Below are 72,089 nucleotides of genomic sequence, written 5' to 3' on the forward strand. Positions count from 1 at the left end.
CAAGTATGCAGGTTTTCTGACTTTCTTTTGTAGTCCTCATGCAGCGATTGGCAACAGTTGCTCCTGCAGCTACATCCTCGAGGCAAAGTGAGCCTTGTGGTCTCGGGTACGGTAGATTTGATTTTGATTTTACACATGCTTTATTCGATCAATCGATCATCAAAGCGAGTATACAGTTGTAATAGAAGAATAAAATCTGATAATGACAATAATAGTAATAATATATAAAACATAAATACCTAAGAACAAGATTCAGTTAAATTTCTCAGTAAACATAATACAACTGCAACCCCCCCGCCGTTCTATAAGGAATAAAAATATAGGCCGTTATAGTTAAAACACAATCCTAGCAGTGAAATTGCGTATACGCCATGCTGCTAATAAGTATTCATTAACAGCATGTATTAAAACCGTGGCATGGTGGCTTTTTAAAATCCTCAGAGGAGAGGCACAATCTCTCATCCCCATTTCACAACAGATGTTACGGATCCACTTAGACCTGGGAAGGGAGTAAGCAGGGCAAAAGAACATAAAATGTTCGGCTGTTTCGGATTTTGCACCACAAGCTGGACATATATCTGTTTTTGTACCCCATCTACACACCAATGACTTCAGCGGCAGCGACCCAAAGCGGAATCTGGCATATAAACTTTTGCCTAAAATGTCAGGAATATTATCTAGGTATGGTTCGAATTGTGGATACCACTTAAAATCTATGAAATGATTTGTTAAGGAGCCATAGGTTCTGTGGGTGATATAATCGTTGCATACATAAGACCAGTATACACGTTTCAGTACATTGGAGTGAGCCTTTTCTAGTTTATGGGGTTCCTCCCAAAAATGACCGAGACCTAATTTATTGAACCATCTGGATACATGTTTGACCCAGGGAGTAGTGGTTGAGTTGGAACACTTTAGCAGGTCTTGGAGTGAGGCCTTGTAAATGTCTAATTCTGTGACAGTCCATAGCCTTATCCAGTATAGTAATGGTCTTAAAATAATTAGATCAGCTATGCGTCTCAGGCCCAGATCTAAGAACAATGGTATCAATGGAGTACTAGGGGGACAAGCACATAAAGACCTCACAAAACTATTCTCACTGATGGTTAGCCTGTTGCAATCAGTAAAGCCCCAGACCTCAGCTCCGTATGCAGCAGCACCCTGTGCTCTGGCAATATAGATCTTGATTGCCGGGGAGACAGTTTTTGCTGTCGTACCCCTATAGAAACGCAGGATGGATGCTGCACCGTGCTGCAGGTGACCTACACTTTTTATTGACCTGTTCTGCCCAATTCAGGTTACCGGTAAACCTTACGCCCAGGTAATCTATAGAAGAAACCTTGTCCAGGAGGTTCCCTTCTAAATGGGTAATACATTTCTTCCGCACTCCTGAACGAAACGCCATTAGTTTTTTTTTTTTGTGGTTCAACTCTAGGCCGTAATCTTGGCAAAAGGAGTTGAATCTATTGATAAGAGTTTGGAGGCCCATGGGAGATTTAGAAATAAGAAGGGAATCGTCAGCGAAAAGAAGGATTGGGATTTTTTGGGCGCATAGGGTAGGGGCGTCGTTCTGACATGTCGTTAAAACCTGTACAACCTCATTAATAAAAATAGAGAATAAAAATGGTGCCAGCACACAACCCCTGTTTATGGGGATTTTGTCCGTTAGTTCACCTAGGTTACCCCATCTCACCTGTGCATATGTATCCTCATGCAGCCGCTTCAGAAGTTGGATTAAATTAGCTGGAGTCCCTATTTTTTGTAGCACCTCCCACAGCTTTTCCCTCGGGACTAGGTCAAATGCTGATCTTAAATCAACAAAAGCAACGTATAGTGGTTGTTTTGCCAGGGCTGTGTATTTCCAGTACAGTATAGCCAGTCTAAAGACCTGGTCTACTGTGCTGATCCTTGATCGAAATCCGGCTTGAAGGGGAGAGAGAATATGCTGATCTGTAGCCCAGTGGGTTAATCTACCTAGGAGTTGCTTGGCAAATATTTTTTGGAGGTTGTCAATTAAACTGATTGGTCTATAGTTTGTCGGGAGGTTTATGTTACCCTTTTTATGAATGGGAATAATTTCAGCACCCTTCCATGTCATGGGAATCTGTCCCCCTTCGGCTATCTTGTTGGAGAGTGTGTTGGTATACCATGTCCAAACTGTTGGCTCTGATGAATAAAGATCCCCCGGAATTTTGTCTGGACCTGGAGCTTTCCCAAGTTTTAAAGAGCGGATAGCCTCAGCAGTTTCTTTGATAGTAAAGCGAATATGGCCCTTGAGGTCCTGTAAGCCCCCTGCAAGGGGAGCTGGCCCATGATGCTCATCAAGAATAGGGAGAAGGTCTTGGCCTGCTTCCCCTATAGCTAGGATCATGGGGGTTTCAATTTTTTCATATAGGCCTAAAAAATGCTCGACCCATCTTTCCGGCTGTATGTGGCTTCTTACACCAATCCTGCCCTCTTTCTCTCGCTTGCCTAACAATTCCCAGAACAATTTGTTGTTGTTGGAAGGGGTGGCGTCCAACAGCTCCTGACAGATTGTATCTTCCCAGGTTTTTTTAGCTCGGGTGATGGATACTTTATAGATACGTCTAGCTAGTTGTATTTCCCCATGGGTTCCTTCCATGAGGGCACTTTTTAATCCTGTCTTAGCCATACGGCAGGACTCGTCAAACCATGAGCTATAGGGGCATCCCTGATGCCTTGCCCCAGCCTTCTTGTAGAAAATACGTTGTAGTCTTGTGATCATATTTTCATGTATGGATAAGAAGGGGATGTCATTGGAATCGTAGTCGCGGTATGGCGCAAAAATATCTATAAAAAGCCAGGTAAATCTCACGTAGCAGATATGGATTCGACTGGACCTTTGGCCACCTGACCTTCGTGGATGTAATTTTCATGGTAGGAATAGGGACCAAGGTGATTTGTTTGTTTAAGATCCTATCAAAAACATCGCCTGACATGGAAAGTAACAAGGGATGATGGTCGCTTTCGCTTCTAACGTCCACCTTCATATCATTCAAAAAGGGCCACAGTCTCACATCCACTAAAAAATAATCAATTACGCTTGTAGTTGAACCTCGTTGAAAAGTGGGTGCAATATCCAGGTCAGAGGGCATGCGGCCATTACATGCCCTGAGACCATGCTTCAAACAGAGGGATGCCAATTGGGTAGCTTCACAGGAATTAAAACAAAAACTATCACTAGTCAGCTGTGGGATCCCCCATGTTTGGTCTTCATCCTCTGTGAGACCAGTTAGTATCACAGAGGGCTCGAAAGTGCAATTTACATCCCCGGCTATTATTAAGTAGGAGGTTGATTGTAAGGTGTCTAAGAAGTCAAGAAGCTGTTTTAAGACCTGTGACTCAGCCCCTCGCGAAACCGATCAAACATAAACATTGACAAAAGTTATGTTAAAGTTCTATTGGAACGTAATTTGTAGCCCCATCAGATCTGGGCTATCAAACTTTAGAGTCTTGTATGTGCACTGCACATTTTTGTTTATTAACATAGAAAGACTTCCTTTAGCTCGACCCGTCAATTTTGTAGAAGGTTGGGCAGCCACATTGAAAGAAAACAACCAATCTATGGTAATCGGCTCTTCAGCCCATGTTTCTTGAAAGAGACATATATCTTGGGGGTTTATGTATGAACACCAGTCAATATCATCTAATTTCCTCCCGAGGCCAGCTAAGTTCCATGTCATGATTGATAAGCCTTTTCCCTCAGAGACAGGGCTTAGTGGATGTGAGTTGGGCTTCTCAGGAATCGACTCTATGTCGGTTTGTCCATCGGAGATCAATGGACTGGGTTCCTCTAAATTAATCCCAGGAGTTGTTCCCTGGGCTGTTGCCAGTCATACTGGGTTGAGCCGGATAGGGTCGGCGTACCTAAACTGGTTGCAGGTTACATTACTGCATAAATAGCCAGAAACGTACTGTCTCTAAAGTAATGCGTCCCCTCCTTCGTTCCATAAGATGATGGGTTCGGTCATTGAACAGGATAAGACTCTCAAACAAGGATCTATAGTGAAACTCAATTGAGATTACGTCATGGGTTGACCCTGAAGGACACCACCGCTTAGTATTACGGATATCTGAACGTATGACCGATAGGCAGTTTCTTTGGTGTCGTAGCCAGTGGATTACTTTGTTGACCCTGGACTCATGGTCCTCACTAAGCCCGGATAGCAATTTCGGGACTTGTTTTAAGAAAATAATATTTGTTCCAGGCTTAGGGCGTTGGGGGTTTAACAATAAGGCTGAGTCGCGAGGAGTTCTCTGATAGGGAGGGGCACTAAGGCAACCGAGGGAGGGTTTGGGAACGAATGAGTCGCTGGCATTAGATATGACATAGGGCCTCCTAAGTGGGGGATTATCAATCTCTTTGCAGCTCTTTGGTGACGAATAGTTTGAGAGCCCTGGGGGGCAGCTGTTGATGGCAATATGGTTTTCCGTAATATCCCCCTCATATAATGATTTTTTACTATGCTGATTCTCTTGTGTAGGATTGGGTTTAGAGCGTGTTGCATCCCCATCTAAGCCAGCCCAATGTGTCTTCCCTTTTTGGTGATCAGTAGCCTGGCCCCCCTGTACAAGCCGAATTGATGGTATTGGGTCAGACACTATGTGACCTCCATTCGCCCCTTCGTTCCAGTTGTAGCACCAGGGATCTAACTTCTTCTACTCTCTGGAGTATAAGGACGTTGCTAGGCTCAGTGGCGGGGTGAATTAAGAGGGAGACAGGAACTGGAATTGGGGTACAAGGGATAGCCTCTTTATTGCTATCGTCTGCAATTGTATCAAAAACCCTGGGTATTCCATCATCCTCAGCTAAGACCTCAAACCGGTTCCTACAGGGTATGTTCGAGATCAGTTTGATCACAGGACTCAGTGGTATAACAGAATTAGGAGTATTACCCTCTATTTCCACTTGGGGAGATCCACACCTGTACACCGGGTCGTTTGCCATATTTATTATATCATTTGAGGGGGGGTTGCGTTGTTAATAGAGTTGCGCCACTGTTGATCGAAACTGGATCCAAGCTGTGATCCTTTGTTTTTTTCCTAAAGTAGTCTTGTATCTTCCCAGGGTGAGCTAAAGCATTTTTTGCAAGGGAAGCACCGTTGTGGTTAGGTGAACAATTTAGTATTGCCTCAACCTTTTCAAATAACAGGTCTATCTCCTCGAAAGTTTTTTTTGAATAAGTGACCGGTTTAGCAGTATGCTTTCTCTGCTATTTGCAGTCAGACAGAGGGTCTAGAGGATCGGCAGCTTTCCTTTTCCCCATGGAATCGTAGCGTTGGGTTGTAAAATGCCGGCAGATTATATAGGTTAAGGCTTACTTGATGTATTAGGCAGCAAGAGAAAGAGAATAGGCCCGGCCCAGCCTAATCCGGATGAAGACGGGTGTAGACGGGCCCGTCTTGGCCCGGTCTTCGCTCGGGCGCGCCTTTAGTAGTTAGCAGGAAGCAGATATGGCCTATGAGGGGGAAGCGTCCCTGTCCCCCGGCAACCGAGTCTCTCAGCGTCCCGCGAGGGGCGCGCCTTTAGTAGTTAGCAGGAAGAAGATATGGCCAATGAGGGGGAAGCGTCCCTGTCCCCCGGCAACCGAGTCTCTCAGCGTCCTGCGAGGGGCGCGCCTTTAGTAGTTATCAGGAAGCAGATATGGCCAATAAGGGGGAAGCGTCCCTGTCCCCCGGCAACCGAGTCTCTCAGCGTCCCGCGAGGGGCGCGTCTTTAGTAGTTAGCAGGAAGCAGATATGGCCAATGAGGGGGAAGCGTCCCTGTCCCCCGGCAACCGAGTCTCTCAGCGTTCCGCGAGGGGCGCGCCTTTAGTAGTTAGTAGGAAGCAGATATGGCCAATGAGGGGGAAGCGTCCCTGTCCCCCAGCAACGGAGTCTCTCAGCGTCCCCCGAGGGGCGCACCTTTAGTAGTTAGCAGGAAGCAGATATGGCCAATTAGGGGGAAGCGTCCCTGTCCCCCGGCAACCGAGTCTCCGTACGGTAGAAATACTGCCATGCCCAAGATGTCCGCTGGGACTTGCCGAGATCTTGCAGGATCTCGGCAATTCACAGCATGTCCTGCTTGCTGTTGCGCTAAAGGAATCAGAGCTCTAGAAGCTCAAATACCACAAGCCTCTTCATTCCCCTTGGGGTGGTAAAATCATAACATGGATACAGTGCTTGGGGGGCTGACAACAAGCATAGCACATTATAACATAATGGGCACAGTGACCGGGGCTGAGAACAAGCAAGGCACATAAATATGTAATTCTATTTGGAATGCAAAGCACAACATGCGCGTAACACACCCTTATATAGAGGGCATGCCAAATGTAAAACATGCATGCTTAGGCTTTAGTAGTAGTGTAGGAATCTGATCAAAGGGGCAGGACTGACAAGGGGGTGTCATGGATCCACGCTATTCCTACACCAACAGCACCAAGCACCCCACTCCCTCATACGCACACAAACCAGCAACCCGCTCATGCTCTCACAAACCATACACCACCCACACCACATGCAGGTATGCTCCTCAATACTCGCTTCCTCACCAAATGCACTACTTAGAGACTTACTGCACGACCACCCTATGGATCGGCTCTTCCTCAAGGAAACATGGTTAAAAGCAACTTCTGCACTGGACATTGCTTCAGCCACTCCGGTCAGCTACAAAGATCATCAGGCAAGGCCATCAGCACAAGCCCAGAGGTGGAGTCGCTATCATAGTCAAAGATACCATCAAATGCACCACCTCCACGGACATCACAGACTTCATTGCACCATTCATCATCAAAGCCAGCATGTACATCCTCCTCTGAGATCTTATCTTTACCCTAGAAGACAGCACTGACCTGGACTCTACGGCCCTTCTTGAAAACCTCAGAAACTTATGCCTCCAACAGGATGTAACCAAATTCACCCACACCCCGCAAGCACATGTTGGACCCCATTTTCTCCTCGACAAGTCCACAATCATTACCTGGACAGGCCATACCCTTGTTAGTTTTAGCAAACCTATCCTACACCACCACAGACCTTCCAAATCGGAACCACTTTCCACACCTGGAACAGCACAGGAGTGGTATTCTGCCCTCTCCATGCACCAGCCCAAGCACACCAGCAACTTGCTGCGATCCATCCAGTACTTCTACAGGTGTATCACTGCATGCGGCGATATCCTGGATCCCATCAAGTGCAACCCACGGGAACAGCCTGACCACAGGCCATTGGTGATGAAACGCCCCTGCAAGCAACTGGAGCGCAAATGGTGAACAACTTAAGACACCACAGAAAAATACATCTTCAAATCAGATCTAAGACTCTACCACCAGCAGATATGGAACATCAAGCACACAGCTCTAACAGATCGCATCAACATCGCCACTAACAGAAGCAAGAAAATCTTTGCCATCTTCAAAGATTTCACCGCACTTCCTGCTGCCTCCAGCAACATCATCACCTCACAAGATCTTTGCAACAAGCTCTCAGAATTCTTTCGTAACACAATCACCTCATCACAGTTGCAATTCGAATTTCCATAATGGCCAAAAAAAGAACTTGGCCTTGGGGCCGGCCATCACCAATGTCAAAATTGCTGCTACCATGAAGACCATCCACTTAGCATCCCCATCTTACCTTTGCCTCCCCCCACACCTTCACCAAAGGACTCCTACTATTACGCAAAGCACTAACACCCACCCTCAGCGCCTTCATCAAATCAACCACTTTCCCAAACAGCTGGGAACATGCCTCCGTCATGATCAAGACACCATTTGCTGACCCAGCCACACTTTCCAACTAAAGACCCATCTCTCCTACTATACCCGGCAAAGGTCTTAGAGAAACTAATCAACCAATGCCAAATTGGCCACCCAGTAACCACCAGCTCCACAACACCACACATTCTTGATTCAGGTCCAACCACAGTATAGAAACAGCACTCATCACAGCTACAAATGTAATCCACATACTCCTTGATGGAATTGGCATCCAAAGACCTGCTCGCCGCTTATCTGCTCCTTCTTAACAGATAGAACAGAAACTGTCAGGCTGAGATCTTACTCCTCGGAAGCATGCAAACTCATCTGCAGAGTTCCTCAAGGTTCATCACTCAGCCCTACCCTCTTCAACGCATAAATGACCTCTCTGGCCAACATCCCCATGCACATGACATCAACATGCTTTCATATGCTGACCCCATCCAACTAATACTCTCCCTCTCATACACCACCGTAAAAAAAAACAAGTTCACCACCTGCTTGACTGAAGTAACTGACTGGATAAAAGCCAATTGTCTCAAGCTCAACACTGACAAGACAGAAGTAGTGATCTTTGACAAAAACACCTTACCACAGTACTTCAACTGGTGACCGGCTCAACTCAGATCCACACCCACCACCCAGCTCACATTTCAGGAACCTCAGAATAATCACTGACAGAAAACTGGACATGACAGCACAAGTCAACGCTGTCACTGCATCCTGCTTCCAAGCACTGAAGAAGTTACACCACGGGCCACTCTGTTTCCTTAGCTGCAGGGTGACAACTGCAATGGCGTGCCACTGTAGGCAACTGGAGGTGTATCTTCACAGCAGTTGGCCCGTCAGTGCAGTCTTTGGCGTTTCTCTCCCTGAGAGTCATGTTGGAAGCCACCATAGTTCTAGTAACCAATCCATGATGGTGGCTTTCTCATTCATCTTTGTTTTACTTTCCCAACCCAATATGGTAGCTTCACTTCTGATGTAGTTTCCTGTTCAGGGAGAATACAAGTAGTAGGATATATTTCTCCATTGTTTTGCAACACTTCTTTAATCCTGTAGGTGTGTTTCCATTCTCCTGATAGCCCTCAATCCTATTAGCATTCCATTGTGGCTGCTCCTAGTTCCCTACTGAGTTTTCCCTTTTCTTTTTTGGAACCTTCTCTACTATTGGAAGTCCATTTCCTGTTAGCTCCTCTGGCGGTTCCTGTGTCCAGTTCCCATCTCCTGAGTACTTTGTCCTTGCCTTCCCCATCTGGGAGCTGACCACTGTCTTCTGAGGTTTTTAACCTTCAGGGTTTTTCTTCCTAGGGCCTCCTTCTGGATGGCACTACCTGCTTACACCCTTTAAGTGTCGGCTGCATCAGGGCTACTGAAAGGGGTTACCCTTATCTCTGGCAGAGTAAGACTGTCAAGACCTAGGTTCAAAGATCTTTCTTGTCACCCCAAGCCACTGGGCAGCAGTAGTCCTCAACCCAACAGTCCTGACAGTTCAGACAGGAGATGTTGAGGAAGATCTTCAAATGACTCCCAAGCAACACTAGAAAAAGTCTCACTCATACTCTAGTCACCAGCAAGTTGGACTACACAAACAACGTCTACACCAGGATCAGCATGCAACTCACTAGTAGACTGCACGCTAGCAGAACTCGACAGCCAGACTCACTCTCAATTTCCCAAACAGAACTCACATCACACCACAGCGCAGGGAGCTCAACTGGCTCCCATCACACAAAAGTGCTCATTTCAAACTCCTCACACACACATTCAAGGCACTACATACTCCCCCACACACATTCAAGGCACTACACAACTTAGGCCCCACCTACCTCAACACTCCCATCTTCTACCAACAACCCAGACACCTCCCCTCTACAGGAATCCTACTCGTCCACATACCATGCATACACAGAACCAGATCATTCTTTTACATTGCTTACACATGTAAAGGCCTCTTCTTTTCATCCTTGAATTCCACAAGAAGCTGAAGACCTGGCTTTTCAATTAACCAACCTACCATGGGCAGGGCAGTCACACACACTGGCTCAGCACCAGAATATCCTTGCAGGTGGTAGTGCATTTACAAATACACATATTATAAAATCGCAGAATGAGCATAGTCTAACATCTAAAACAATGTAAAGCAACCCCTACCAAGTGAGCTACCTATTTGAGTGTGAGGCATGGATTTAAATATAAATATTGTCAGGCCACCTTTCCAGGTCCTGTGTGACTTGATCCTAGTAACAAGCATTGACACTGTCCTTGGAAATACAGAAACAAGATACCTCTGCGAAGTACTTGCCAAGCACCTCCCCAATTAGGCTGATTTTCAGGGAAGAGTGAAGTGGAATACTCAAGCCTTACTCTTACAGAGTGGAAAGTCTAGCTCAGGCAGCATATACATCACTCAAAATAAATATAATGGCCAGGCAGTGTTGTTTCTTTATAGAAGTATGAACGATTTCTATTACTAGTCTCTGAAAAAGGAATGAGAAACATTTTGAGATGTGTTGGTACTGTGCTCCTATATTGATTGCTGCTAGTTTGGAAGCATTCTTACTGTGCTATCAAGGTATATATTTCTGCAGTGACATTCTCCAAATAAAGATACAGTAGAACTCCTGGGAAATAATGTTACAGGGCGATTTAAGGTAAGGCATCACTGAAAGGTGTTGAAGCCCAACTGAGAGGTGTTGGTAATATCCAAACAAGCACTGGCAAAGCTAATATGTTTAGTCTCTACGAAATCTACTGTTTTTTTCAATGTTTTGTTAGACAGCAGCATGTCTTAAAGTAAAAAAAAAACACTATGACGCGGTCACCGCTAAACTTTAATGTGATCAATGCGGGCCATGTTATACCACTTTTTTGTTATAAACTTTAAGACCTGCTGCACAGCATTGAGATGTCTAAAAACATTGACAAAACCAATACATTTCATAGAGGCGAAACCTTTTGGCTTTTCTAATGCTTGTTTAACTTCCAATGTTTGCTAATCTGCCCCGACAATCATAGCTAATGGCATTAAGAGCCTCTCAAAAGAACACCCAATGTCCATATTTTTAAGTTTTTAAAAACAAATACAGAGAATCAAAGTGTTTTTGTTTGTTTTATCTGTTAAAATGAGTAAATATGGAAAGCTTTAAGCCTTAATTGTAATGTAATCCTGTTTTGGAGCTAACGGGTTTGAGGCCAAAACTTAGATTACTGGATCCATGTTGACTGGGGTCTAAATTTAGCGTCGGCTTCCTACACTGGACTAATTGTATGATTCTGTGCACATAACGTTATCTCTCGGTCTCCCAGTCCCCTTATCTGTTGTGGGTATTCTGTTTATGCACCGTGGTATGTAGAAAGTCTCTGATCTGCCTTGTGCATTTAGAGGAGGTCACTTGGAATAATTAAGCCAAGATTCCAACAGTTCATTAAAAACAACGTAAAAAATGCAAGGCACCCTGGTGGAGCAATGCCCAAGTGTTGGCATGGTATCACCAAAATCATAGCAGAGTGGCCTGAGAAAGTGTCAACTGCTTCCCGTGATATCACCAGAAGGGACGCCACAACACGTCATCCCAGATGACATACTATTGTACATTTATAGGCAGCCTACAGCGGATGCTAACAAGTTTAACAGCCGTCAGAACTGATGATACAACCAAAAGATGGGGGGATGGGGAGAAATAATGGTCCAGTGTAGAATCTCCCTAACTTGATACTATATAACAAAAATCACGATACACTGTTCCAAAAAGAAAGGGACATGAGAAAGAGAACAAAGGAGTCCTAATATGTAGGAGCAAAAACCTCACACACCCAAATGGGTGTCATGCTTCATCATCGGCGTTGCTCCTCGTCAGACCGGCGCTGCAATGTCTGACGGGCACCCCCGAGGGGGGGCTCTTTGCCGGAGACCTTTTCTCGATGATGCCAAGACCCCAAAAGTGGGTTCGGGAAAGTAGAAGAGAAAGGAATACAATCGGATAAAATTGGCTCACAACCCTAATCTCGGAGTAACAGATTTATTAGTCCATATAGGGTATGGGCCAAGATTAAAAATGATACGGGGGTACACCTGAAGCAATGATCAGGTACTCTCAATCACACTTGTTGCAGTTAGGGAGGTGAGGCACTACCAAACCTTCCCTGAAAGAAGGGTCAACATGTTTCACGTCTCTGTGGTCCAGCCGGATCCCATGACGCTTCTTCAGGACCAAAAACAACATAAACTTCTCCTACCACAAGTTACAATAATGTTAAGGCTCCTATAACCTACAACTGTTAATTATAATGTCTCCTGTTACTTACACATAATCTGAGGTAACATTGAACATACTAATCCTACACGTCGCCCTAGAAACAAATGAACACAGGTCACTTGTGGGCTAAATAAATGTTTGTTAATATCAATTCATTAGTGATATTGTACAACACAAACATGTAGATCTGTGAGCAATCAGGTGATGGTGCAGAAAGTGGCATACTAGTGTATGTATGTCAAAGGAAAAATGCCTACCCTCCTAGTTTGAGGAACGCACTTCATGGGACTGCATGGGCCACAGGCCGTCAAAATTACTAATAGTCAGGTAGGCAGAAAACAACATAAGGTCTTTAGTATAGCACTTCTCAAAAGTAGATGGCTATAATGGAATAAAGACAAAGCCAATAGCCAAGAGGGTATCAGTAAAAAGGGGCTCAATGATATTCTTGAACAGCCACCAAGTTGACGTTGTATACATCTAAAAGTACACTAAGTAGTTCTAATGGTTTAGAGTACTAACAGGTCCAGAAAATCAAAAAGGAGAAAAGTCAAATATCTATATTCTCTCCTCCCTAAAATGTAAAAAGATATCGGGATAAGTTGTAGTGCCCCGACTAATGTAACTGTAATACTGGCAGTAATTTAAATAACATTACGACACAACTATCACTCTATAGGGAATATCTCTCAATAGATGGCCACGATATTCTTTGCCAAACAACCTGCCACATGCGTTCACATGAACGTTCTTCTCTAATGGCGAAATGTCAATACATTTAAATCCGACCGGAAAGACCGCGTCGGAACAAAAAAAGGTCAGGAACACACTCGAGGCGCACAGCCTCAAGGCCGTATTATGTCACTTACTTAATCTGATGCCAAACCACACAGGGTGACCTACCCTTGGCCGTGCTCCCGTATGAATGGGCGAGGCTCCGGTGCTTGGGCTCAAAAAGGTGGCATACCGGAAGTGAAAGCGTTGCACTGACGCTCACGTTGCTAAGCTACAGGTCAAAGACTCGATCGATGAAAAAAATCATAAAAATAGAAACAGGGCTCAGTTTCTAGGAATAAAGTGAGGAAATGAAATTACACGAATGAGGTGTTACGTGAACATTCAACCCATTGGAGCAGACATATCCGCCTAATATTTAGATAACATAATAGCGGAGCCTTGAAGATATGAAGGGACAGTATAGAAAAAATGAAAAAAGGACACAAAAAGAGTGCTAATCTTTGGCATTCGAAACAACAATTAGGAATGTATCACAGAGATGCTGGTCAAACACAGATGTTGGTTGCAGAGAAGATATTAAACTATTGTCCTACCCATTCTAGTCCTGGGTAATACCTTAAAAGGGACATTGAGAGAAAGAGATAGGCAGCCCGCACTTGACCCAAAAGAGGGAGCCAGTCCAGAGGTAGAAACCAAAGTAATAATAGGTAATCAAATATCCCCGAAACAAATGGACAATTATCTCTGCGATAGGCTAATCCAGGGGATGTCGTCATTCAGACCACTCACATGGGTTTTCAATCTATACACCCAGCGTTGTTCAAGTTCAAAAAGGGATCTCGTACCTCTAGGTGAACTAGTCTGTAGAACCACCCACCACATATCATCTGGGCTATGATTAACATCCATGTAGTGTATGCTGAATTTGATTGTAGTACGGCGGCATCTGATGTTACTACCATGCTCATTGATTCTTAGTTTAACTGCTCTGGTAGTCATGCCTACATAGCATAAATCTCAAGGGCATGTAATCAAGTAGATACAATGCGAGTGTTGCAGTTAGTGTGTCTCAATAGTCGCCATGTACCTATTGGTTGAAGTTCAAGAGTGTCCGTGCGTTTCGTTAAAGTACACACATTACAACTAGCACAAGGAAAATGGCCTACGACTGGGGGAAGGTCCCAAAGGGCTCGCTGTCTAGGAGGTACGGTGCAGATTCGTGGGCGTGTGTGAACCAGCATATCTTTAATATTAGTAGTCCTTTTGAAAGAAAAAAAAAGAGGTCTTGAAATGTCCTCTCCGCCGCTACACAGAATGGTCCATCTCTTGTTGACCACTTTCTTAATGGAGTTCGACAACGGTGTAAATGTGGATACACAAGTCAATCTAGTGTACGTGGAACGAGGGACCGTCGTGAGTAATGCATCCCTATCACAGTGTTTGGCCCGCTTGTAGGCTGTGTTGACCACACGACTGGGATAGTGACGTTCACTTAGTTTATCAGAGAGGTCCTTGGCTTGAGATTCAAAAGAGTTGAGATTACTGCAATTTCGGCGAAGCCGAAGGAATTGACCATAGGGCAGATTATCTCAGAGTGCTCGTGGATGATGACTCTCAAAGAGTAGCAAATTATTCCAGTCAGTAGGTTTGTGGTACGCACAGGTTTTGAGTTTACCAGCATCTATGGTAATCTTTAGGTCCAGGAAAGGAATCTGAGTAGTGGAAACCGAAGAGGTACATCTCAGAAAGGGATCTAAGCTATTAATCCATTAAATGAATCCATCGACCTCAGAAAGCGAACCATGCCAGACGATCAAGATATCGTCTATGTATTGTCGCCACAATTTGATGTTACCATAGAAAGGGTTAGTGTGAGGCAGTAAGTCGTACATGTATAAACAGGCTAAACTCGGGGCAAAGGTACTCCCCATCGACGAACCTCGAATCTGATGGAAAATAAGCTCTTCAAATTGAAAATAATTTTCCTTCATGGCGAGAGTGGCACAATGCATTATGAAGTGAACAGGAGTGACTATCTCAGATCTGGTAGAAAGAAGAGCCGACTCTACTACTTTTACTGTGGCCTCTTGTGGTATGTTGGTATACATGGTATGGTTTTTGCTCCTACATATTAGAACTGATGATACCCCTAATACAAACTAAATATGTTCTTATATATACAAACAACATTTGGTAAAGCCAGGGGTTGCGAGCTGTTGGTACAATTCCTACATTACCTTGGACCAGGCTCTACTCTTGTGAAACAGGCTCGCCGGGAATTGGGGAGAGGTTCGAATTTCTGGAGGCCCCACACACTCTTCTCCGTAGAAAGGCCAAACTAGTGAAGTGTTTCACAAAAAGGCACACACCCTATCGCCTGAGAGCCATACTGTTCGAGACGAGATGCAAGTAATGGAAAATGGCTTGAGGGAGAAGGGCGTTTTAGACAGGGCCCTTGAAGAAAAGAAAACCATGACATTCAGCTTACAGAATGACACGATTTCATGTCACAAAGAAGAACCTGACGAAACTTTTTCTAAGAGTAGAAACATATAAGCAAAATGTGCAATGCAACTACACAGAGTGCTCTTTAGCACCGTCACAAAAAAAATACCGCTGCCCTTTTACACAGACTTGGGCCAATATCGGTGCTCCTGCGAGCTGTAACCTGCGGTGTTGAGGCTACACATTTTGCAGTTTAACTTTTTTATCCAGTACCCCACATTGTTCAAGCACCACTGTTAATGTTGCCCTTTAGATAGCACACCCATTTTAGCAGGATAAGTGGTAAATAGTTATTCTATCCACTGTGAAACCCTGACAGCCTTTAGGTTAATTTCACTACTTGAACATATTGTGTGATCTTTGGAGAATCAACTCCTCTCCATGACTCTCACTTCCCATATCTACTAAGACATTAAGAAAGCTTTGACACAGGATAAACCTCGTTGATCTCAATCACTCCACCAAAACGAGTGTCTTGAGACCAGCCTCTCTAAGCACACAGGTCACAAGCAGTAACACCTGAAACTTCTGCATTTTTAGAATTCTGAGATATGATGTTGTGAAAGGACTGGCTACCTCAGACAGAATAGTTGTTGATGAAAAATACTGAGTTCAAGGATACTTTTTGGTGTGGGCTTGAAGAAATGCTCAGGTGCCTCAATTTAAAAAAAAAAAAAGTGTTTTTAAACATAACAAAAGTTTCCTTTCGAAACAACAGCCTAAAATCCACCCCTTTGAATAAGCGCTTCCCTAACCTTTCATGATGTAGTAAGTGCCCCATGCTGTTCCTAATAACTTTATAGAAGGGGAGGAGAGTTAGCGTTTCCAGGTTGGGCTTCAAGCTATGGGGCATATTTACAAGAAAGTGGAGCATCAGCTCAGATGCGCCACTTTTCTTTTGTCTCACTGCGCCCCCCTAACGTCACCATGGTAGCACTTTATTTACTATACAGTGCACCATAGCGCATGTTAGCACAACAGCATCATAATTTATTATGCTATTGTGGTGCTTTGCTGGATTAGCGTCATAAATTATGGTGATAGTTCAGCAAAGCACAGGGCAGCCCATAGGTTATTATGGGAGCCTCAGTTGAACGCCTGCCTGAGCAGGCATTAAAAATGATGAAAGAAATGGCACAATGAAATCTTGTAAATTTTATTGCACCCTTTTTTTGGGCATCCCTGTGTGGGAATGCTCCCCTTGCATATATTATACCTGGTGCAGGTATTTCTGTGGCGTAAGGGGTTACAAAGTGGCGCAATGCATGCATTGTAAATAAGGTGCATGAAGGGACCCTCCTTAATGCTTTCTCAGCGTAAAAAAAATGATGCCAGGGCGGAGCAGTGTAAATATGCCCCTCTGTTTTTCAAAGGAAGTGCTAATCCAGGGGACGAAGGATGTGCCGCTATGATCAGAGAAACCAACCTCAGAACTAAGGAAAGAAGGGGTTAAGTCTCAGCATCGCTACAAGATTGAGTGATTCTGGGCATCACCACTTGAGGAAAAGTTGAGGTGCATCAATTAAAAAAAAATATGTTTTTTAACCATAAAAGTTTCCTGCTGACACAACAGCCTAAGGTCCACACCTGTAAATGCTCAATTCCCTAACCATTTATGATGTATATAAATGTACAAGTGCCCTCTGCTGTTCCAAATAACTTTTTACAAAAAGGGGAGGAGAGTTAGTGCAGGCGTCAAGCTATGTTTTTTAAAGGAAGTGTTGGTCTAGGTGATGAAGGATGTGGTGCTACAGGCAGAGCAGCCGACTTCAAAACGAAGAAAGAGTTTGAGTCTCAGCGTCACTTCAACAATCTTGTGATTTTGGGCAGTATCATCTAATCACCTGGCTTTAAAATACAAGCACACTTGAAAGGAGTTTGAAAGTTGTCAGACAAAAAAACAAAATGCAGCCGAGAAGCATGCTTGAAATGCATGTAGCCATGGGGAGATAAGGTAAATAAACAGTAAAGGTTGTGCAGGGGAAACCTCATAAAAGAAGTTCCACCCACCAAAGTGAGTAGATGCAAAAGAGTACTCGGGCCATGTGACACTGATAAGAGTAACAGCAGGAAATAGTATGCTACAACCAATAGAAGTGAAGGAAAAGCAAGTGGCAAGCACATTGACAAATACAAAATGAGGCAGGTGTTAGCGCGTCAGACCTTGATAAGTATTCTTACAAGGGGACGACTCGCAATTAAGAAGTTCTTACCATAGTTCCAGTACATAATCAATAATCAATCCACAATTATCAACAATGATTAGCAATCAATATAATCAATAATCAATGGAGTCAGTAAATGTCACCCAACATGACCTTTCAGCCATGAATAATCACACCTTAAGTAAACGTTTAATATGTTTATTTCCCTATATTAACAATGCTAAAGTCATGTAGATTAATCTTAATATCAAATGAAACACATATAAAAACAATACTGGTTGTCCAAAGCGGTGGAAGAAACTCAATCTAATCAAAGCTTGAACCCCGAAACTTTCCAGAGCTACAGTGCAAATCAATAGCAGAGTCAGTTGCGACAAAGATATAACATACATGGAATTCAGCAAGGTAATTCATTAATCATTAATCTATGTAATTGTCAGTCATTTATGAGGGCCCTTAACTAACACCAAATTAGCATCAGCATGTTGGACTTCCTACAAAAACGTTTAGTAACACAAATTTGGAAAAGCATCTAACTATGGATCTATCAAAACAACGCAGTTGGTACCTAGAAAGAAAAGACATAAAATGCATAACAATCAGGTCTCATTGTATCTACTTATCCTCGGTATGGGTCAGCAAAGCAGAATCAGTCTTCGTCCTCAGGTCATCAGTCGATCAGCAAAGCATCAGGCTCTCAGTCAGAGAATATGAGCCCAATGTCGATATGAGTCTTTCAAAATCTGCATCTCAAGTCTCTAGTCTCAAACTCTGAATAAGGTCTCAAATCTCCTCTCAATTCTCAAATCTGAATAATTTTCCTCTGCGCGTTGTTATATCAAAGTCACCTAAACTATCCCCTAATTCCCTAATGGTCAGTTAATCGTACGTTCATACTTTTACCTAATAATATTTCTATACCAAATCTATGAATTTTTATATTTCACTCTTCACATGCAGTTGATTGGTCCGCCTTACGATGTTCTCATCATCCGGCTCATCAGGTAACAATATTGTTGCATCTTCAGCTCCAGTCAGTATCTTCATTGTTCTCGTCCTGGGAAAGTCAGACTCACAAATATTGCACATAAGTTGTTACACTAGCGGGAACATCATCTCCTTGCAGTCAGTTCTCACAAAAACTTTAGTTAAGCATTTTTAGCAAGACAATGTACATTTAACAGTTTAATTCATTCTGTCAGCATTTTTATTAACCGCTAAGAAATACAGCTTCTGCATGAGGCCTGGCAAAATATGCCAAGACACTCGCTAAGTTAAGGCCTACAATTAATAAACCTAGAGCATACTTCGTAACCCTTAATATGACATATTACTACATTAGTCTAGTACATTTTCGATATTTCATAAGAATTAATCATTATTTAGTACATTTTGCGAATACTGGTGGCCATTCATCGAGGTCACATTTTCAAACGTGTGCATTATTTTTCTAAGTTATTAATTTTCTACATAAACTCATTATTCCACATACATAAACACTCATTAATAATTTCTAATTAAAACACCTGCGCTAGCACAGGATATAAACCCCTTTTTAAGAGTTATTTTAAGTACAACAGATTTTACGAGCGCTGTGCAGGTGAAAGCTAAAACGTGCTTCAATCGGGCTAAAATGTGTTGGTACTATCCATGACAAGAATCACTAACCTGACAATGCTCCACATACGTATGGCAGTAGCTCTTGGATGTTGTGACAGAAGGTGTCCTAATAAAGATACAACAACAGTAGGGGGTTGTAATACTGTGCCATTATGAAAATGGCACCTCTGCTAAGAAGTGTACAAACCATCCCAAATAAAAAGTAGGGAGTCTGCGCTATGAATATGAATCTTGTAAATGCATTCAATGCACGCAACATATCAGCTGCCAGATACCATGAAACCTCAGCCCTCTCCTTTTGTGGTGCAGAAAGGAAGACACAGCTTGGTAAGTAATATGTTTTATTGTAGCGCAAAGTCCCCAGCAGCGGAGTAGAGACCGTACTGCTAGAGCACCGTTGCCAACCGTCGAAGCCGACAAACAAATACCATTCTGGAATACAACACAGTTAAGAGCGAGACAGCAGCTGTGAACCTGCAAGTAGCTTGCGCAACACCTGAATAATAATAAAGAAACCCTTGTATGGTAAAAATAGAAAACCTTTAAACTCTTGACTCCTCCCTGCACCATGGAGACTTCAGAGGGTAAATTCCTTTCATTTCCAGTGCTCTAAATGGAAATAGAGAAGTACAGGTACTCACTATTTAGAATACTCCTGTCAAATGTATTGAGGCAGTGCTGAGAAGTGCAGGTATTCTCCCTTTCAAATTAAAGAAATGCAGGTACTCAGTACCAGACAGTACCTGTCCATTTAAAGCACAGGCTCCATTTAAAGCACAGGCTTAGCCAAAGCATAGGTAGTCAGCGTGCAGCAACATAGCAACAAGCGTACAGTCAGAGCCTGGGTCTAAGCTGTGCAGTCACCACTCGCTGCCAAAGCCTGAAGACTCCAGTCTGGGGACAGGGCTGCTGCTAGAGCTAGAGAAGAGTTAGCTCACCCAGGTCATCACAGACACTGCCTCGAATTCTGAACATTTGACCTACAAATCATTAGTCTAATTAGAATAATTAGATTAAAGGAATTAGATCAAATTTGGTCAAAGGAAGTGATGCAAAACTACAGCACCCAGAATGTATTAGGTGGACACACTAAAATTCAAGATTGTAAACAATATCCTTAAGAGCTGGAGTGAGGTGGTCATCCTGCACATTTAAGACAGGCCTCAGAGCCCCTTGGACCCAGCCCAGGCACCCATAATAACGGCCCTTTGCAGTGCTTTTCTGCTTTATTGCCATCTGTCTGTGGAGGGAATTCAAAATAACAGCCCCAGCAGCACTACCTGTCTTTGATTACAAGGTGAACAGGTCTAAAACTGCGTCTTTGTGCCAATATTTGTGTGTTAAAAACGGCATTTCAATGAGCAGCCACTTTTGGTCAAATGTGCGTCATGTGTACCATTTACTCCCCATTTTCCCACATATTCTACAGGGAACGTCATTGCCCCTCTAAAGTTGTATTTCAATTTTATCATGGTTTGGCCAACGTTGCCCTAATTGTGCTTTGTTACAATACATTTGGGAATATTTTCCCAAATATTAGGTGAGAGACAAAAAAAACACGTGTAAATTGTATTGAAGATCGAGTTACGTTTCCTCAAAGAACCTGGCCGAAATTGCTTTAAAACGCAATATGTGTGATTCACTTTTTAAAAATATCCATGTATTTAATCTATCAAAAATTTCTCAATCATTCCTAAATCATTCGGGAAGGGAGAACATCGGCTCTTCCATGAAAGGGTCTTTATAACTCCCATTCAAGTTTGCCCGACATTGGTCTACTGTTCTTTCAAATGCACCATTTGTCACAAACTTCATGAAATTTTGAGTGGGAGAACCTTTACCTCCCTGTAAAATTCTATACATTTTTATGCAACAATTTTCCTGACATACCATGCATTAAAATGCATTATGCAAATATTCTATAGCTATAATCATATAAGCAATCAAAAAATGCAATGTATGCTTTGAAAACTTGGCACGTTCTACCATTTTATCCAACAAATTTTGGGGCCAGAGCGGCCCCTCACCTTCCGATATTCCCACACACTGGCCACATAAAAATGTGATCAGGCTGCTGAAGTTGTATATGAATAAATATGAATGTGCGATGCCCTTCACATTATTCCCCCATCTGCCACATCATTTGCAGATTTTAACATAAAATTAATGATTCCAGTTCAAACAGATGAAAAGTCATTGAAATTACAAGGAGTAGGGTGCAATACCAGGCCATACACTTTGCAGATTTCAACTGGTCATCTTCAGCCGTTGAATGCTGTAATCAGGAATTTAAAGAACATTTGTACACCACAGTGCAAAGACAGTAGGCCTTATTCACAAAGGTAATTTAAATTATAAACATATATTTACGGCCGAAAATACCTCCACTTATGCGTCCCAGGAACTCACATAAGAATTCCTGCCAAGCATAGACTTAAGACTGCAATTTTTTCTGTCGGGAGTGCAGAGTACTCTGCAGTTGTAAATATCACACAAGAAGATGTGAGGGACATTCCAAGGTGTGGTTTGTTTGTAAGTGTGGGAAAGGCCACAAACGTACATTTGGGAGTAACCTCAAACTCCGTTCCCACCCTTTCTGACCCTGGAAATACTCAAGGGTTAGAGTCACTCAGCTTCCAGGATGTCAACGGATCTCACCCCCATTTGTTGGGGATGCAGGGGAAGAGCTTTACATGGAGAAAAGGCGTTTTCCCCACTGACAATTAAAGAGTGCATCTGCATGGGTGGGGCGCTATTCCTCTTCGTGTAATTCTACAATATGTAGAATACTGCAGAGAAGGATTTGTCAGGAATCATTGGGAGGGATCCTTGTGAAAGGCACAATTAAAAGACACTTTGATCTCCGGGGCAGTATGAGGCGTAAAAAAAGTGGCACAAAAAGCAGAGGGAGTAAATTATGGAAGGCAGAACAGTGGCGGTTCATGGCAACAAGTGATTAGACAACTCTTCCAGGTTAGATCAGCCACAAATACAAATTAGAACAAAACCTTAGAGGGAGGTGGGTGCTTCCGGGGAAACTTAAGAAGCAATAGTGGAGGTTGCCAGTTGCCTGTTAACTACTTAGTTCTACGGTTCCTTGAGTGTTAGTTCGCCAACCATTCCTCCTATCCCCATCTTTTGCTGGGTTTTGTCTACCTTCCGTTTCTTCCCTTTCATGAAGTTACTATTGTTTGTGCTAACCACCCCCTTGTTGACTGAGATGTATTGCTTGTGCACTCTTTGCTAATGTGGAAGTACTACCAGTACTACTTGCTTGGAGTTCTCTTGCCTTGGTGCCCTTCACACCATGTGGCAGTCTCCTCCCATCCTCTCTGAGTTGCACAAGAGATTCCTGGTACTCCTTGCCTTAATTACCGGAATGCCCCTTGTGAGACTTGTAAGATCTGGGCAGGACTATGCTGTGTGAGTGGTCTTAGTTATTTACTCATTCTAACCATTTTTGTCTATTCTTTAGGTGGGATTTCCGAGTGTGTGAATTCTGTCCTGATGAAACTTACCTGTTTACCAAGGTCTGCCTGATACACTTTAGGGAACCGTTGCTTGCTTTTTCTGTCAATCTCATACCCCATTTGACTTGGTGCACTGCCTTTCAAGCCAATTCCAAACTCGTGGTCACATCTCTCTTTTGGAACAAGGGTTGGGGATTAGCATCAGGATTATAAATCTTGTTACCTATAAACACACAAGCACCTCACATGAATAGTAGCCCACAGGAGATTTCACATGACATTCACTTTCCCAGGAGTACGCCTCAAAACCTTCAGCTTGACCAGTTTCTTGGCATACTTCTTGAAATGTTTTTGAATAGATGAAACATAAAAATGCACTGAGGTGGGGAGATAAATCTCTGCGTGTGCACTTATGTATTTTTCAGGTATAGGGACCAGTGTAAACAACCCCATATGACTGACTGGGGCAAGGGCGTTTGTCTGCAGCAGAAAATAAACTGGACAGAATGAATGATTCTGTCTTTCTCATGAATCATCTGCAAACTCATAACTATAATTGTTGTAAACATGCAAAATAAAGCTAGATACACAGTGCATTACAAAATGAATAGTCAAGTTACTTAAATTGGTTCACAGGAGGTGAGGAATCAGCAAAATCTGTAGAAGGAATGGATTCTTATTAGCTACATATCAAATATGAGAAGTGAATGAGCGGGCATTACAAGGTTCCCTTAATAAGGAGGTGGACATAGCAATAATTTGTCACCTCTGGCTGGGGGATGTCCGATCCATGTCAGGGATTAAAAGTAAAGAGGCTGCTCGAGAAATAAGGGATTCTGTGATGCGGAACTGCTGAGAATCACAATAATTCCATCAGTGCTTCAACTCTGGCAAATGCCAGCACACGCACAAACTTCCAAGGATAGCAGTGTTGATGGCGATGATAACATGTAAATGGCTGTAAATGAACCATACTGATATTTCAGAATGTATCCGAATAAGAAAAGGTATAAATGAAGTAAATGTGTTTGTAATTTTGAAGTGTGCTAGAAACAAATATTTGAATACGAACAAAACTCATCAGTACATTTCCACACATTATTGTTTGTGCACAGTAAAACTATGTCTGTGTAATGTAATGATCATTTCAATTAAAAATATGCTGTCTGTAATGGCAGCGCACTACAACACCATGCATACTCCACGCTATGCCACTCCACTCTACGGCACTCCATTCTGTGCCAAGCAATTCCACTATGAGACACTCTATGACACTCCACTCAACGCTACTCCATGTCCCTTCACTCACCCCCTCAACTCTACCCCACTCCAATCTACTCTACTCCACACAATCCACTCCAGCCCACTTCACCAAATCTACCCTACCACAGTCTACCCCACCCCAATCTACCCCAGATTAATCCAGCCTACCCCACTTCAATCTACCACCACTGCACTCCAATCCACCCCACCACTCTCTACCCTACTCCAATCTGCCCTACTTCACACATCCTTTCCTAGATCCAAGGCTACTCCAAACTACCTCACCCCACTAACCTTTAGCCATGCTGAACAGCAGCCTCACTGGTGTAGAACATGGCTGAAACACATTGCCTAAGCCAATTGGCCTGCCAATGCTTGTATTTTCTAGCATTGGTAACCTGGTAACTTGCTGATTGTCACAACGTTTTAGCATCGTATTGGTTTAAAACTGTTGACACTTATTGTGGTGCAAGATTTATGGCAGACATGTCAGCAGGGCAGGCTATCAGATATATCTGTGTGCAATAGGAGTACAGATCACTGAAATATGTTTGCTCTGTTGTGACCAATCTGCTCATTGATTGCCTGTTGAAATGCAGCAATAAAGAAAGGAGCGGTATGGCAAAGGCCATTAAAAGAGGTGAAAATAGGACTAGTCATCCCGCTGCCATCTTCAGAATGATCACGTTCGTAATTATAGGAGAATGAGCTCAAGTTTGAACTGTAAGTCCCACAGATATTTTCACTAAACAGAGTTTTAGAGAAAAAGCACTGACAATATAATGCATATTGCCTCAGTTAAAAACAGTGGCATGTACAGAAGCAGTTATGCATTAGATGCATTTAATAGTGCAAAAAAGGAAAAACAAATATGTGACAGAGACCATGAAGGAGGAGGAAACAAACTAGCAATACGGCTGCCACGAAATGAATATATAATGGCTGCAGAAGAATAAACATAGTTTTGTGATTATAGGAGTATAACATGTTTGTGAATGTAAATCTCATAGAAATAATCAATAACCAGAGCTTTCCGAAAAAAATATGTTATTAATACGCATATTGTCTCAGTTGAAAGCAGCGAAGTATACAGAAGACAAGTAAAGATATTCTATTAAAGAAGTCCAGTCTTCTATCTGTTGCAGTCCCATATTAAGCTGTCTACTCCAAAGATCCATTTCATTTATTTCATAGCAATTACATTTTGCCACCTCTGCTGAGAGGGGTTATGACTGAGATGACTTGCCACAGAGATCATTTTCGGTATGATGATTCTTTGCGAAATGCTCTAGTAGAGGAGCTGACATGAACTTGAACCTGAGACAGCTACTATGTTGACAAACCCAAACGCGGATCTTCCGCATTGTCTGGCTGATATACACAAGACCACATGGGCAAATTATGGCATTTATCATGTTAGTGGTGTTGCAATTTGGGAACTGTTTTAATGTGTGAATCACATTGCCCTATATGAATCCTTTGGACTCAATGGTGAAGCTACAAACGCTACACTGGCCACATTTAAAATGGATTGGGCCAGGAGAGCGTGGTACATGGAACCCCATGCATGAGCATATGTTTGTTTGTGATGGGGACATCGTTTTCTAGCCCATTGTGAAAGGTTTGAAAGTCCTCGGGAGACCTGACAGTTTTGGGATCTGAGCTCCTGATCCACTTAGGAAGGCGTAGAAAGAAAGGGAAAAAACTATATTGTGCAAGGGTGATGCTTAAATGGTCGCCTCTTCTGTGGCAGTGTGAAGGCAACTTGAAGCCACACAATGCTACCCAGTGACGTGCAGAAGCACTGCAATGAAAGATCTTTACACCCAGCCTGGTGCCTGGCAAATATTATAAGGTGAGGAATATGTGGTTAGAGTATCCATAAAATGGAGTCTTATATTTATACCCCCAGACATTCATTAAAAAGGATAATCCTTGGATGTGAACCTCTTTTGGCCTCGAGGAAAGTGTAGGCTGTCTTCAGATCCTTACACCCTTTGATACCTGATTAAAGCAATGTTCCTTGGGACTGCTGAAAACACTTGCATTAGGTTATGCAAAGCCTGTCCACAAGGTCCTCGAAATAACTGATTACAGGGCAGTATCCATTAAAGCTTCTATAATTTATCAGTGATGTCCCAGACACCATTACAGGTGCACGCAAACTGAATAAACAAATTCGGACCTTTGAATATCTGGCTATCAGGTAGTGAAGTCAAGCAGCAAATGAATGCTCTAGGAGACTGTATTTTGTTTAAAACATAGACATCATATGATAAAATAAATATCATGCAAAAATAATTGCAAATCAGTGCAATTACTTTTATGAAGAATATATCTTTATTTGTGGGTACATTAAAAAGTGCAGATAACATAAAATGTACACAAAGTAAATTGAAACCGCTAGCACATTTTTGGTCTGAGATAAGAATTCGAGACCGTATGCACATAGGATAACCTCTATGCCTGTCAAACCTGATATTTACCTCAGAAGCGGTACGTATCTGAATTCCATATAACTCTGAACTCGTGGTGATATATGGGATCTACAGCGAACTCTGACAGACAGTAAGGGATTAAGAAGGGTCAGGAGCAGTGCTTTAAATGGGCCGGTACTCTCCGGTACTGAGTACCGGCACTTTTTTATTTTGAGAGGGAGAGTACCGGCACATCTCAAGAAAAACGTAATACTTTTAATTGGAGAGTACCGGCACTTCTCAGAAACAAGCAGGTACTCTATCACAGAGTACCTGCACTTCTATTTTTCCATTTAAAGCACTGACTCAGGAGGTAGTTGATCCGAGAAAACAGTGATAAAATCCCTAGTAAGGTCATTATCTTTCGGAGAGAAATTGCGTATACACAATCATGTGCAAGCATACACTAATGTGTTTACACTGCAACATAAGCTTGTAAAATACATATGCCTTCTTTTCAGGTTAACATAGCGCATGAGACAACGAAGATCTTCGATTGTGCACCCATTTCTTATGTTTTCTGATGCCTCTCTTAAGATCATGAGAAGGCGCAAATTATACGAACGTATAGCGGACAGCTTACATAGCTGCATTTGTTACGTCTCCTAAAACTCAAACAATTAGGAAAATAATAACATACCTAGGTGGTTGACCTTTGGTTGGCATGTGCATGACCTGACATGGTTACAACATCTATAAACATGTTCAGGTCAATAAAGCACTGCATACCTCTAGTGAGGCTTTCAAATGTCCAGAACACACATGTCACAGTCCAATGCAATATATTGGTAACGTGAGAGAGAATCTGGAGCCAAATCCCTATAGACTCCATAACAGTTGATGAAGCAGAAAATGAAGGTTTTACATTTATTAGCGTAAACGTAGTGTGAAATAATCATGTGTGACTTTAACCGAACTAATAAAGATTGTACGGGGACAAAATGTGCCCTCAGAGTAGTTTGCCAACATTTATAAGCGTGCTTTATATAACGTGGTGTACTAGAATTGCACTAATCCGACATAATCGTAAACGTGTGCTACGATTTGCTTGTTTGAAATGTTTTAGCTTAGCATTACTTTAGCGGAGGCTTCGGCCTAGTTGCCTGGTCTCACGGTTTAGATGCCCGTATTTTTCCACTGTGCTAATAAACGTGTATTTTTGCTTGAAGCTGTACTTTTCCACAGAAACCATTCACATGCTTATCTTAAGGTTTCGTGCCAGCCTGGCATATTTCTCTTTACTCCAAGGTCGATTTGCAGGTGCGGACAATGGAGGCTCTGAAAGTGAGCTAATTGGTATACAATGTTGCAACTTGCGTACCCATCTCCAAGGATAATGTATGCTTAAGTAAAAGCTTGAGAACTGTCGTTTTTGATTGGACAATTTGAAGCTAACCTATGAACCCTCCAATGGAAGACCCTACTGGATTTGAACTGTTGTCTATAAAAACCAGGTGCACGAGAAGAAGGTAGCTTTTTGCAGCCATTACCCGCCATTTTGCAGACTTCGTAGCTATTATGGCCCACTTTGCTGCGACGCCATTTTGAGAGACTTTGATGCTTTCTCTAATCGAGAGAAAGAGACTTTAAATGATTCTTACCCTAGAGACTTTAACTTTGATTTGATCCCTTTGCATGAAGTAGTAGTTTTACCTTGCCGCCGTGAGGCAATTGCCCCGTCCACCTTGCCCCTTTGCCCCGTCCCATGCTGATCGAAACGGTACCCATGCTGATCGAGAAACGGTACCTGTGAGACGAAGACTTCCTTGTATGCTGATCGTAATTGGTAAATATGAAAGGAAATTGTACAATTGCATTGTGTTTCTTTTAGGTAACCAACTGCTGATTTTGATAAGATCCCTAGCTAGGAGTTTTCTAAATTAATGTTGCTAAATTGTTTTTGCATGAAGTCCCACATGCCGATGCTAATTTGAGGTTAGACGAGGATTCCTTTTGTCGCACGATGCAATTTGAGACCTTGCTATGCTGACCAATGTATGCAATAAGTTCATTACAGATCATAGTATTAGTGATTTGCATTGCTATTATCGAATGCCTAGTTATTCAAATGCTGCATAGATTGCACCTGTTTCGCCGCTATGGACAGCTATTAATGTTCATTTATGTTTATCATTTGGTGTTGAGACACATCTATATTGTGCTAGCCTTGTTAATATAGGGAAATAAATTCACTAACTTTGCAATAAACTGGTGTGGTTATTCCTGGCTGAAAGGTCAGGGTTCGCCGAAATGTATTCTGGATTAATTGTTAAGTGTTATGTTGATCAAGGTATTGCTTATGTTCGTTATTGATTATTGATTTGATTAAGGTGACCGATTAAGAGTACGGAGAGTCCCACTTAGTCAAAAGATTCATCGGCCTAAAGAGCGTCCGAACACAGGTAAATTATTACTACGGACCGCTCTATCACAGTCACATGCAATGACTAGAGCTCAAGTCTATAGTATGGCATAGCTTAGTCTATGCTGGACTATTATTTAACGATGGCCATCTTTAAATCCATCAAATCCAGTTTCCCATTATTCAAATCTAGCTGATGCAGTGCAGCACTAATGAATGAATACATACCAGACCAACTAAAACTAGTAAGTAAAAACTAGTCAACTCATTACCACACAGGAAAAGCCTAAAAACAATACCAGTCTTCACTCCAACTCGTATTCCAATTCAGACCTTCCCTAATTAGATGAATCAATTAAGCACTATGTAACTATCCAGCTGAGTAACTATTATCATTAACCTATCATCCAACACTCTGGAGTAACACACAGTCTTTCACAAACTGACCCTGAGATGGTTCACCTCCTTTCTGAATAACTTGCGTCAACTGGTAAAGACAGATGAAACACAGGTCATTAATTGGGCCAAATTGTATGACTCTGTATTTCTGTATCTGAGCCTTCATGGCGAATCACGCATTTATTATCTGTACCCATTTATCAATATTTCAGTAATACATCTATTTTTGCCCTATTTTTTATTAAAACTAAGTTATTAATGCTTCCATACTTTATTCTCTTTTTTCTGCTAAAATATGCATGTTCTTAGATGAGGAGGGTTGTTTCTAACCGCTAGATCATTTGGCGACTTTGGAGTCAAACTGATTAGGTAAAATTGGAGTGGTAAAATTATTGGGGTTCAGGTGATTATTGGGGTTTGGCTCCCACACTACTGATGCAGACACCAAAGCACTGCAGGGAAGTAGCTGTGTATACTATTCAATTCTCTTCTCTTTGTTCTCTACAATTCATTACACTGACAAGCAGAGCTGCCACAAGTTTCCTTTCTGTATCAAGGCTAACATACGCCTAAAAAAGCTCATGTTTAGCATTGCTAAACCACATTATTAACGGCAATAACTCTTGTAATCAACTTCCATTGCCGTTTTTAGTTCCTACATAGTCCACTTGGTGCACTTTTACAATTCTTTAACACCAAAAACAACAACTGCCTGGGTGCATATTTAATAAATGCCTGGTTTTGCCAGGGCTAGCCCTCTACTTTTGCAGACCAAGCGTTACATTACCAGCCCACATAGGATGTTATGTTTAATTACTAAAAAATTTAACCCTTATGATTATTTTTTTATTTCTTCCTCTCTGGCCGCACTCCTTCCAATTTTATTTTTTCTTTGACCTCCTATTAAAGGTTTGCAACTTCTCCTCAACTTTAGATACTTATATTTTGGAGGCACCTTTCTTTTGTCCCGATGGCCAATTTAGAACAACATGACAATAACATCTTTAAAATACAATGTAAGTCCTTCCAAAAATACCATACCATACCATACCATACCATACCTTACTATACAGTAGCATTACAGACCATGCAATAATTTTAGAAATGTACTCAAAAACAAGGACCACCCGTAACGCCCACAAGACTGGAGTGAGTACAATGAAAGGAAACAACAATAATCTAGTGGGACTTATTGAAGTTCAGGCTATATTGGTATATGATGATGTTTTCTTCACGAGGATGTTTTCTTCAGATTGCAAGGGTGTGAGACTGAGTTGAAGAACGTTTGTGCATTGCTTAATAGCAAGAGTCAGGATTTACACTTTACGATGCATTATCACAAACAAGAAACAAGTTACCTGGACCTATTGGTCAGACATAACAATGTCAACCTGCATACAACCCTTTATAGGAAGATGTAAACCTCCTTCTATGATACAATAGTCATCAACCCAGGGCTCTACGTGACAATTTACCATATGGACAATTTCTCAGAATTCGTAGAAGTTGCATGTATGGATTTTGTGGAGTTATGCCCGCTGATTACACGACGCTGGTCTAAACACATGGTTTATTATACTTTTAACAGTTGAGAGATGTCTGATTCCACAGTCTCATTTATTGACAGATTGATCACTGTGTAAGTGCTCTTATGTATACGAAATATGTGGGTTCCTCTCTCACATTAAATTTTTGCATGCTTTTGAAACTTCACATGTGTGAGGTGGGTGACAGTGTTGTTCTCCTAGTTGTGATGATTGATGATCAATAACCCACTAGGGCACGTAGAAGTATGTTGGCATGAGGTGCATACACCGATGCATCCTATTGACTTGGTGGCTTCAATTGAGTTGGTCTTGGTGCACCCTTCACAATTGAGCACCCTTCACAATTGAGTATCCTCTACTTATAGGAGAATGTATGGACAAGAGTGGTCTTGGATTCAGACCTTTCTATTTGATTTATAGGTGTGAGAGGTGGATGACGGCATCCTGAGGAGATTACTATTTTCCCTCCTAACTCTGGGCCTTCTGTTACCTTGGAAACACACCTTTATACCTGGTCCTGCATTGCATCGGGATGCAAAGGTAATGTAGAGCTATTGCTGCCTCACCACATTTATGATATCACATGAGCCCGAGATCCTGAAGCCTAACTAATTTCCTCACTGTCATTGTCACAACAGGGTAGCTAGAGAGAGGATAAGCATTTCCTTCAGACCATTTGAACAGGAGATGTAACATCTGCAATGGGAGAGCTTTGCAGGATCTGCCTCCATTGAAGCAGAATAAAGGAAAACATGGTAAGCTGTGGCTTATGGCATAACAGTTTAACATGAGAGATTTCATGATTGACTTCAGGATTCAGAAAGGGTGTTTATAGATACCCAGGATTGTTGTAATGTAAAGGATCAGGCACCCCCAAAAAAGTGCACAATCACCCCCAAACCACTTTATTCTCACAGATAACTAATGTTTATTGTTACCAACACATTTATTTCTTCAGCCTTGATAGGATGAAACGCAGAGTATTCCCTTTAGCTTAAAGTGGAGGAAGTGCATGCAGCATCCCAATTTTTTATAATATTTTGTATGTGATGACAATTGAAACATTCATGGAACTGTGAACGTTAATACTAAAGCAAGCCCTGAAAAGCATGTGCTGCACTTACACACTGTTAGGGCAAACTGGTGGTAGAGGAGTAAAACTCGGTGCATGATCTACAGACGCTTCCCTCTTCCCCCAGTGTGTGCTGGGGATGGAGGGGCTTGTAAATTCAATAATCTCTTGAAGTAGTTGGCATCTGCTTACCGGGGTTTCCCTAATCATCTGTGAGTTTACGGCCTTCAAATGTATTTCAAAGAGGTATAATTTATTGTTCAGAACAAGTATGTGGACAATATGTCGTTTTTAACATCATCACAAATTAAGAGACAACGGTAGACAAAGAGAAGGGAAAAGAAGAATAAAAACACACATGGAGATAAAACGGTAGTAGAGAAATGATTTATGTTCAAATGTCTCTGTAGCCTGCTAGACTGATTTTTGAATGAAGACTAATTCATTCATCTTTTTTAAGTAATACCACTTTGGGTTATTATAATGTCTTTTCTTTCTGTTAAATGCTTTGAGACAAAACATGATTAAGCTCTTAATGTGACAGCAGCAATCTATTTTACCAAAAAATGCAACAATCCAGATTACTGCATTTCTCCCCGATCACCCAACATACACATAAACAAAAATGCATGTGTAATGCTCTAGTAGATCCTCAGTGTGCACCTTGGTACAATAATTTTGGGAACAATTCCCACCAGCAAACAATTCATGTGACTCACCAACAAATAAATGTGCAAAACTCTTAGGAACAATGGGCCAGATGTAGAAAGCTTTTTTCAGTTTGCAAACAGCCTGATTCACAGAATCAATCTGTTTGTGGGCAAAAAAAGGCTTTTTGGATGTACAAAACTGTATTCTGAGATTCGGTAATCTATTACCGAATCGCACAATGCGTAGCGATTCTCTATTAGTAAGTGGCGTGACAAGGGAGTCCCTTCCTAATAGCGACTCGCGGTTTTATGTACGAATGTTTTGCGATCAAATTGCAGTTGGAAAACATTCCCTTTTTACCACCAAATTCAATCTGATAGTAACCCATTCACAAAAAAAATGGAGTCCCTAAGGGATCCCCTTCCCCTTTGTGAATGCATGGGAAATTGTTTTTTAAGGGCAGGCATTGCCTACTGTTAAAAAAGTAAACTGAAATGTTTCATTTTTCTTTTTGAAATGCATCCCATTTAAAAAAAACTGCTTTATTTAAAAAGTAGTCACAGACATGGATGTCTGCTGACCCCAGCAGGCCAACATCCCTGTGAGTGCCGGCTATTACCAATGGATCGCAAATTTCTACCTGCCTCATGAATATTAATGAGGCAGGTTCCTTGCGACCCATTTTGAAATCGCAAACATGCTAAAATTCGCAAATTGCGATCCACAATCTCTGATGGTCGACATCTGACCCAAAGTTACCAGACAATTTCTCTTCATTTATTTGATCATGGTTCTAAATCTAGAGGAAATATGGAATCAGGCTGTACCTCATAGTTACTTGAATGCCCACCACCCACTTGAAGCATAATCCCACAAAAAGACAATTCTGCGAAGTCACAAAGAAAAACAAGCTGCAACTGATTGAAACCTGGCTCAACAATATGAACCTGGATTCAAAACCCAAGTTTTACCTAATGTGAAGTCACTCAGATCCACCCTAAACTCTGACATCACCCTCAAGGAAGACATGGCCAAGAAATCCCAGATGGCCTGGTACTAGCTGTCCCTACTAAATAAAGTAAAACCATTCCACTCTGAAAGTGACTTCAGAACTGCAGATCAGCCTTCATACTCTTTCATCTGCATGGTGGCAATGCCCTGCATCAAAGTCAGAGATACATGTTGGCCCTCTTATTGGCATAATACTGTCACATATCGGAGGAAGCCAATATTAAGAACTCACTAAAGACTGTGTAGCTGCAGAAGAAGACTAAGGACCTGATTACGAGTTTGGCGGTCATTTTACCACCAGTGAAACAGCATCAGAATCACCGCCGCACCGTTGATACTTTGCCCGGCCTATTACGATGCATGCAGTCACCTAGACAAAAGACTGCTGTGGTCCCGCCAGGAAATCACGACCGTGGTGAGATCGGCCAATGCATCTGTCGGAGGGAGGACCCTCAGTATTACCGATGGCCCAATCATGAAGTGCTCTCCTCTAACATGACTGTGGCAGTCCGGCCACCACATCTGAGCTAGTGGAAAGAGAAGGATATAAGGCTGAAACTCACCTGTATTGAGCTTCACACATCCTGTGCTGCCATGGAGCGGATCATACATGTCCTGCTGCTGTTGTTCCTGCTTGGTGACACCCAAAACTAACAACATCTTGTATGCAACCGACAGTAAGCAAAACTCTTACCCACTTCAAATGACTCCTCAGAGAATGGATGCCCCACCATGAATCTGGCAAGGGGTTTGTGGTCCCTCTGCCATATTTATTTTGTGGGCTCCTGTTCGTAATTGTACAAAATGTATGAACCAATTACAGCTCTATGATGCCCTTTTTGGCCAGGTCACTGACACTGCACAGCCACACTCTACAAAAGTTGACGTGTTCACATCTCATAATCAGGGAGTGTGATGTTTGCATGAAATTGTGTGGCACAACAGCTCCTCCTTACCAGTATCACAGCTACTAAACTCTTCAAATTACGTTTTTCTTCACCAAGGTTAACCCTGGAAGGTCAAGGCCCTGGGCCACAGTTCACTTTTCACATGCCTCAAAACACCTGTGTGCACAGGACCAGTGGCTTGAAGTATAACAGGGACAACTAATAGCACAACCAAGTGCCATGCATATGTGGGTAATTTGTAAGTGCAAGTCATGAAAGAAAACACAGCAGTAACAGTATTTGTCTCACATTAATATAAAGTAAGTGTAAGGTACAGACACAAAAATGGACACACGTTGTTTAAAAATCCTAATAATGTATGACTATTTGACACCCTCCATGTGTGGATGGACAAAAAAATAAACTGCAAACATCAAACACATATCCAATCTCTATCATAGGGAGCGAAGTGACACTTAAATGATGTTGACATAAGCCAAGCCAAGCTGAAATACTTACCATATGATATACCACCCAATGCAATGTCCACCCCAATTGGATTTCATCCCACATATACATCCATTGAACATTTCCCCTCATCCTGTGTAACTCCAACACTGGTTCCAAGGTCAAATTATACTAACCACTTTAAATGGATCAGCAATCAAGGATGAAACAAACACAACTGTAGTCACACATCACAAAGTACCCAATAACATCAAATAGTTAGAAAATTAATGGCAGGACTAATGTGTTCCACACAAAGCAAATCTTTAACTTTGCATAAACAATCATATTGAATGAACCAGGGTCCAGTCCATGTCGACATTGTGTGGGGCCCAGCACAATGCTGTACCACTAAACTTGCCCCTGTTGACACTGCCAGGTAAACACTTCACAAAGGGACATCCATTGGTCATTGTAGGCACCTTGAAGATCCTTGAAGACCTTTCTTGGGATGGGGATGTTTGGGTTTGGAAGGTGGGGGATTGGAAGAGGAATGGTTGGACTGATGTTAAGGGGAGGCTTAATAATATTCAATTGTATTTTCTTTAAATTTGAAAGAATAGTGAGACTGATTCGATGACACAGGTGCTCCAAAGTTATGTCGCAGTGAATAGTGCAAAGGTAATGTGCCAACACAAATCCAAAAAATATATAAAATATGAACAATACAAAAAGGCAGCCACTGGTTTGAGTTACTAAACACAAATAGGAACTTACAGTGTTCTTAATGTCCAGAAGTTAATGAACGTGTGTTGCCTCAATCCTATGTCAAAGTTTCAACGCCAATAGGAATAAATAGTCCGTGGTCTTCACCAGGACATAACGGTAGACACCTATGAATCAAATAGTATACACAAACCAGACTCAAGTCAACAAAAAAACTTAATGACTAATTGCAATAATCATTTTAAGAAAAAAGCTCACCTAGATCTGTATTATTCATGGTACATTCTAAAATCAATTCCTATGTATCAGCCTTGATTGATCTACAAAAATCAGAGAACCCATACCATTGAAATAAATACTAATTAATCAGTATTTCATTCTTGCCAGGAGCAGAGAAGCAAAACCCATAGTAAGTTTGGCAGGCAAAAAGAAAATAAATGATACATCAGTACATTATGTAAAAAATATATTCTAAAACAAGTCCTCATGGAAAAATGTCCAGATCCATTCCCATCCAATAACTGAAGGGCATAAACATGTAAGAGTCGTAATGCTCAAAGAACACCCACCTGGGAGAATAGCACACTAAGGCAGCAGGTGCAAGTCCAAGGCAATCACCAATCCTGCTTGGTGCAGGTGATTACAGTTTATAGACTGAACTGCTACAGGCCAATACACCTTAGAAATGTGTTGTTTGTCAATGAATATCTATGACATGAACAGCCCAAATGGGATGGCACATCACAGCACTATTCGGTAGAGCAAACACAAATTGCCTTGTAAGGATGAGTGTAGATACTTACATATGATAACTACATTTCTACATATCACCCCCTGATGCATGTTCCCAGTCAGGGAATTAGTTTTGAAACAGTATTGTAAAAGAACTAACAACAGGGAAATGTAAACTGGGCAACATGCAGGCACTGATGCATATGGCACCAATGATGTTTGCACGCTCATGTCACTGTTGAATCCCAACCTACCAGTGGGAAGTGTTGTCTAGACACTGCATAGAGAGTGCACTGTATTCCAACTCACATGTAGGGCCAACCATCACATGAGACAGTAGTGAGGGTACATCACTCCTTACACAAGGAAGACAAGTGGCCTGTTTGGTACAATTGCCACCCAGAACATCAAAGAACATGAGATGGTTTATCAGTTCACTCAGCTATGTGTCTGCATAATACATTACATTGGTAGTACGCTGGACTTTGCTCTGTTCCTGGTTTTAAAGACAATAGGCACAGCACATCAGCATGCACCTACTACATGTCCTACACAAACAGTAACTCTTCTTGTGCTGCGCACATGGGCTACCCCAATATTGATGGTGCAGTGCCTGCCTGTAACATTCAAAGTTGGAAAAGTAACATGTATGACTCTGGCCAAGACTCACCCCCTTGTTGCTGCTATCCAACCTCAACTGCCCACAATCTCTGGGTAGGCCAACACCAGTATGTGGGCAATTGGGGGGTCAGGACATGCCATGTCCACGTTGGGAGGACATCCCCAGCTGGACCTCTGTGATGTTTCAGGTATATTGCCTCAGGTTCTCCCACTTCTTCCAGCAATGGATGCTGCACCGGCAATAGACCCCCAGGGTCCATACTTTCCGGGCAATGGCTTTCCAAATGGACTGATTTTCATGGGAATTGACCTGTATGGATACAATAGATGAATGCACAGATTGTAATACCAAGTTATTGGATATTTATTTGGTAGAGATACATTTTATTTACATTTAGCACAAGAATAAATCAATAGTCAACACACTACATGTGTATTTCTCACATGCCGAGCATGACAAAAACATGAATACACACTTCTGGAGTCATCTGCTGACTATCCTCAACCCTGGTCATGTCCTACACTGGCCATGCCAGCCCGCTACCATCATGTAGCCCAGGGCCTTTCTACATGTACTGTGATGTGAGCTACTATGGAACACAACACACCATTGTGACTTCTGAATGGTAAACCACCTTCGCATGATTGTATAGACACCTTTACAGCCAGGCCCATTGACCTAATGCATACAGTCCATGCAGCCTCGTACCATAGCATACACTACATCCTAAGACGTGGGTTACAAACAAAGGGATGGCATGTGTGTCACTGATAACTTTCACTCCGAGGATGTGTGGACATGCGGACTACTTAATGGTATATCATACTATGTTTGATTGAGCTTTTGTGGTATGTACTGGCATCACAGGACACACCTTTTGATGACATCAACATACCTCTGTATTCATTGTTTGTTTGGTTTATTGTAACAAAGCTGGTGAGTCACATATCAAATTCTCTTCAGAAGTAACTAACTGTCTGCACTGTTATTGTGTCACATGTGCAACAGACCTGTACAGTGCAAGTGTGACATATGGAAAAGTGACAACAGACCTGTGGGAATAAGGGGCCTGTCATAAGCAAATCGCACACATTTATATTGTAGGTCAATGGAAAGAAGTATCAGGTTAGAGGGTTACCTCGGTCACCATTCCAAATGCGGTCCATATAAAAGCAATCAGGGCTACTATTGGTTCAAAAAAAACATTTTGGGAACACCAGCATCACTTGTATAGCCAAAGTAGCTCTGCTCCAGCCTGGGCCATGGCCTATAATGGCCAAAATTCATTGTCAGGTCTTGCTCTCTGCAGGCTGGGCATACTAATTCCACATGAACACCACATTTCCACCACTTCAGTATAATGCATAAAACTACATCTTGTGGCCCTACAAATGTGACAAAAGTAAGCAGGATTCACTCTAAGACTCAGGGACACATTGGCCCTCATTCTGACCCTGGCGGTTCCCTACCGCCAGGGCCAACGGGGGCGGGAGCACCGCCGACAGGCCGGCGGTGCTCCCTTGGTCATTCTGACCGCGGCGCTTTGGCCGCGGTCAGAACGGGAAAACCGGCGGTCTCCCGCCGGTTTTCCACTGACCCTTAGAATCCTCCAAGGCGGCGCAGCTCGCTGCGCCGCCAAGGGGATTCTGACCCCCCCTACCGCCATCCTGTTCATGGCGGGAAAGCCGCCATGAACAGGATGGCGGTAGGGGGGGTCGCGGGGCCCCTGGGGGCCCCTGCCGTGCCCATGCCATGGCATGGGCACGGCAGGGGCCCCCTAACAGGGCCCAACTAGGCTTTTCAGTCTCGATTCCGAGCCGGCTTCCTTGTGGAAGGCGCTTTCCCGCTGGGCCGGCGGGCGATCTGAATCAGATCGCCCGCCGGCCCAGCGGGAAAGTCAGAATACCCCTCGCGGTCAATTGACCGCGGGGCGGTATTCAGGCGGATTCCGACGGGCGGGCGGCAACCGCCGCCCGCCTAGGTCGGAATGACCACCATTGTATCCTGTGGGATTAGAAAGGAGGGAGTTAAATGTAATAAAAACATCTCTGTAAGATAGCTACCTATTCCTCTGGTGAGCCATTGAGCTGGCCATACAGGGGAAGCACTTCTTCCACAAGCAGCTCCAGCTCCTCTGGAGAGTCCTGTCATCTGCTTGGCCTGGCATAATTACTCCCAGAGATGGCAGACAGCAGCTAAAGTGGGGGAGGTGTCGATCGCACAAGTATCAGGAGCAATGAGTTATTTTTCAAACCATGGCGTACATGTACGCCATGTACACGGTCATCAGCGTAGACGGACACACAGTCATTGGCACTCTACCATCACAATCACCGTTAGCCTATGGCTGTACCTGCCGTGGATGAAGCCGCCCACTGTGTGGTCGACTCTGGCCATCGGTGGAAATTTTAAATGTCCAATTTGTGAGATCAGGCATCTGCCATCTTAGCGGATGTAAATACAGTATTGGTGACTGTTAAGTGCATCACAACCATTTCAAATGATGGCTAACATGTTTACATATGGACTACTTCATTGCCATTTGATTTCCATGATGCAAATCAACTGTGTAGTGCATTACTGTGCATAAAGGGAAAATGTTCATGTTGCACCGTACACCATGATTGATATTGTTTCACCTTAAATTTTTTTAAATTAACATTTTTGTGCTAGGATTACATTACTGAATGTATAATTTTCACTTTTATGTTACAGACACATGTGAAGGCCACAATAGTGATTATTGGTGGATGTTGGACAGTATATGATTAACATGTGGATACTATGTTATGCTTTCTGAACCAGTTATGTGTTGTCACATTACTTTGGGTGACTCCTCACATATGTTACTGTGGACATTGAGGCCAATGTTAAAAAAACTGTTTTCAATTCACACACAGGTGCCCTGGTAGAAGGAGGAGACTACAGACTCCATTGCACCGCCCAATCCTTCAGACCACTGAAGAAAGGGATGTAAGCAAGCAGTTTTGTTTGAATATACAAACAATACAATATTTATGTCATCAGTTGGGGCCTGATCTCCTGCCTCAACACTCCCACCAATTGTGAAACTTTTGGCAGAATTGTCTTTTCTGGCCACAGATTCTTTTCAATACACTGTGGCTATTTCTTGTGGTATGTCACAACCAATGTTCAGTGATGTATTATAAAACGTGCTTTCAGCAATGATGAAACACATTGACAGCTACACCGGTTTCACAGGATTTAGCCAAGGTGAAGGTTAACTTCTATGGATTTGATCATCACCTCCCACATGTGGTTAGAGCCATTGATGGCACCCATTTTGCGTTAGTACCACCGCAAGCCAGGAAATATGTCTATCGGAACAGGAAGAACTTTGATTCCATCAGAATGCAAGTTGTCTGCTTACCAGATTTGTATATCTCAAACGCTTGTGCCCGGTACCCAGGTTCAGCCCATGATTCATTCATACTGCAGAACAGCACCGTACCCCAGCTGATGTCACAACTACTACTGCAGAGGGCCTGGCTTGTTGGTAAGTATGATCTGTCCTAATTTTGTGTCTATAATGACAAGTACTATGATTAGAAAGTGTGTGGCCTTTTGTAACACATATGTTTTTCTTCCATATAGGAGACTCAGCAAATCCCAACAGTCCTTGGTTGTTGACACCACTGAGGAATCCAACTACGCCTGGGGAAGTCTGCTTCAATGTGGCCCATGGAAGAACACTGTGGCCAGTGGCGCAGCTTTTGGGCTTGTGAAGGCCAGATTCAGATATCTGGACAAGACTGGGCCAACCCTCCTCTACTCACCCAGGAAGTAGTGTCAAATCACCGTGACCTGCTGCATGCTCCACAACATCGCCCTGAGACGGAACATTCCTTAAATCACAGAGGTTGGAGACCCTGAAGTGCCACCAGGTGAGGATCCTGAAATGCCAAATGGTGAGTTGTGAAGAGGAAGGAGCTGACTTGTGTCAAGATCTCATCAACAACTTCTCATGAGTGTATGTATGTTGTGGGATGTCATGACTTTGACCATTAAAGCAACTCTTGTTATGATGTGAGGAGTATGTTTAAAAACAATATTAGGAAGCTGAAGCTCTGGCAAATTCTGTCCAAAGATGTTTGTGGAGGAAGGTTTTTACACATACTAATTTTGTTAGTGTTGCTTTGTTTAGCTTAGATTTTTGTCATGGACTATGTTCTCCAGAAGTTTACTATGTCAATTGAGTCATATGTGTAGTTTCATAGCTAATCTCTTTGTTTTGGTGTGTTTTAGGTACCTTCAACATTACATCTTCATTTAGATATTTCAGATTTGTGACATTAGCAGGTATATGATGCTGGTGGGACATATGAAATGGATTAGGATTGTTCCTGTGAATGTCTGTCACAGACTTTGGGTGTACAAACCTGTACCAAGACAGCTTGTGCAGTGATAGGTTGGAAGTTAAGATTAATCCATTGGACTTGTTCCTTGTCATGTGGTGGCCATAATGCATTATGTGTCATCATGTTCTGAAACAGTATGTTGTTGTGGGCCCAAATCATGCTAGTTTCCCTTCACGTTGGCTAAATCCTAATTGTATATAAACTATATGTAGCTGTTGATGTGTCTTATCACTGTAGGCCAAAGTGCTTGGGGCCATCACTGACAATTGTTTGTGACATTCCACCAGATGCAGAAACACTGGATTGGAATGTGCCTGTCATCAGAAACTGTTGTACTGTTATCTGTCTGTTTCTTGATTTAAATGATGCAGGTTTTGTTTGTGAGGTAGGTGATATAGTGCCAGCTGATGTCGTAGAACATTTTTATTTTGCCTATTCTATAGGAACACGCCTGATGTATCGCACTCCTTCCATGTTGGTCAGTTCTGTACCTGAAAATGTGATCAATCACATAGACTATTCAAATCATGTATGATTTGCTATGTTTCTGACATCATGTCAGCATATGATTAGAACACTATAATAGAGATGTTATAAGACAAGGCACTTGTATGCATGTGTTGGTGTGATATGATTGTGAACAAGCGCTAATCATTTTGTACATGCAACATATCAAAGCTTACACAAGTAGTTTGTTTTGGCATTTTAAAGTTCACATGGTAGTACATATATACATTAGCCCCTTCTGTGTACCCAGGATGTAACCATTACGTCCTGGGCACAACGCCCAGAGGGAGCGCTAGCGCTCCCTCTGTGGGGTTCCCGCCCACCCCCCCCAGGCAGGGATGGAAGGGCCCTTACCCTTCCACCCCTGACCCTCCCACCCCCCCTGTGACGTCAGCGTGCGATCGCGCGCTGATTGTCACAGGGCCTCCTCCCATTGCACTGAAAGATCGGAAGAGAAATGCAAAGCATTTCTCTTCCGATCACGTGGGGGAGGCCCAGAGAGGCTGTTGTTGAGGTGGGGAGCGACCCCTTAGGCAAGGGTCGCTCCTATAGGGGGCAAATTATATTTAGGCCATTTCTGCCCCCCTTGGGGGCAGATTGGCCTATTTTTATGAGGCCAATCTGCCCCCAAGGGGGACAGAAACCACTAGACACCAGGGAGTTTTTTTTCTTTTTTTTGCGAATTTCATGCAAGGGGAGCGACCCCTTAGGCAAGGGTCGTTCCCCTGGGGGCAAATTTATTTTAGGCCATTTCTGCCCCCATGGGGGGCAGATCAGCCTATTTTAATTAGGCCGATCTGCCCCCAAGGGGGGCAGAAACCACTAGGCACCGGGGATTTTTTATTTTTTTTGTTTTACAGATGGGGAGCGACCCCTTAGGCAAGGGTCGCTCCCCTGGAAGGGCAAATAGTATTTAGGCCATTTCTGCCCCCTTTTTTTTTGCGCCAACGTCACGCAAGGGGAGCGACCCCGTAGGCAAGGGTCGCCCCCGGGGTGATTTGGGGGTGGGGGGACAAATTTATTTTAGGGTATTTCTGCCCCCCCTGGAGGCAGATCGGCCTATTGTTATTGCCCATTAGGCAAGGGTCGCTCCGCTGGTGGGCAAATTGTATTTAGACCATTTCTGCCCCCCTTGGGGGCAAATCGGCCGATTTTAGGTCAATCTGCCCCCAAGGGGGGCAGAAACAACTAGGCACTGGGGATCTTTTTTTTTTTGCGCCAATGTCACGTAGGAGGAGTGACCCCTTAGGCGAGGGTCGCTCCCCAGGGGAGTTGGGGGGGCATATTTATTTTAGGCCATTTCTGCCCCCCCTGGGGCCGGCTGAGCTAGAGGCCAAAATCCACAGGTAGGCACTTTGTAAAAAACTCCTCTGTTTTCTGTGAAAAAATTTGATGTGTTCACATTGTGTTGTGGGCCATTTCCTTTCGTGGGCGCTAGACCTACCCACACAAGTGAGGTATCATTTTTATCGGGAGACTCAGATTCCAGAACTTTCTGTCACCGAAATGTGAGGAAAATTTGTTTTCTTAGCCAAATGTTGAGGTTTGCAAAGGACTCTGGGTAACAGAACCTGGTCAGAGCCCCACAAGTCACCCCATCTTGGATTCCCCTAGGTCTCTAGTTTTCAAGAATTTAAAGGTTTGGTAGGTTTCCCTAGGTGCCGGCTGAGCTAGAGGCCAAAATCTACAGGTAGGCACTTTGCAAAAAGCACCTCTGTTTTCTGTCAAAAAATGGGATGTGTCCATGTTGTGTTGTGGGGCATTTCCTGTCGCGGGCGCTAGGCCTACCCACACAAGTGAGGTATCATTTTTATCGGGAGACTTGGGGGAATGCTGGGTGGAAGGAAATTTGTGGCTCCTCTCAGATTCCAGAACTTTCTGTCACCGAAAAGTGAGGAAAACGTGTTTTTTTAGCCAAAGTTAGAGGTTTGCAAAGGATTCTGGGTAACAGAACCTGGTGAGAGCCCCACAAGTCACCCCTTCTTGGATTCAACTAGGTTTTCAAAAATGCAATGGTTTGCTAGGTTTCCCCAGGTGCCGGCTGAGCTAGAGGCCAAAATCTACAGGTAGGCACTTTGTAAAAAACACCTCTATTTTCTGTGAAAAAATGTGATGTGTCCACGTTGTGTTTTGGGCCATTTCCTTTTGTGGGCGCTAGGCCTACCCACACCAGTGAGGTACCATTTTTATCGGGAGACTTGGGGGAACGCTGGGCGGAAGGAAATTTGTGGCTCCTCTTAGATTCCAGAACTTTCTGTCACCGAAATGAGAGGAAAAAGTGTTTTTTTGGCAAAAGTTTGAGGTTTGCAAAGGATTCTGGGTAACAGAACCTGGTCAGAGCCCCACAAGTCACCCCAACTTGGATTGCCCTAGGTGTCTAGTTTTCAAAAATGCGCTGGTTTGCTAGGTTTCCCCAGGTGCCGGCTGAGCTAGAGGCCAAAATCCACAGGTAGGCACTTTGCAAAAAACACCTCTGTTTTCTGTGAAAAAATGTGATGTGTCCATGTTGTGTTTTGGGCCATTTCCTTTCGTGGGCGCTAGGCTTACCCATACAAGTGAGGTACCATTTTTATCGGGAGACTTGGGGGAACGCTGGTTGGAAGGAAATTTGTGGCTCCTCTCAGATTCCAGAACTTTCTGTCACCGAAATGAGAGGAAAAAGTGTTTTTTGGGTCAAATTTTGAGGTTTGCAAAGGATTCTGGGTAACAGAACCTGGTGAGAGCCCCACAAGTCACCCCATCCTGGATTCCCGTAGGAGTCTTTTTTTAAAAAAATGCACAGGTTTGGCAGGTTTCCCTAGGTGCCGGCTGAGCTAGTGGCCAAAATCCACAGCTAGGCACTTTGCAAAAAACAGCTCTGTTTTGTTTGGGAAAATGTGATACGTCCACATGGTGTTTTGGTACATTTCCTGTCGTGGGCACTAGGCCTACCCACACAAGTGAGGTATCATTTTTATCGGGAGACTTGGGGGAATGCTGGGTGGAAGGAAATTTATGGCTCCTCTCAGATTCCAGAACTTTTTGTCACCGAAATGTGAGGAAAACGTGTTTTTTTAGCCAAAGTTAGAGGTTTGCAAAGGATTCTGGGTAACAGAACCTGGCCAGAACCCCACAAGTCACCCCATCTTGGATTCAACTAGGTTTTAAAAAATGCGATGGTTTGCTAGGTTTCCCCAGGTGCCGGCTGAGCTAGAGGCCAAAATCTACAGGTAGGCACTTTGTAAAAAACACCTCTGTTTTCTGTGAAAAAATGTGATGTGTCCACGTTGTGTTTTGGGCCATTTCCTTTTGTGGGCGCTAGGCCTACCGACACCAGTGAGGTACCATTTTTATCGGGATACTTGGGGGAACGCTGGGTGGAAGGAAATTTGTGGCTCCTCTTAGATTCCAGAACTTTCTGTCACCGAAATGAGAGGAAAAAGTGTTTTTTTGATAAAAGTTTGAGGTTTGCAAAGGATTCTGGGTAACAGAACCTGGTCAGAGCTCCACAAGTCACCCCATATTGGATTCCCCTAGGTGTCTAGTTTTCAAAAATGCGCTGGTTTGCTAGGTTTCCCCAGGTGCCGGCTGAGCTAGAGGCCAAAATCCACAGGTAGGCACTTTGCAAAAAACACCTCTGTTTTCTGTGAAAAAATGTGATGTGTCCATGTTGTGTTTTGGGCCATTTCCTTTCGTGGGCGCTAGGCTTACCCATACAAGTGAGGTACCATTTTTATCTGGAAACTTGGGGGAACGCTGGGTGGAAGGAAATTTGTGGCTCCTCTCAGATTCCAGAACTTTCTGTCACCAAAATGAGAGGAAAAAGTGTTTTTTGGGTCAAATTCTGAGGTTTGCAAAGGATTCTGGGTAACAGAACCTGGTCAGAGCTCCACAAGTCATCCCATATTGGATTCCCCTAGGTGTCTAGTTTTCAAAAATGTGCTGGTTTGCTAGGTTTCCCCAGGTATCAGGAACACAGAATAGCAAAACAAGTGTTATTGCCCCTTGTCTTTCACTACATTTTTTCCTTCCAAATGTAAGGCAGTGTGTAAAAAAGACGTCTATTTGAGAAATGCCCTGTAATTCACATGCTAGTATGGGCACCCCGGAATTCAGAGATGTGCAAATAACCACTGCTTCTCAACACCTTATCTTGTTGCCATTTTGGAAATACAAAGGTTTTCTTGATACCTATTTTTCACTTTTTATATTTCAGCAAATGAATTGCTGTATACCCGGTATAGAATGAAAACCCATTGCAAGGTGCACCTCATTTATTGGCTCTGGGTACCTAGAGTTCTTGATGAATCTACAAGCCCTATATAACCACGCAACCAGAAGAGTCCAGCTGACGTAACAGTATATTGCTTTCAAAAATCTGACATCGCAGGAAAAAGTTACAGAGTAAACGTGGAGAAAAATGGCTGTTTTTTTACCTCAATTTAATTATTTTTTTATTTCAGCTGTTATTTTCTGTAGAAAACACTTGTAGGATGAACACAAATGACCCCTTGCTGAATTCAGAATTCTGTCTACTTTTCAGAAAAGTTTAGCTTTCTGGGATCCAGCATTGGTTTCTCACCCATTTCGGTCACTAACTGGAAGGAGGCTGAAAGCACAAAAAATCGTAAAAATGGGGTATGTCCCAGTAAAATGCCAAAATTGTGTTGAAAAAATGGGTTTTCTGATTCAAGTCTGCTTGTTCCTGAAAGCTGGGAAGCTGGTGATCTTAGCACCGCAAACCCTTTGTTGATGCCATTTTCAGGGGAAAAACACAAGCCTTCTTCTGCAACCCCTTTTACCCATTTAAAAAAAAAAAAAAAAAAAATCACTGTATTTTGGCTAATTTCTTGGCCTCCTTCTGAGGAACCCGCAAAGTCTGGGTACCTCTAGAATCCCTAGGATGTTTGAAAAAAAGGACACAAATTTGGCATGAGTAGCTTATGTGAACAAAATGTTATGAGGGGCTAAGCGCGAACTGCCCCAAATAGCCAAAAAAACGCTCGGCACAGGAGGGGGAAAAGGCCTGGCAGCGAAGGGGTTAATAGATGTGAGATTTATTACAGCAGACAATGAGTTTGCGACTTGTGTATTTATGAAAGTGGTAAAGGGGAAGAGATACATTATGCTAAAACAAACATAAAAGAAAATAAGTGAAGTAGTCAGTCAGGGTGAATGAAGCCATATATGTTGATGCCAAATTATCGGAAGTCCAAAGTCCAGAATACTACTCCCATCAGAAAGGGAAAGGTGTCCAGAGCTAGTCCACAGAGTGGAGGAAATTAAGGTTGAGGTTTCTTGCTGGGGGTGGTGGGTGGGTGGTGGATTTTTGCTTGAACGTCCCTGCTTGTGATGGTGGGGGAAGGGGTTCCACTGCTGCAGAGACAGGGGTGACTGCAGGCGATTCTTCATCTGGCAGGGCCTCCCTTCCTGTGGCTGCTGCAGATGTAGATGGGCCGGATGTATTTGTACCACAGGAAGGGTTAGAAGGTGATGAGAAAGCTCTGCACAGAGTTGTATGAATGTCCACCAGCACCCCTACTAGGGAGCCCATGTTGGAGTTATGGGTCTCCATCTTATGGGGTACGTTCCTCCTCAGGTGCTTCATCTCTCGGAGTTTGGTAAGTACCTGGCCCATCATGTCTTGGAACTCCTGATAGATTGCCAAGATTTGGCAGGTGGTGTCCTGGGTGTGAGTGACTACAGTGGCCTCATCACTGCTGGCCCATGATAGAGCGGTCCGTACTAGTAATTTTACCTGTATTCGGACGCTCTTTAGGCCGATGAATCTTTTGACTAAGTGGGACTCTCCGTACTCTTAATCAATCAATTTCATTAAAATCAATAATCAATAACGAACATAAGCAATACCTTGATCAACATAACACTTAACAATTAATCCAGAATACATTTTGGCGAACCCTGACCTTTCAGTCAGGAATAACCACACCAGTTTATTGCAAAGTTAGTGAATTTATTTCCCTATAATAACAAAGCTAGCACAATATAAATGTGTCTCAACACCAAATGATAAACGTAAATGAACATTAATAGCTGTCCATAACGGCGAAACAAGTGCAATCTATGTAGCATTTGAATCACAAGGCATTCGATAATAGCAATGCAAATCACTAATACTATAATCTGTAATGAACTAATTGCATACATTGGTCAGCATAGCAAGGTCTCAAATTGCATCGCGCAACAAAAGGAATCCTCATCTAGCCTCAAATTAGCATCGGCATGTGGGTCTTCATGCAAAAACAATTTAGCAACATTAATTTGGAAAAAACTCCTAGCTAGGGATCTTGTCAAAAATCAGCAGTTGGTTACCTAAAAGAAACACAATGCAATTGTACAATTTCCTTTCATATTTACCAATTACGCTCAGCATACAAGGAAGTCTTCGTCTCACAGGTACCGTTCTTCGGTCAGCATGGGTACCGTTTCGATCAGCATGGGACGGGGCAAAGGGGCAAGGTGGACGGGGCAATTGCCTCACGGCGGCAAGGTAAAACTAGTACTTCATGCAAAGGGACAAATCAAAGTTAAAGTCTCTAGGGCCAGAATCATTTAAAGTCTCTTTCTCTCGATTAGAGAAAGCATCAAAGTCTCTTTCAAAATGGCGTCGCAGCAAAGTGGGCCATAATAGCTACGAAGTCTGCAAAATGGCGGGTATCGAGCTGGTAATGGCTACTTTCTTCTCGTGCACCTGGTTTTTATAGACAACAGTTCAAATCCAGTAGGGTCTTCCATTGGAGGGTTCATAGGTTAGCTTCAAATTGTCCAATCAAAAACGACAGTTCTCAAGCTTTTACTTAAGCATACATTATCCTTGGAGATGGGTACGCAAGTTGCAACATTTTATACCAATTAGCTCACTTTCAGAGCCTCCATCGTCCGCACCTGCAGATCGACCTTGGAGTAAAGAGAAAAATGCCAAGCTGGCACGAAACCTTAAGATAAGCATGTGAACGATCTCAGTGGAAAAGTACAGCTTCAAGCAAAAATACACGTTTATTAGCACATTGGAAAAATACGAGCATCTAAACCGTGAGACCAGGCAACTAGGCCAAAGCCTCCACTAAAGTTATGCTAAGCTAAAACATTTCTAACGAGCAAATCGTAGCACACGTTTATAATTATGTCGGATTAGTGCAATTCTAATACATCACGTTATATAAAGCACGCTTATAAATGTTGGCAAACTACTCTGAGGGCACATTTTGTCCCCGTACAATCTTTATTAGTTCGGTTAAAGTCACACATGATTATTGCAGCACTACGTTTAAGCGTAAATAAATCAAAACCTTCATTTTCTGCTTCATCAATCCCTCCTCTGATGACTACTTGTCATCACACCAAACCATGCCCACAAATTTTATTCCATTAAAATTCTGTCAGTTCTCTTTTCCTTTTAATTCCCCTAGTTTTCGCTTTGTATTCTTCTGCCATCTTTTTCATTATTTTCTCTTCCTTTCTTCTTTTAATTCTTTCCATAATCATTATTATTCCCCTTTTTATTCCCCAAATTCCAAATATACAAATTATTACTATTATAATTCCCTCTATTATTTTTATCAGTATCCCATTCCAAATCCCATCAATCCAATTTCCCACTGAAGCAAGTACTTTTCCAACCTTCTCCCACACTCCTGGTTCTTTCAATTCCTTCAAGTCCGCACTCTCTTTTGTTAGATTAGCAAGCATTGTTTTAATCTTCACACTATTGTCGGGAATATAAGTACAACAGTGTCGTGCACCAAGCATTTTGCAAACGCCGCCATCCTTTGCTAAAAGAATGTCTAAAGCAAGCCTATTTTGAAGAGTCATAGCTCTTTCCGCTGCAATTTCAGCATCTATCAGGATTATAGCACCTGAAAACTTTGTCAACATGTTATCCACTATAGTAGACAACTTTCTTATTTTGATGGAATTCAGCACAACTCCCAATGAAGGAATCATGGCTCCAAATATATCTCCTACCACAGCAGCTGCGGTCTCTCTTTTCTGGATACGATGGGATCCAGATGTCTTTTGAATCATCGATAGGTCATCCAGTTGATAAACTTTTGGGAACACTATACCCAAATAACATCTCCCCCACCATCCCTTTGGAAGACGATAAGAGGCATTATACCCACAAATGTAATATACACCTGGAATGACAGGGTCAAGTCCGTTCATCATGAATGTCCATTTGGCCTTAAAGATAAACGTGTGTTTACACCCACTCGCTCCTACAAAAATGTTGTCATAATAAGATTCACCTCGATATATACAAAATTTCCCTACATGCCAAGCATCTAAAGCTATTCTCCCTTGTGTCCTTATTGCGGCAAAATCATAATTATCTACTGAAGTCCTCTTATGTAGTTCCTTTTCTAATTTCGCATTCATTTGTGCCCTTCTATCATCTGTGCGATTTAAAAAGCTTATTTCTACTGCAGAGAGCGAGCAGGTAAGATTTTCCCTATGAGCGTGAGCCGTTTCAAAAGGTAGCATTGGCTCGAAAAATTCCCTCATTATTTCAGCATCCCAATCTTTAGCAATCTGGCTTAACTGCGCTATTATAGGAACATATGCAAAGGTAACATCATAATTTGAGTAAAAATACTGTATGTTAGTTTGACCATAAAATCTAGACATTACTATACTACATGTAATCCCGTAGGTAAGAGGCATGTGGTGATATGTCACCCCTTCCTTTACTGATGTCGGTATCTGTGTACACACATAAAAATCTTTCGCATCCATAGTCTCAACATATTCTGTTAGCAAGCGATAGAAAACATTATACGAAAGCTCTTTCTTATCATGCAAGAGCCTCTCATCTATTTCTAATCTTTTCAATGCGGTTAGTTCAGTGACAGTAACAGGAGCAAAAGTAGAAGCATCAATTCTCTCATTCTCACCCTTACCATGCATTCCGAGTACAATTGCCATTATTATTAGTACACATGCAATTATTAAGCCTATACACACATATTTACAATATTTCTTTCTACTGTTTTGCGTCATGATCTGTATAGAATCAGAGAGCTAGAATCACCTATAAAGAAACTATTTAGCAATTCAGTTACAAAGCTGAACGGCGCAATGTTCACACCGTCTTCTTCAAGAGGCCAAGTCACTTATCGGCTAGCAGCATTTGTCTCAATTCGGCAATAACTCAGTCTTTATCGGTTTAGCAAATGTCTCATCCGGTTTAGCAATATCTCAGCTGGTTTTAGCACTTTAGATTGTATCAGGCAATGTCATTTATCACCCTTTCAATCAACACTGTCCATAAAACTTTTCTTTTCTATTGGTATCTCTTCTTCTTCGTTCTCGATGCTTAGAGATACAAACTCGTCAGTCCAATCGTCATTGACTACATATGCCCATTCAGGACCGGAATATCTTCTGTTCGGTATCCTTTTCCTTTTCAATTTTGCTTCTCTTTTCGATTCTGCCTCGCTGGTACTTTCCTCTTTTGTCAAGTCTTTTTCGTCACTTGAGGTTGGTACCACGACAGACACTTCCTTTCTTTTCTCTTTCACTTTTGGCCTTTCTCCGTCGTTCAAACCTTCTCCAGTCCTTTGTTTTACTGGTGATATACTTAGTCTCCTCTTTGCACCGTGTCCATTTGACGGACCTGCGACCTTTTCTGTAGAAGCTTGAACCCTTTCGTTCTGTTCTGCCTTGTCCCCTCCTTCTCCTGGGGAATCAATCACGTTCTCCTTTTCTTTTTCTGTATCGTCTGCTTCTGGGAAAGCCCTCCTCTGATCAGGCTCTCCTGCTTTTTCACCCTTTTCGAGCCCTTCGTCACCGTTACTTTCGTCAGGCTCTGTATCACTTTCAGCTGCTTCAGGTTCTTTGTCACCCTCAGCTGCTTCAGGCTTTTTGCTACCCTCAGCTGCTTCAGGTTCTTTGTCACCTTCAGCTGCTTCGTCGCTGTCTGAACTTTCTCCTTGGTCTTCCCCAAGTGAGTTGGTCTCTTCGTCCTCCAATAATATCTCTCTCTCTCCTGCTTCTGCCTGTTCTCTTTCAGTTCGGTTTTGTTCTGTTTCAGCACTCAGCACTGTTTTATCAGGCACTGGCAGTTTTAGCGCTTCAACTTCCTCATCTGTGGGACACAACACCTTCTTTGTGTGACTGGCCTGGATCCAGTTGGGAACCCCCGCACACTTCACAGCAGTAGTTGTCGTCAGGATCACTTGGAAAAGGCCTTTCCAACGGGGTTCCAGACACGACTTCCTCACGTGCTTCTTTACCACGACCCAGTCACCTGCTTTCAGTGCGTGTCCTGGACCTTGGATCGGTGGCAAGGTCGTCGCTTCCACCTGGTGAGAGAAAGAGCGAACCACGTCAGCCAGACCCTTGCAGTAATCTAACACCATATCATCTGTAATATTCAAAAGCGCGTTTGCGGGAACTGCAGGAAGTCTCATAGCCCTGCCCATGAGAATTTCGTGCGGAGACAATCCAGTCTTTCTATCAGGGGTGTTTCTCATTGACATTAGCACCAAGGGCAATGCGTCAGGCCATTTCAAATTTGTCGATGCACATATTTTCGCCATTCTTGATTTCAGTTTACCATTCATCTGCTCCACCAATCCTGATGCTTCAGGGCGATAGCTACAATGCAGCTTTTGCTCAATGTTCAGCGCTTCGCAGAGTAACTTTATCACCTCGTTATTGAAGTGACTTCCCCTATCTGATTCTAAAGAGATCGGGAATCCGAAACGTGTTATTAACTCTCTCAACAATAGCTTTGCAACTGTAAGGCTGTCATTTCTACGCGTGGGGTATGCCTCGATCCAGTGACTAAAAATGCACACAATCACCAACACATACTTCAAACCTCCATGCACAGGCATCTCAATGAAGTCCATTTGCATTCGACTAAATGGGCCACTGGCCCTGCCAATGTGGCTGGCGTTCACAACTGTTCCCTTTCCTGGGTTCATCTGCTGGCAAGTGACACATCGATGGCAAACTGCTTCTGCAGCTTGACGAAATCTGGGGTTAAACCAATCAGTTTTGAACAATCTTATCATGGCATCTCTCCCTAGGTGAGCTTGTCCATGATAGAACCGCGCAAGCTGTGATAAGAGACTATTTGGCAAAACAAATTTTCCCTCATTTGAAACCCATAACTCGTCTGGTCTCTTTATACACTGTGATTTAATCCAGGAATCTCTCTCATCCTCCCTGACGTTATTCTGCAATGCTTTTAGTTCATCTATTGTATCTGCGACCTTTAAGGCAAATGCTTCAGCCGGTTCGAGTTCTGGTTCACTTATCGAATTCCATTCATCCCTGAGTAATATACAGTTCAAGGCACAAAATCTTGCGACTTGATCCGCATATGCATTTCCCAGAGAGACATAATCCTGTCCTTTCGTATGAGCACTACACTTTACCACTGCAACTTCGGCTGGCATTTGAATGGCGTGTAACAATTCCCTTATTCTCTCCCCGTTTTTCACTGGGGATCCTGAAACCTCTCTGTGACCATAGTTGGCCAAAGTCATGCACAATTCCGAACCCGTACTGACTATCAGTGTAAATGGTGACTTTCATCAATGCAGACAGTTGACATGCTCTTGTAAGGGCTACAAGTTCTGCTACTTGTGCAGAATAGACTCCTTGAAGCCATCCCGCTTCCAAGACACCTGTTACAGTACATACAGCATATCCTGCTTTTAAAATTCCCATCCCATCTCTTAGACATGAACCATCAACGAAAACAATTTGGTCATTTTCATCAAGTTTAGTATCCTTAATGTCAGGTCGAGGTTTTGTGCAAAATTCAGTCACCTGAAGGCAGTCATGCTCGACGTCTTCAGCGTTCTCAATTTCAGCATTTTCTCCAGGTAGCAAGGTTGCTGGATTCAACGTAGTGCAGCTTTTCAGCTGCACATTCGGTGAGCCCAGAATTATCGTTTCATACCTTGTGAGTCTTGCTCCGGTCATGTGTTGCGTTCGGGAGCGGGTCAAAAGTATCTCAACTGAGTGAGGGACCATGACTGTTACTGGGTGTCCCATCACTATTCCTTCACTCTGAGTGAGGCTGATACCAACTGCTGCTACGGCACGCAAACACCCTGGGAGTGCTGCTGCGACCGGATCCAAAGTAGCTGAAAAATACGCCACTGGTTTGTTTACGCCACCATGGGCTTGAGTCAAGACAGACAAAGAACATGCATCACGCTCATGACAAAACAATGTGAAAGGCTTTGTGTAGTCAGGCATACCTAAAGCTGGAGCCCTACACATACACTCTTTCAATTCAACAAAAGCATCCATCTCATCTCCTTTCAGTTCAATTTGATCCAAGGCATCCTTCTGGGTCAGTTTCAGTAAAGGCTTTGCTAGAGTCGAGAAGTTGGGAATCCACTGGCGACAGTAGCCCACCATTCCCAAAAACTTCCTCACCTCCCTCCTTGTCTTTGGTGGACTCATTTGAAGTACACTTGTTATTCTTTCCTTCATTATTCTCCGTGACCCTTTCTCTATCTGGTGACCCAAGTATTTCACTTTCTTCTGACAGAACTGCAATTTGGAAGGAGACACCTTGTGTCCATTCCTTCCCAAATGGTTCAACAGAGCAATGGTATCGGCTGTGCAGCCACTTTCTGTCTTTGATGCAACCAGTAAGTCATCAATGTACTGTACTAGGGTAGACTCGAATGGCAATTCTAATGCTTCCAAATCTTTCTTTAGAATCTGATTGAATATTGACGGTGACTCAGAAAACCCTTGAGGAATTCGACACCAACTGTATACTCTGTCTAGGAATTTGAAACAAAAGAGGAATTGGCTGTCCTCATGAAGAGGCACGGAAAAGAATGCCTGTGCCAAGTCAATGACTGAGAACCACTCGGCATCGCAAGGGACTTGAAACATTATCACAGCTGGATTTGGTACGACAGGGCAACATTTGACTATGATGTCATTTATTTTCCTCAAGTCCTGCACAAGTCGGACCTTTCCACTTGGCTTTATCAGTCCCATGATTGGTGAATTACATGGACTGCTTAACACTTCTTTCAGTACCCCTTGTTTTACAAATTCGTCAATGAGTTGGGCAACTTTCATGAGGGTGTCCTGTGCCATGTGGTATTGTGGGGTCTGGGGAAAGATTGCATTGGGCTTTACAGTCACTTTCACTGGTTCCACTCCTTTCATCAATCCCACCTCTTTCCCTGTCATATCCCACACTTCCTTTCCGACTGTTTCCCGTAATTCAGCTGGAATATCTTCTTCAGTTATCATCGGGAAAAGACAAATCAGAGGATACTCTTCATCGACAGTTTCCATCTCATCCCCCTCTACACTGTCCTCTTCTTCCCCATCACTGCTCGTCTGTATTATTATTCCTTCGTTCGAACACATGATCGAACAACCCAATTTGCACAATAGGTCTCTTCCTAACAGTGCTATCGGGCTTGAGTCACATACCACAAACTGATGCACCCCTTGATAGTTACCGATGCTGACTGGTACCGGATCTGTTATTGGGTTCGTCAGGTGCCTGTTTGCTACTCCCACCACTTGAACTGTCCTCCCTGAGAGTGGCAAATTTGGTACTTCACTGCTCTTAACAGTCGAACGTGTGGCTCCTGTGTCAACCAAGAATGAAACACGATGACCCATTACTCTTCCCTCTACGTACGGACCCTTTTGATCAACTTCCAAGGATGCTGCAAGCACACAATCTCGTTCTTCTTCTGAGCTTTCACTCTCCCATACATTGTTTATTCCACTCTCACTGTGTAATGGGAACTGTTGTACGGTGCCATTTGTACTCATTACCTGACCCGAGACCTGTGGAGGAACCATCACTTGCTGCTGACTCATTGGTGCCAAAGGTATTTGCATTTGCTGATTAGGTACCATGGGTAACTGCTGTTGCATTGGCTGCATTTGCGTCATCTGCATACGAGGCATCTGCATCTGCTGCGGCTGCATAGGTTGTAATCCCTGCAACTGATTTACGGACTGAAAATTTGGGTTTGGACCTCTCATTTTCGGTCCCCTCATTGTCTGAAATGCATTGACATCATTGTTTTGCTGACCAACACCTGCACCTGCACCTGCACCTGCACCTTCCTGCACCACCATCGGGCACTCGCGTTTCCAATGACCGACAATTCCGCGCACGTGACACGGCATCACCTTCTTCATTGCCTGCACACCAGTCACAACAGTGTTCAAATCCGGACCATTATTCGCAAAACCTCCTCTGCCTCTGCCTCTGGCCTGTGGCTGAAACATCATATTTCCCTGCAACTGCGGCTGCGGTTGCGGCACCTGCTGTTGGAACCCTTGCATCCCTTGCAAACCTTGCAGACCTGTCTGAGCTGCCTTAAGCTGCATCATCATCACCTTCTCTTTCAACCTTTTCTGTTTCACTTCAATTTCGTCGCTACAGTATTTCGCATAATTCAACACCTCATCAATCGGTTTCGACTGCCAACAAATCAAATGCGACTTTATCATCTGGCTTATCTCTGGTCTCAGCCCTTCCACAAATCTGAACACAAAATGAAGCATGTCCTTCGCCTCTATTGTCTCTGTGCCACTGTAGTTCTTAAACGCCTTCAACAACCTCTCATAGTAACTATGAATCGACTCTTTAGCCTCTTGGGCCGTTCGATCGATCTTCTGCCAATCCACATTTTTTGCGGCAACCTTCGTCTTCAAATGCTCAATCACCTTGTAGTACAAGCTCATCACCATAGGTGATGGTGCACCCGTCTCCCTGTCTCTTTCTGGTTCACTTGTCGGCCAACCTACAGCTCTTTTGCAATCCTCCCACAAATCTGCTGGAACTACAATCTCAAAGAGAGTGTTCAGGTCTTCCCAGAGACATTTTGCAAGCTTCACAAACCTATCAGTCTGTTGATACCATTCAATCGGTTTCTCTCTCAGTTTGGGAAAATCATCCGTAAATGACTGAATGTCGCTTCTGTGCCATGGTACATGTATTAATTTTCCCCCTGCTGTCTCCCTCATTGGTAACATAGTTACTGCCTCGCTACTCTGTGGTCTTTTCTCGTTGAGCTCTGTAGCACTGTCCCTCCTCTTTTCCTTCCTCTTTACCCATCTGCTTTCCCACTTGTCTAAGCACCTCCACACTTGTGCACTCTGCAACAATTCTCTAAGGTGTGCCTTCATGCCTGCTGACCTCATGTGTTCAAAATCTGTGGTCCCAAAATCCAACCTATAGCTCCTGCTCAAGTGTTTCGTCTTGTCTATATCAACCCCGTTTTTGTCAGCTACTTCCTGCAAGCTTTTGTGTACCTTGTTCACTTCTTTTGTTATCCTGGGACATAGATACCTCAGCTCTTCTTCCGAGTAGGACTCTAACCTATTCACACCCATAGTCCCTTCCACCAATTCTTGTGCTTCCATGTTCAACCTCATCCTATTCATATAATCTTCTCCCTTCCCACTGTCTGAGCTTTGTGTGGAATTTAGACTGTTGAACCATTGTGTCAGCTGTTGCGCATTCAACCCCATCAGTGTAGCGTTCACATCGACTGCCATTGATGGTTGCGGCAACTTTTCAGTGTTCGATGACAGAGGTATTGTGGGGGAGGTCAGTGGGGGACTCGACCTCACCAGTGTCGACTGAGCACATATGGGACTAAACTCCATCAAGGTCCCAGATCCTGTTGGCTGAGCCGCTATCGGAGTTATCCCTGGAGTGTTTTCTATGCACCTCCTCTCTGCCCCATTCTGCAGCATTGATCCCTGACCGCTCATACCTAGATTAGGCTGACTGTACAAAGGTACCGGTGGACCTACAGTAATGGGTAGCGATATCGCATCTGGGTTTTGTCCATTCCCCATGTTCTGAGGCATGTTCATTCCCACACTATGGGTCATCATTGCCGGCATGCCCATCTGACTCCCCGTCATCTGAGCATGTGCTGTTCCCCCCTGCATCTGCTTCTGAGGCATCAAAAACTGAGTTGATTCAGCTTGTGCCAATGTCGGGTTGTGACCATTCTGTCCTCCCATTGCGGCTGGATCTAGAATCATTCCCGTACTACTGTCGCTGCTGTAATACCTTGGGACCTGCGGCTGATAATTTTCTGCAGGTTTCAACATGGGCACATCTGGATATATTCTCCTAACCTGCGGTATCTGCGGGGTGAACAGTAAACTCGGGTCCTTAGATCCCGATGATGCTCCTGAACTCTGACTTTCACTGTTCTGTACCGATGCCGGAGGGGCAGAACTGGTACTTGGACCTTGTCCACTCTCTGCATAAGGTGGTGGACGGTCGTTCAGCAATTGCATTATTAGCTCCTCATCCTCTAACTCCTCTTCTCTTCTCAACTTTTCCTCGTCCTCTCTATCCTTGGAACACCTCCTGTTTGTCTTACAGGTAGCTTCTTACCTGTCTCCTCTTCTTCCTTAGTAATTGCGGGGAACAATTTTATCCCCTGCAATACATCTGACCTCCACACCTTCTGTGCATTATCCCACCTAGCGTCCGCTAGTGTCTTTTCTACCTTCCTTATCCTAGTCTCGAACTTATTTTGCTGCTGCTGTCTAGCCATTAGTTCCCAAATTGCTAGAGCCTCAAACTGTGCTGGCCTTGGAGGTACCTTCATGTCGTACATCGTGAACCTCAAATTCTCCAGAATCCTTATATTGAATGTCCCGTGGATCGGGAATGCTACGCTCCCATGTTTCTTTGTCAACTTGTGCCATTGCTTTAGCCAAAGGCACGGAGCTACCCCCTTTTCCTCCATTACAATATAAGCTGGTGTACCCTCGGGCAGCGTCTCCTCTCCTACACTCGCTTTAATGTATGACTCCCCCTTCATCGCACTCCTTAATGCTTTAAAAAATTTCATTTTTTTTTCTCGTCTTTTATTTCACAAAGTTTGTAATCAATAGGTGACTTTAATTCCCGGAATACTCTTCGCTTGCCTTTCCCCTTCCAATCGAGCCCCACGGACTGCGTCCAATCCGTGCGCGACCCTTCTCTACAACCAACCTATCCCAGCGCGGCTCCTAGTGACGTCACACTCACACACACTGCGGCTGACAAAGCCTCGCGGCTAGTCCTCCTTCACTCAGCTCTTTTCGTAACAACTTCTTGCATGTATCGCGAGCTACCAAAAATAAAACAGATCTGTCGGTTTACTACAGGAAGGGTAACACAGTCGCTTCAGGACCTTAGGGATTTTTCACTAGCCTCGGCAGTTATTCCATCTTTCTCGGTCCCCACGTTCGCAAGCAAATCTGACCCGCAGACTGCTCTCAACTTGTCAATGATCTATTCTAGTGCACTTAGAATCTTGTCAAAGCCCGAAGTCGAAGTTTCTTTCACTCCCTTACACACGTACCGACTCGTTGACCACGCCCGATCAACCTACTAAACCGCCCAGACCACAACATAAATCAACATACTCCGGAGTCTCTTGACCTCGCAGGGCCCGTCTCAACAACAACAACCACGTGGACCTTTTTATGCACAAAGCGCCACACGCACATGAAGTTCGACGACTTCCCTACTCTCACACTCGGAGTCGCACCTCCGCTATTTCTATGAAGTTCGACGACTTCTCTACTTCTACACTCCGAGTCGCACCTCCGCTATCCTCTAAAAAAAGGAAAAAAAAAAAATCCTCGCAACCTTTTCACACAATCTGCGACAATAAGCTGTGCAAGCGCAAAACCCTAACTTCACTCATACCATCACTAGTACCGCCAACGCCGATTCCACATCTCCGTTCTCTCCATTCGCAAGCTCCGAGATCCCGGGAAAGTCGCGGTGGACCTAGCCCATCATCATTCTGTCAATCTATTTCACCCAAGAAAAATCTAATTCAACTTCTCGAGTGGGGTCTCAAAATGCGTACCTGTTAATTCAACACCATGTACTTTAAGAGTACAGGGTCCCAAAAGACGAAACCATCCTCTGCTACCATCTACTGATAGAGCGGTCCGTACTAGTAATTTTACCTGTATTCGGACGCTCTTTTGGCCGATGAATCTTTTGACTAAGTGGGACTCTCCGTACTCTTAATCAATCAATTTCATTAAAATCAATAATCAATAACGAACATAAGCAATACCTTGATCAACATAACACTTAACAATTAATCCAGAATACATTTCGGCGAACCCTGACCTTTCAGTCAGGAATAACCACACCAGTTTATTGCAAAGTTAGTGAATTTATTTCCCTATATTAACAAAGCTAGCACAATATAAATGTGTCTCAACACCAAATGATAAACGTAAATGAACATTAATAGCTGTCCATAACGGCGAAACAAGTGCAATCTATGTAGCATTTGAATCACAAGGCATTCGATAATAGCAATGCAAATCACTAATACTATAATCTGTAATGAACTAATTGCATACATTGGTCAGCATAGCAAGGTCTCAAATTGCATCGTGCAACAAAAGGAATCCTCATCTAGCCTCAAATTAGCATCGGCATGTGGGTCTTCATGCAAAAACAATTTAGCAACATTAATTTGGAAAAAACTCCTAGCTAGGGATCTTGTCAAAAATCAGCAGTTGGTTACCTAAAAGAAACACAATGCAATTGTACAATTTCCTTTCATATTTACCAATTACGCTCAGCATACAAGGAAGTCTTCGTCTCACAGGTACCGTTCTTCGGTCAGCATGGGTACCGTTTCGATCAGCATGGGACGGGGCAAAGGGGCAAGGTGGACGGGGCAATTGCCTCACGGCGGCAAGGTAAAACTAGTACTTCATGCAAAGGGACAAATCAAAGTTAAAGTCTCTAGGGCCAGAATCATTTAAAGTCTCTTTCTCTCGATTAGAGAAAGCATCAAAGTCTCTTTCAAAATGGCGTCGCAGCAAAGTGGGCCATAATAGCTACGAAGTCTGCAAAATGGCGGGTATCGAGCTGGTAATGGCTACTTTCTTCTCGTGCACCTGGTTTTTATAGACAACAGTTCAAATCCAGTAGGGTCTTCCATTGGAGGGTTCATAGGTTAGCTTCAAATTGTCCAATCAAAAACGACAGTTCTCAAGCTTTTACTTAAGCATACATTATCCTTGGAGATGGGTACGCAAGTTGCAACATTTTATACCAATTAGCTCACTTTCAGAGCCTCCATTATCCGCACCTGCAGATCGACCTTGGAGTAAAGAGAAAAATGCCAGGCTGGCACGAAACCTTAAGATAAGCATGTGAACGATCTCAGTGGAAAAGTACAGCTTCAAGCAAAAATACACGTTTATTAGCACATTGGAAAAATACGAGCATCTAAACCGTGAGACCAGGCAACTAGGCCAAAGCCTCCCCTAAAGTTATGCTAAGCTAAAACATTTCTAACGAGCAAATCGTAGCACACGTTTATAATTATGTCGGATTAGTGCAATTCTAATACATCACGTTATATAAAGCACGCTTATAAATGTTGGCAAACTAATCTGAGGGCACATTTTGTCCCAGTACAATCTTTATTAGTTCGGTTAAAGTCACACATGATTATTGCAGCACTACGTTTAAGCGTAAATAAATCAAAACCTTCATTTTCTGCTTCATCACCCACAGTAGCCCTCCCACAAACCTTAACCCTTACAAGCCTGTGGCCTTGACTGAGGGGGCTCTCTCTCACTGGGTCCTGGTTCCTCTGTAACTGGGCTGGTGATTTTCACCTCAGAATGCAGGACTGGGTGGGGGAGCACAGGATGTACTGGGTACACAGGCTGGGGGAACTGGGGTTGGCTGAGGTGTTGCAGCTGGGGTGGGAGGTTTTGGTGTGGGCACAGTGAGACTCACTGATTGTGTCCCCAGGCTGACCAGATGTGCCAGGACGGTCATCCACGTCCACATGTCCAGAAGTGTTGTCATCACTTAGGTCTTCAACCGGGGGTGGAGTGGGGGTCTGTTCGGCGGCCAAGCTCTGCCCAGGTGCTGTGCCAGATCGACCTGTTGTGAAAAAGAGAACGTAGTTATTGGTGGAAGTGTGGTATCTACATCCAAATGTTTTGTGTCACAGTAAGTAGAGACCTAGGAAAAACAAAATAGGTAGAGATTACTATTGTGATTTATTTCCGTGGTACTTAACTTGTTAACAAAACATTTGGAGACATTCAATACATATACTAGAATTGAGCAACTCATTAGATGTGCTGGTAAGCTCCATTTTAGATTAAGGAATGAACATGACATCTCACAAATATTTAAGCCAACACATGGAGAAGTAACATGTCTACTTTGCCCATTCCAAGGCCTAACTGTGTACAATACAGCTGAACACACAACTTGGTTGTATATTTAGCATTAGTCATCGTGTGAGCAATGCAGAGTCTGTATGTACCTGCCACTTCCAATCAGCTGAATAAGCTTAATGCCTTACACATATTTGATGTACCAACTTGGTATGGTGTCACTCATGCCATCAATAGTTACAGTTGAGACCAGGACAACATCAAGCTAAGTAGGCAGACGTCTATGAGTAGAGCACTGTATGTAGATTGCTCTGTCCATGAGAATTGAACATCAGTTGTAAGATGTCAGAAAAGTGAAAATGGGGAAAATCACAACTGCATATTGTTTTCTGTTACGGAAAGAGGACCTCATGGTAGTTGTAGTCATTTCAATCTCTACCTCCCAACACTTGACAAATGGTTAGTCTTACATACCTGTTTCCAAAATGCAGCTGGGCTGGACCATACATTTACATATTGACACATATCATGGGTACTGGGATGATAATTTACTAGTAATACACTTACAGACCACATTCCAACATGTGACATGTCATGGGGATTGATACATATTATCATATATACAACAATACACATTGACACTGACAATCAAGAATCTCTGATACTTTGAGTATTGCATGTTAGGAAAGTAGATAGACAACACAATAGCAAAAGCTGAGATTAGGAGATGAGAGCATGCAGGACCTTAAAGTGTTGTGAACGTTAATACGGTGTAATTTACCAGACTACTAACCCCCAAGTATTCTCGTCAAGCCCTCAGAATGCAGAATGGCCAGTACCTTCTCCTCCCAGGGAAGCAGTTGTAATGGGGCTAGAGGACCACAGATAGTCTTTCTGGGCCTCCAGGTGTTGCTTGGAGGCCAGGGAATGCACCTCCCCCTCAGATCGTTACACCTCTTCCTAAGTTTCTCCTTTGTGCGAAAGGTGGCCTACAGCATTCACTCTGTTGACTATCCTTTCCCACATTTCCATTTTACTACTGAGTGAAGTATGTTGCGCTTGGGCTCCTAACAATTGTGGCTCTACTCTCATAATTTCATCCACCTTGACTGAAAACTCAGCCTCTGAGAAACGTGGATTATTTGGTGTGACATAACTCTAATTTAAAGTGAGTGACGATAGCTAGAAATTGACAAAATTAGGAAATGCAAAACCAAGGGTGCAGAGGACCTAAGGCCCCCTTTGATGCACCCCCCTGAAAAACATTGTGCACATGTAAAGTACACAGATGCGTGTGCTGCATGGCACTTTAAAAAATGCATTTTTAATGCATTTTTTTAAAATGCACATGGTTACCACCAACTTGGAGTTGGTGGTAATTGCAGTTCCTAAATGCCCATTTTGCATTTAGGAAATGCTTGATACATGTGTATAGGGAATCGCAAATAGGAAATCCCTGTTTGCAATTTTCTATTTAGGGAATCGCAAATTGCAGCTCCCTATTCGGAGTTGCAATTTTAGGGAATCCCAAAAAATTGTGATTCCCTAAAATGGGACTGCTATGCCTATCATACATCGTGAAAGGCTATTTTGCATTCGCAAATGGTAGAATTTACAGATTTGCACCATTTGCAAGTGAAAAATCATTTCATACATCTGGCCCTAAGTCTCTTATGCCCCTAATATCAGCATGTTTCAAAACACAATGTCCAGTGGGACGTGAAAATCCCTTGCTGACAGTAGCTTTGCCACCTCTTCTGTGCTCAAGGCAGTGCTTTTTTGAGGACCAGCACTTAGTTTTTCTGCATCATTTCATCATACTTTTACCCAGAGAGAGAAAAACACACATGGAGGAAAGGAGGAAGAAGAGAAAGATGGAATAACTGTGACAAAGGGAAAAAGAATAAGACTACAAGAGTGAGAAAAAGGGGCAAACAGTGCCTGGTGGTGAATGAAAGAGGCAGGAGGTGAAATCAAAATGGTGCAGCCTTGACATTCAGCATGCTGTTATTCAATGTTGCTGGCTGTGAGTGTCAGAGTGAAATTTTGGGCCTTAGAACTTATTCTTGTACAAAATAAGCACTGGCTCATGGTAACCCAGAGGTATTTCTTGCAGGTTCCAGGTGGCATGGGAGGTGACAGCAGAGTTTCAAAATGCTGCACACTCCAATGAATGTCAAACGTGTGCTTCTTCTTTCAAGTCAAATGAATGTCATGGATTCTTTTTCAAAAAGGGCACAATTAAGCCTAACAAAATGCCCTTACAAAGATCGTCAGTCCTATACTAGAATATCCCAATCTTCCTGTGTCAGTTCCTGTTTCAAGCACCTTGCTCCTGCCTCCAGGGAGCACCGCCCAGTGTTGCTCCCTCTGGGTGGGGGAAATATTTTGAACTGCTTCCCTGTCCGCTTCAGTGCGGACTTGGTGCTTGATGCTGCTTGGCTGGAGTTTGGAAAATCCTCCCGCCAAGTGAGAGCAAAAACAGGTTGTCCGGGGAGTGGGTTCCCTGAAACATAGCTACTACACCAGCCTCAGGGGATGGTGTCCCTGGAGTAATTCATGGCCCTCTCCGTTAAAGTAATCGGCCCCAGAGGTGGACTCTATGGGGCCTATTGAGGCACGGGGAGGAGGGCCATGCAGCCCCCTCCCCATTTTGTTACATTTTGGTTCTGGTGGTGGGTTACCCAGGGCCTCTGGAGACTCAGGGAGGGGACCTTGCATCCTCCCTACCTTTCATGAATACAGCCCTTGGGGAGGGCTTCCCAGGAGATAAACATATGAACATAAGAAATGCGGCCTGGAGGAAGAATGTAAACAACATTATTTAAAAAGGAGACAGCCAGTAACACAACCCTGCATACAACAAGCTTCCACTCACAACAACTGAAGGCTAGCATCTCCTTTGGAGATTAGGCGGACCTGTTGCTGTTAACAAGACACATTATCATGTCAAGAGGAAATGATAACCAGATTTAGACAGCTGGAATAATCAAAAGATCATTAAGTAATAACAATGGAAGTAGTTAGTTGTGAGGAAAGGGAGACCCTGCTATTCTCACACATAAGAAAGGATCGAGGAAAGTCAACCATCAGACTAATTACATCATGTAACGATCAGAATAAGGCATTAAGAATGCTTATGTGCAAATACTAGCATTTATTAAAATGAGACTCAGTGATGGGCCAGTTAATCTAAATCCTCCCTCTATCAGTTACAGAAAAGCATAATCCATGCAAGAAGCCTTAAGGCCTCATTACGACATTGGCGGTGCTACCACCAGACCTGTAATGGGGGCCTTTGTGTTCAATTGACAGCAGCAGCCCTGCAAGAGGAAGGGGTTTTTATTTTTTGAAAAATTAAAGAGCTGTTCAAACGAGTTGAGGATAAGGGTGACCAGTTGAGGATAAGGGTGGCAAGTTTTTAAGGAAGACTAAAAAGAACGTTTTTAAGTAAGTCTAAAATTGTACCCTGTGAGGCTGTCATCTAATGGCCCCCTCTAGGAATTTGCCTCTACCCCACTGCCCTCAGCTGTTAAACTGCAAGAGTGACATTGCTGCAGTGTTTTGAACCCTTCTAAAGGACACATTCAGGGGAGAAGGCAGGTGACCCTACACAGCAGTGAGGGTGAAGAAAAAAGCGGTGTCCTGCAATCCTCGGGCCAAAGCTGACGGGTTGTGGAATGTGTACTCTGGCTCTTCCCATTTGGCTCTTCCCCTTTGTAGTGACTGATGTGGCAAAGAGGGACTAAAGATAGACCAAGGGAAGCAACAGGTTCTGAGAAAACACTATACTAATGTGGATACCACACAGACCCTATGCACAAGGAGAATGCTGAGAATCTTAATTAGATATATATGGTACCACAATATCATAACTAAATCCTCTAACAGAAATATAATTTACTAAATATAATTTACAAAAACATTCCCTCACTGAAGTTATTAATAGAATATCTACACCCAGTTATATGATATTTTTGTAAATCTGTAAGGCTTGGCATTTCTGTCAGACAAGTTTTGCTAACAGAGACATATGGTCTCAACTGTAAGGGCCACAATAAGCCCTATCTAAATTAAGAGCAGGGACAGGGAGCAAACAGTCTAAAGAAGAGACTCCTGGGTCTTCAGAATGGTGAAGAGCAAAAGTGGACTACTCCCCAAAGAGGACAAACTAGACACATTCACTAAAACTAGCCCAGCTGCAAGTCAGTAATCCAGGTAATTTAAAACAATTCAGGGAATGACCTCAGATGCTGCATCCTCATTAACCAAAGTCATACTGTAAGCCATAAAGAAAACCAGAAGTGCCAAAGAGGGCACAATTGGTGAATTAGACGTAACCAGCACATCCCAACGCCATGTAGTGGTTCAAGGGCAGATCTCTGACCTCAAGGACACATATAACTGTCTGAAGAGTACAGTGAATACAGCTGTCAACTATTGCCCAAAAGTCCAGAGAAGGCAGTTGAAGATGGACAAAAAGGAATAACCTGCAAATAAAAGGTATCCCTGAAGATACTGAAAGATGCACAGCTGACCAATTCTTGAAGCAATGGCTCAAGACCCTGATTCCGGTGGGAGAATTATCAGCATGCTTTATTTCTGAAAATGGGCAGTGAGCCCCGATACCATCCCACTATCTCCAGGGATGCCTAAAAGACAACTATTTAAGCTGCTCAACTACAATGCCTGGGACCTTGTGTTATGGACAGTAAGACAGTGGGGAATATGATGTTTGAAAGTGTTTATGCTATATTTTTCATGGATTACACCTTGTTCATGCAGAAGCAATGCAAATCCTTCAATGAAGTGAAAATGACAATGCAAGCCATGCATGAGTATTCAAGGAGGGCTCCGAAATAAGATGCCAATAGGCAACACTGAATAAACCCAGGAGGATAAGAGTTAGCAGCTGAACACAGAGATGCAGTGGGCCAGCTCTGGGCCAGACACACAAAGTTGTGATATGCCTGACTGAAAGGATTATATTAAGAGGTATGGACGGCCTATTGGGTAATGTGTGGAGTATTTACACCTAGATAATGGCTAGTCCATTTTCTAAACGATGTTTTTAATTGAATGCCTGTCTAACATTATCAACACTCAAGGTTTATTCTCATTTGGGTAATTGGAATGCAGAGCAATTGGCCCATATTGGTTTTGAAATTATAGGAGTGACAAATGCTTACACACTGGGAAGGTGAGCCATTGGGAGTATGGCGGATGCAAGTGTGGAGTCTGGAATTGTTGGAATGTGGTTAGAGAGAGGCTTATAAAATGTATTGGGAATTTTCCGATATTTAGTTGGAATGGCTGTGGTATGAGAACTATAATGAAAAGATGGGTCCCTTGGGAGGATGCGCGCTCCACTTATTAGAGAACTTGAGATTTATTCTACAGACAGAGTGAAATAGCAATGATGAATGGAGCATAGAAGGAAGAATCCACAGCGGAGAGTAACCTGGAATATGAACAAGCTGAGAAATAAACTCTATAAAGAATAATGAGTGGACTTGGTTCTCTTCCCAGAATATGGGTCGCTGGACAATGGAGGAAGAACGATTATAGAATCTTTTTATGTATTCTCTTTCTATTCTTTAGAGGCATGCTAGATTGAATAGGTTCGTTGCAACTTGAAATACCAGAATCAGGTCCCGTCCTGGGGAGATTTTTCAATGATGTCATAGATTCAGAGGATGACTGGTCAACTGGAAGACGGGAAAGCAGACATACCACCAACAGTTCTGGCACAATCTGCCTGCTCCTTTGAGCTGGTTGATATATGCACTGATGCTCTGAGATATAATTACAGTCCTGCTTCTCGAGGGCACACAGCTCTACTGTATTAATTTTTGCTACCAGGCTTGACATTGCTCACATTGATGCCCTGAAATAATAACTGGTATGGGGAATTTTGCAACATTCCTCCCTTTCCATGATTTGTGGACAAAAAAAATGGGGTTAGAAATGGAACTTGAAACCTGAATTTATTCAAACTTACTGGCAAAAAACCCGATTCACTGGATTCAGAAGAGCACAAGAAATTATTTTGAAGATCACGTGGGGATAGTGTGGTACAATAGTGGGGTACCCAATGGTTTTAAAGCTCTAATCAGGAGGCAAGCCTGAGGCAAACTAAATTACAGCAAGAATGTTAACTTGGTAGAGTGCACATCGTGATTAAACTTCACAGAAGAGAGAATGCAAACTGGGAGAGTTCCCATCGCAGCTAGAAGTCCATTCTTCATACCATTTCCGGAAGGAATACCTTGCCATGGTCTAGTGCAGTGGTTCTTAACCTGTAGTCTGGGAACACCTGGTGGTCCGCAAAGCCTGCTCAGTGGGTTCCTGACTGCCAGGAAAAATAAATAATGGTAACAGATTAATAAAGTATATATGATTAAGAAGCAAAATGCAAAATTGAACATTTTAAAATATTCTGTAAATGTAAAGGAATTTGGAGTTGGAGGCTAAACATTTAGTTGGTAACCTCAGGTTGATTCGTGGAGCAGTGCATCAAAGAGAATAAAATATGGGTGATGAGTAGCTTTCGTGATTTTAGAGAAGTTCAACCCTCCATTAAACTTTAGATTTTTTTCATTTGTTTGTGAATTATATCAAATATTTTATCATTCGTGCATTTGTTTGATGAATCAATGTTTCTGTATTTGTTCATTTTTTGTTTTTTTAGTTCAAAGCTTTGAAAATGCTTAGACCAAGGTCACTGGCTTCCAGTAATGACTTAGTGGGTACATCCGGAATCAAATAATTATTCAGTGCAGGTCCCTAGATTTAAGTAATAAATAAATGGGGGTCAACCACAGTCAAAAGTTTAAGAACCATTGGCCTAATGGAATGATAACATCTACTACATAAGAATGCTTTGGTTGCTCTGTGACTTAATGGCGAAGTTGTCTGCATTAAATTTATAGGTCAGTGGATAGTTAAAACAGGGATTGAGCTGATTTGCAATAAAGTAGGGATCTATTCTACTCTACTTAATGAGAATTCATGCCAAGCGGGAACGGCACTGAGAAAGATATGAAAAACTTTCACCAGGACTTCAAAATACCCAAAATGCCTGGGGAGCTGGGGGTGTGGAATGATGGTTCTAATGTTGAGAAGGTGACCAAAGTTATTAAACTACCTCAGTATGGAAAGGTGCTGTGTTTCATCAAAGGTCTAGCTGCTGAGCTGTTCAAATGGCTGTCATGCTAGTGTGGCGCCTTCCGAGGTTTCTTGAGGCAAAAAGACCAATAGTCATAGCAGTGATACGTAAGGAAGGCGAACCATAGCACAGATGTAAATCCTACTATTCTAGTTCTCTTCTTAGTACAGAGTCTAAGGACCAGGACAGAGTACTGATGAGTAGACTCCTCCTGGTAACAACCTCACTTTAACTAATTGGCTAGCCGGCTTTATTCCCAAACTTGTGTAGGTTTCCAGTCTAGTTCGATGAAGTGCCGAAGCTGGAAGACACCCTCACTATTTTGTTCTTTGACAGAGAAATCATTTGATTAGATCAAACAGGATTTCCTCCACCTTGTGTGCGAACAATTTGGATTGGAAGCAGAGTTCAGAGCATGCTTTAAAACAAAACTTATATGAAGCCAAATGCCTTACTCAGGGTGAATAGGATATAATCGTTGGCCTTCATATTAGGGAAGGGCACCAGGCAGGTGTGTCTTCTCTCCCCATTTCTCTGTGAATTAATTATTGAATGTATTGCACGTTGGATTAGAGGCAGCAAAGTGGTGAAGAACTTTAAGATAGAAGGCTAGGAAGAGGATTGGATATCACATGCAGATAATATTCTTCCTTATGTCAACATTTTCCAACAGGGTATGGTCTATTCATGCTATAGAAGTAACTGAACCAAATCCAAGTTCCTGCAAATTAACACAGGGGATTCCACAAAAGATGAACACTTGTGGGGGTCAAAAGTAAGTCAATAATATTCAAGCCTAAGTGTTCAACTGGCTAACTGCTGGGAGAATGCAGTGCATTTGCATAAACTTTCACCAACTGTTTTATTGGGACTCCATAAGATGATCTCACTGCTGAGGTTCCATGTTTATCTTACAAACGACTCCACTCTAAGGGCCTCATTATGAGTTTGGCGGACGGGACAACCCATCTGCCGAACTTCCAATGGGGAGGTTGCCGCCATGCTGGCTACCGCCCGGCCTGGCCCATTCCGACCTTACCTCTGGGCTGACTGATGGAGACCAAGGTTTCCACCCCGTCAGCCCAGCAGAAAAGTGTTGGCAGCATTGTCGCCTGCTCATAATTGAGCCAGATGCAATGCTGCCGCTGCAGGGTGCACCAGCACCCTCGCATTGATCACTGTCTGCACATCAGACAGTGAGCATTGCAAAGGTGCTGGGAAGGGGGTCCCCTGCACTGCCCATGCCAAGTCCTTGGGCAGTGCAAGGGCCCCCATACCCCCAGCACCTGTTCTCCACCAGCCTTTTCATGGCGGTTGTACTGCCATGAAAAGGCTGGCAGAGAACCAGGTCATAATCAGCAGGGCGGCGCTGCATGCGGCTCCGCCTTGGCTGAGTCTGACCTACGCCACTGCCAGCCCATCGGAATCACCGATCCCGGCAGAGACGGCGGTGCCCTGGCAGGCGGACCGCCAGGGTCATAATGTGGAGGTCGGACTGCCACAGCAGCAGCGGTCCTGACCGCCAGCGCGAGGCTGGTAGTCTCAAGTCAGCGAGCCTCGTAATAAGGCCCTAAGTTCCAGATGTCTTTTTAATATATGATAGGGGTGTGTTCCTTCCTACTTTTCAATTCTATTACTGGCCATCACAGCTTGTTGTGGCTCATGGTTTGACATATGTGCTGGCGGTAGAGCCATCCGTAAGTATAGATAGGGCAGCTGTGAAACGTATATGTGCTATTTGTATATTGGTCAATAGAGGCTTTGAATGGAGAATGGCCACCTATACACAAGAGAATGGTGGATAAAGGTAACCAAAGCTTCCCCACATAGACAACTCGGAGGGAAGCAACACCACTGGTGGGCATCCAATCAAGGATGAGAGAGATTGCAATATAAGGGTTGCTGCCATGGAAGGTGATATTAAATCATTCTTTTCCATCACCCCCAAGCCATGCAGTGCACATTGGGTCCTACCTGCTGAAACATTTGCATCCCAAAATCTTGAAATCTTCTAATATTGTTATATTTGGTGAGTTTAAAATATGGATAGATCACCCACAATTTCCCAAAATACCCAACTTTTAGACTATCTCTCACATCATTAGGTTTCTCTCAACTGGTAGGTTCTGCCTCTCATTTGGTATGCCATACATTATTTTCCAGATAACTAATTGGCATGATGTTTGTGGCCAGACAAATCCATCTACCTTTACACATTGCTGGTCTAACATTTCGTCAGACAGTTTGCCTTCAGCCCTGATATCTGTAATTTCTTCCTTGGGGACCATGGTTGATAACGGCATAGCAAATTGTGACTCTTGAATTTAGACACCTTTGGACTCTTTGCCTCACCTAACATAAGGAATAAACACAGTATTAGCACTTGTGCCTCACTGTACTCACTAGAACTAATCTGGAGTAAGCAGCAATGCAAGGTACTGGAAAGTAGGTGGTATAGTTATGTTGCTAGATGCGGTGAATTGCTCTTAAGAATTGCGAGAAACAATAAAATCAGCTATTGATAAATATCATACAACTTGCCTTCGCAAAGCAAAACATTTGGTTGATAACATTTTGAGTTACCTGAACTGTTCTCATTCTTCTATTCAACCTTTGAAGAAGCTCTGCAACTTTTTCTGAGTTTTTCCATAACAAGTTTGACTCTCTTTGCTCTTTTTTTCAGCCACTAATTTTAATTCTTGAATCAACAGTGGCTGAAGAAGCAGCAACAAATCCTACTGGATATACCAATATCAGTATTTGTAATTTTGTTTCCTCAGTGCTAGTCCCGCTTGCAAGGAAATGGTCACTTGTGTTTCTATTAAACCACAGTACAGTTTAGTTGGTTCTCAGCAACTACTGGCCCATCTCCTTCTATTTATTGCGACACCTCTCAGCCATATTAGATTCACATGGCATACTTGACTGGTCTCAATCTAGCTTTCACTCCTTGGACAGCAGAGAATCATCTTTACTGGACAGGATAGAGTAACTCTGTTTGAACGTGGATCAGGGTGGAAGAGTACAGCTGATCTTATTTTATGTGCACTCAGCATGCAACAGTGTGTCGCATCCCATTTTGTTGTACCAACTTTCCTCTTTAGCTATTTTCGGTCCCTTCAATAGACTGGTTCTGCTCTTTACTGTTTCATTATGTCTCAGTGATTG

The sequence above is a fragment of the Pleurodeles waltl genome, chromosome 6, assembly GCF_031143425.1.
Source record: "Pleurodeles waltl isolate 20211129_DDA chromosome 6, aPleWal1.hap1.20221129, whole genome shotgun sequence".
Lineage (NCBI taxonomy): Eukaryota > Metazoa > Chordata > Amphibia > Caudata > Salamandridae > Pleurodeles > Pleurodeles waltl.